Raw genomic sequence first — 70,718 nt, 5'->3', positions numbered from 1 at the left:
TACAAAATGCAACTCAGGAACAACACAATTATTCCTCTAATGCTTTTATGGGTTTTAATAAGTTGTTTTCACATTTTTTTTTCTCTTTCTTTCTTCTTTTTCTCTAGGTTTTAGCCTTATTTTGGGTTTTTGTGATTTTTGGGGTCATTTTGTACAATGGATGATGGAAAAGAAAACCAAATGGCCTTGATTTTTATTCACTCTCTCAGTATTTTGTTAATTCAAATATATATATATATATATATACATATATATATTTTGCGTATAAATTGTAAAAATAGAGTTAAATGCATGAAGATTGAAGCAAAACGCAAAGAGAGAGATATAGAGAGAGTTTTTCAAATGGAGGGGTTCATAATGGAGGTCCAGCAGATATGAGAAAGAGAGAGAGAGAGAGAGAGAGAGAGAGAGAGAGTATTTTGTTCATTCAAATATTAAATTTTTTTTTTTTTTTTGTATGAATTGTAAAAATAGAGTTAAATGCATGAAGATTGAAGCAAAACGCAAAGAGAGATATAGAGAGAGTTTTTCAAATGAAGGGGTTCATGGAGGTCCAGCAGATATGAGAGAGAGAGAGAGAGAGGTAGAAGAAGAAGAAGACAATGGTTAATGGAGGAAAGAATTTAATAATTGCTTTTTTTAAGAAGGTAATTTAATGACTTTAATGATATTAGATCGAATGTGGCACTAGTAATCTTTTAACCATTAGATCATGAGAAGTGCTACGTTCACAACATTTTTACAACAAATCATAGGTGGTTAGTTGTTATTGGTTCAAATTTGAACTTAACACTAAGATTACTTTTTTGCCCCAACAATAACAACCAGTAACATCCTGCCACTTAGGATTTGTTGTAAAAATGTTGTGGACATATCATTTCTCTTAGATCATTTTTTGAGAAAGACATGAATTGAACACACACAGGGGAGTGGGAACCCATGTTTAATATCACACAATTAAATATTAGTAATAATAGGAATCAATGATTTAAAAAATGTGTAATTCTTATAGTGTTACACCATATGTAACTTAAACCCATCTCATACATATATATATATATATAAAAACACCTAATGACATATTTAACGCAATACTCCCTACATTCTATATTGTTATTGTTGATCTTATTTAGAAAATTTATTTATTTTTAATAAGAATGTTATTTAATGTGTGGTCTTTCAATTAAAAATGTTCAAGTTTTCAAAAGTATTCTAATTAATTTTTTTTAATATAATTTAAATTCTGGTGATATAACGGTTGACTTTTTAAATGAAGGGTAACTTTGAAATTTTGTTTTTTGACATTCAAAAAGTACTACATTTTGGGATTAAATAGAGAACCAATAAGTTAGGACGAGAGCAGTATTAATTAATATATACCCTATTAATTTAGTAAATATTCAATCAACTAACCAGATGATGGGCCATCAAATAACATTTTGTTCGGAAATATATGATTAAAAGATACAACTATAAAAAAAAATATTTTAAAAAACAATTAGACATATCATATACTATATAATAAAAGTTGGACTTAGAAGCTATAGTTGCACCAAGTGACTTCATCAAATTGCAAAAAAAAAAAGTTTAGATTAAAAAAAATAGATATAATTTTATTTAGTCTTCTCTTCTTCTCCAATAATTTCTAAGATGATAAAAATATTAATTTGATTACAATTTAAATTCTAATCCTTTTATTATTAATGTATTTTTTACTATTTTTTTTCCTCTTCACACACGGTTACTTTTTTTTCTTTAGATTTCCTCTTCACATGCCACTTATTTTTTAGATTTAGATTTCAGCTTCACAATTCCACAAATTTATAGATAAAAACAATTTCTTATTTGTTTTTATCAACTATTGCTTTAGAACTAATTTTTAGATAAAAATAACAAAATTTTTTAATATACATTCTAATGTTATCTCACCAAATTTTAAAGTTAAAAAATTATACTACATAATAAAAGTTGGACTTAGAAACTGTAGTTGCACCAAGTGGCTTCATCAAACTGCAAAAAAAAATTTAAAGATTTTTTTAAAAATAGATATAATTTTTTTTAGTCTTATCTTCTTCTCCAATAATTTCTAAGATGATAAAAATATTAATTTGATTACAATTCAAATTCTAATCCTTTTATTATTAATGTATTTTTTACTATTTTTTTCCTCTTCACACACGGTTACTTTTTTTTTTCTTTAGATTTCCTCTTCACATGCCACTTATTTTTTAGATTTAGATTTCAGCTTCACAATTCCACAAATTTATAGATAAAAACAAATTCTTATTTGTTTTTATCAACTATTGCTTTAGAATTAATTTATTAGATAAAAATAACAAAATTTTTTAATATACATGCTAATGTTATCTCACCAAACTTTAAAGTTAAAAAATTAAATATAAAAAAAACCAACATGCATAGTTACGAAGAGTTAGACATGTGCATGAGTTGGAGAGTTATAACCTATATCGATTTGATTGTTGAGATAAAACCTATCTTTATTGTGATTTTTTACTCTTCACACATGGTCACTTTTTTTTTTCTTTTCCTTTTTACATGAATAGAAGGAGTTACATATACATTGGAATATAGATACACATCCAAATCTACTTTGTAACCCCATAAAGTCATTTATTTATTTATAAAAAAAAAAATAAATTTATCACCCAATTTTTTAATACATGCTAATGTTATCTCACCAAATTTTAAAGTTAAAAATTAAATATAAAAAAATAACCAACGTGCATAGTTAGGAAGAGTTAGACATGTGCACGAGTTGGAGAGTTATAACCTATATCTATTTGTTTATTGAGATAAAACCGATCTTTATTGTGATTTTTTACTCTTCACACATGGTTACTTTTTTTTATTTTCCTTTTTACGTGAATAGAAGGAGTTACATACACATTGGAATATAGATACACATACAAGTCTACTTTGTAACCCCATAAAGTCATTTATTTATTTATTAAAAAAAATATAAATTTATTACCCCATTTTTTGTTTAAAGATGAGTTTTGGATCAAATGGTAAATTACATCTGATTAGCATGAAAATTGGTATGCATGTTAAGAACATATAAAACATATAATTCAACGGTTGAATTTCAAAATATGAATTCAATAACAAGTTATTAGATGATGTAACATTGCTTAACCATTGTTACAAATTTTGTATTTTAAATTAAGATAAAATATGAGTTTATGAATCGAATAAAAATTAACATCCAATTAATTATCACAAATTTTGTGTGTGTGTGTTGAAAAGAATATTGATAATGTGTATAGTCCAATAGTGAAAATTTTAGAATATTCATCTAATAGAAGTGACTGATTGGTGTAACATTAACAAATAGTTACACCTCTCTCTTTCTCTCTAGAGAAAGGATTGGGTTCAAGTTACACCTGGTGTAACTCTAAGCAATATTTACATCACCCAATATTTTTTAATTTGATGTGAATTTTGATAAATTCACAACTAGATTAGATTATCTTTGTATATTCTTCATACTTGCAAAATTGAAGATGACCAAAGATCAATATTCATGTCATCGATCAATTGTTTAAATTTAAGTTTTTGTAATTTAAAATAATGTATAAAAAATGAGTTTATGGATCAAATGGTAAATTACATCTAATTAGTATGAAAATTGGCATGCATGTTAAGAATATATAGAATGTGTAATTCAACAGTTGGATTTCAAAATATGAATTCAATAATAAGTTATTGGATGGTGTAACATTGCTTAACTATTGTTACACCATTTAATAACTTATTATTGAAGGTGCATTTTAACAAATATATTGTTGCGTTACATTATATTCATATATACTCTTCATACTTAAAAATCTTCAAAGTGATCAAAGATTAATAGTCATGTTATCAATTAATTGTTTAAATTCAAGTTTTTGTAGTTTAGAATAATTAATAAAAGATGAGTTTGTGTATCGCATGGTAAATAACATTTAATTGGCATGAAAATTGGCATACAAGTTAAGCACATATAGAATATATAATTCAACATTGATATTTTTAAAATATAAATTCAATATCACGTTTACATCTGGTGTAAAAGTCAATACTTTAAAATATCTGCTTCATCTTTACTTTATTACTTGCTAGGCTTATTCTAGATTTTTTAATTATTCAAAGAGTAATAAAGTAAAGAAGCAACATATATTTTGAAGTTGAGTTTGTGTATTGCATGGTAAATGACTTTTAATTGGCATGAGAATTGGCATGTAAGTTAAGCATATAGAACATATAATTTAACATTGATATTTTTAAAATATAAATTCAATATCATGTTTACATCTGCAAAAGTCAATACTTTAAAATATCTGCTTCATCTTTACTTTACTACTTGCTAGGCTTATTCTAGATTTTTAAATTATTCAAAGAGTAATAAAGTAAAGAAGCAGCAGATATTTTGAAGTATTGACTTATTTATATATATATATATATATATATATATATATATATATATATATATATATATCAAGTGGTTAACCATACAATATACTATAAACTTAAATATATATTTGATATATATATATATATATATTAAATTAATAAAAAAAAGTAAAACTAGAGAATTTATAATAAAAAAATAATAATAAAGGGTTGGGTTAAAGTTACATCTTCACTTAATATTTTTTAATTAGATGTGAATTTTAATAAATACATCGTTATATTACATTATCTTCATATATTCTCTATGCTTACAAAATATAAAGTTGATCAAAGATTAATATTCATGTTATCAATCAATTATTTAAATTTAAGTTTTTGTAGTTTAAAATAATGTATAAAAGATGAGTCTATGGATCGAATGGTAAATTATATCCAATTGACATGAAAATTGACATGCATGTTAAGAATATATAAAAAATTTAATTCAACGGCTGGATTTTCAAAATATGAATTCAATAACAAATAATCAGCTACTGTAATATTGCTTAAAGTTATACCAGGTGTAACTCGAACCCACCCCAAATATAAATACCTAATTTAATTTGAGTTCTTTAGAAAAGACAATTTAGTCACAATTTATTTGGTCTTGGATTACTTTATCAAAAAGAAAGGACAAGTTTTAATTAGTTTAAATCAAACATAATACTATTTATAATTCTAAAAATTAAACTAAATTAAAAATATATATATTAAAATGTTGAGATGGAAAATTTTGAGCTTTCAAAAATTTATGTGACAACCTTAAAGGAAGTAAATAAAAATTTAAAAACTTTTATTTTTGTATTATACTAGTAAGTAGTCAGTATTTCCACAAGAAAATTCAACAAAAGAACTATCTTTTTTCTTTGTTTTAATTTTTTTTTTCTAAATTTATAATTTGATAATTATAATTTTTTTTAATAGAGATATATTATGGTAATGTTTATATCCAGAATTATTTATTCTACCAGTAAAAGAAAATATGAGGTGACAATATTTTTACGGATGTTGTAAATTTATGAGGTTTTATAGGGAATCTTTAAGAATTAAAAACTCAATTAAAAAATATATTAGAATAATGACATAAAGAAATGTGAGATTTTGATTTTTTTTTTTACTTATGTCATTAAAACTATCTAGTTAATTAGAGTTTTTTTTTTTGAAACTTTAATAGAATTTCCCCTAAAGTAAATTAAATGTCTTAATAGTTAATGAGCCACTTATCAAAATCACATTAATTTTGCAACATATAACACATAAATATAATCAAAACAATTACTTGAAAATGTTGGTAATATAATTTTAAATGGGTAAACTACGTATTTGATCTATATCTTTATACTATTTCTCACTAATCAGTAAATTAATTAATTATTTTTTGATAGGATGTATTTCCTCAATTAAGGACTAATATTTAACAACTTTTAATTTAAGTAAAATTTTGTCATTGAAATTTCAACAAATTTAAATCCTATTCAAACTAAAAGTTTATTATAAAAAAATTTTAAACTTAAATCATACACAACAACCTACATTTTCTTTCTAAAAAAAAAAACTCATATTTTGACTAAGGAATAAGATTTAACAATAATTTAAAACAAATTTAAATTTTATTCAAACTAAAAGTCAATTATCAAAATTTTGTAAATTTAAATCCCATACTAACCACGTCTTTGCTTCTGTTTTTTTCCTCAAGTTGCATGATTTAATGATAATTTAAAACAAATTTAAATTCTAATATAAAAACTTTCTAAACTTAAATCCCACACATGACACAACCCACATTTTTGTTTTTGTTTTTTTCCTCGAGTTGCATCTTATTAAATTAATATTTTATTAGGATATTAAGCTACAAAACTCTTGACTAAGGGATAAGATTTAACAATAATTTAATTTAGACAAATTTTTATCATCTAAGTTCTATAAATTTAAATTCTATTCCTACTAAAAGTCTGTTATCAAAATTTTGAGAACTTGAATATATTCAACCATGGCATTTCGATACAATTCCTCTTAACCAATAGGTCATCCCTTTAATTAAATCCCACACAGTACACCCCATGTTGTTGTGTGTGTGTGTGTGTGTTTTTTTTTTTTTTTTTTCTTTCAAAATACAACTTATGCTTATGTTTTAATCTAATAAATTCATCTTATTTATTTTGCTTTACTTTTGAATTTGTGTGCAGGATATTATGCCAAAAGAAGTTTACTATAAAAAAGCAAAACAATGGACAATCATTTAAGTTCTTGGTTCTCTTATGTAAGTTTTTTTTTTTTTTTAAATTCTCAAATTTTGCACTCTTTTTTGTATGTTTTGATTTTCAATTTTGGTTATTATATTTAATTTGTGAGTGTGTTGATTTTTTCAATTAGACTATCACTAGGAAAAAATCGGTAGTGAGGAATTATTTTGTTTATTAGGGCACCTTTGGTACACTATAATGATTATTACATGCAAATAAGAATAAATATTGCAAGGAATACATTAAGTTGGAATGTAGTAAGTATTACTATTCATTAGTTTGGTGACCATTTAGGAATAGAATTTTCAATATGCTTCCACAATTTGGTAGAGTATGAAAAGAATGTAGAATGAAATCATTTTTAAGTCAAAATTTTCTAAAAAACTCTTATTTTATAAAATTATATTTACAATTTTTGAGGATCTAGCTTAACTTTTTTTTCAAAAAAAAAAAAAAGCTTAACATTTTTTTTAAAAGAAAAGTTGGGAGAAGGATCTAGCTTATTACGTATAAATTTAATAATTTAATAATTAATATATATGTTCTTTGTTTAAATAATTAATAACTCCATAAAAGTTATAAAAGAGAAAATAAAAGTTATACAAGGATCTAGCTTACTTTCTTTCTCTTTGAAGATGCGGAAATTAATGACTTTTTAGGAAATTTTGTAAAAAGTTTATTACATAAGAATAATGAATAGACATTCAACACTTTTGGTAAGGAATAATTATTTCTTATTTTCTGATAAAAAAATTATTTCTTATTTAAAAGAATAATTATTCATGAGGAACAACTATTCATAGTAACAAATTAAAACCTAATCAAATAATTAAATAGTTATACCATATGAATATTTATTACATTACATTACATCGATTATTACAGTCTATCAAATATACCATTATTGTTTGTGTTGGCTACAGGGTGGATTAAGTATATCTCAAATAGAAATGATCAAACTCATTTCATATCTCATTATTAAGAAACTAACAAAAAGGACAAAAAGAATTTTAAAATATAAAAATATATAAACACTAATATAGTCTAAACTCCAAACAATCACAACTTAAAGTAATTATATTTATTAAAATTATTTACTTATTTTATAATTTATTATTACTATTTATTTTATAATTTAGTTTTAAATATTTTTTAAAAATTTTGATATAAATATGAACCTTCATCAAGCCATGTATCGCACCAAGATAATACTAGTGTGTAAATATTTTACTGTAGAAATATTAGTAGTGTGTGTATATAAATATATATCAGAATATGATTTATACGAGTAAGGAAATCTCGTTCTCTTTAAGGCATTTCTCACCATCATGAGAGAATATGCTACATGTCTCAATTGATGTAGCGGGATCGATAAGTAGCACGTTGCTCCTATCATACAATAGCCCGGGCATATACACTATAAGCTTCATGAGTCTACATTACACCACAACCACAAACTGAACAAAACGCGACCAAATCAATACCTTTCTTTACCCATATAATAATCTACACAAAATTGCTCACCATATATATGTATTCTCATCTATCAATTTTTTTCCCACATTTGAGTGTGCATACACCCAAAAGGCATCTTAGATACACTTCCCAGGAGTGATAAGACTCCTTTATATAGAGATAGAATGCATGTGACTCATTATAATAATTTAATCTCAATATAATAACAATATAAATTACAAAGATAATATGGTTAATGAGATATTAATTAATATTGAAACTTTTTTTTTTTTAAGATGACAGGGAAGGGGGTGGAAGGGTTTAAACCACATATATATATGACATTACAATTGATACCATTACCAATATTGAGCTATCACTTGAATCCAACTATTTGAGTTAATGGGTTATAATATTTCAAAATAAATTTTGTAATTACAAAATTATGAATATAAATATTCATTTATTTTTATTAAAATGCAACAACACTAGTTTCTTTTATTTAAATAATTACACCAACACTTTCTTAATAACCAATGAGAATGTTGCCACTTTTCATAGAGAGAAAATAATCATTTAATGCAACCACAACTCTTATGACCCAACTTTTTTGATGTAGTTATGAACCTAGGATATAGATATAGATAATAGGTTGAAAAAGTCAAAGTTAAACATGTTTTTCCCGGTAGGACTTCAAATATTTAAAACTTGTATTTAATTTTTTTTTTCTTTGCTAACGTACATATCAGGCAATTATAGGAAAAAATCTTTTAGGGATAGTTTCAAAATGCAGGCTTGGAGTTTTGAATCCAAGAACTCATGAATTTCATGAGAACTTAAGAATTACTAGACTCACCCTTAGAGATACTTGTCATCTAGCAATACATATTTTGCTCATATAAACATTTCTCCTCTATTAATTTTCCTTTTCTTTGTCTCCCTCTCTTGTTTCAACATCTCAAATACCTAAAAAGTATTATAAAATATTTTGAACTACACATTTTGGTGATGGCTATGGACCCAATATTTTTGTTGGTTATTTTGAGGGAAGCAAAACTTTCAAATTAATAAATGAACTACTCTACTCAATAATAATATATTTTTTGCCATACTTTTTATTATTCAGCATCAAGCAATGTATATATAAACAGGGGCAGAGCTACATTACTCCCTAGCCCCCCCCCCCCCCCCCCCCCCAACCCCCAATTTTTTTCTCCTATAACTATACTAGTAATAGTACATATCCCTCCCAAAAAATTAGATCCCGCCCCCTCAATTATTTCTAAGATTTTTAGTTAGTCCAATGGATTTTTAGTTGCCCTACTCAATTGTTCAAAACTTTATTACTTGTCCACCCCAATTATTCCTAAGATTTATAGTTAATCCAAAAGATTATGACTAATAGTTGATTCTCTCTATTGTCCAAAAAAATTATAATTAATCCAATTGATAATAACTCATTCTCTAGCATCATTGACAACCCATTTCCCAACATAATTTCAATTTTTTTTTCATCTTTAGATATTTACAGAGCTTTGTTGTAACTACTAGTGTCAGCCCATTGCCCTATCTTCTCAACACAGAAACTCCTATCTCAACCAAAATTGTTAATCCATTTTTTTCCCTAGTGTAACATCAACTTCTTAACTCTTTAAAAAAGTGAATATGCAAGTGCGTTTTCTTTACTCTCTCTTTTATCAATCATCATTGTTATTTTACCACTAGTCTTATTTTTGTTTCTTTCTTTTGCCACTATGTGTGTGTTGATATGCATAAGGATATTTAAGATTTTTTTGTTCACATTTTTGTATTGCTATCTTTATTCCATTAAAGATTGTTAGGCATAATTTTGATGTGAACTGTTCTTTTAATGGATTTTTTTTATTTGTCTATAATAAACTATATAATTTTTGTATGTTCATTAATATTTAAGAATATAACAATATATCAAAGTTAATAATTTTGTATTCAATATGAACTATGGTTAATATGTCAATACTACAATTCGGCCCCCCAAGTAAAATTTTTTGGCTACGCCCCTGTATATAAATACATGACTTTACAAATTACACAGACCTTCCTTTATCTCATCCCCCTCTATATATATACGTGTGTGTGTGTTTCTCCAAAAAAAAAAGAAAAAAGATTCAAATAAAAACCTAATATCTATAAACTACATACATGTAGATAAGATTTATTTATCTCACCCTTATCTATTTACCCAAGTCAATAACAAAAATGCAATTTCAAAATAATAAAAAGACATAGGATAAAACACAAATAAACAGTGAACTGCCCTAAAGGAAAGTTCTAAGGACCACAAACAAGTAAAACAACCCTTAAAATTATTATATGTCTTTTGTAATGTATATTTCTAGGAAAGTGCCAATCTGGAGGACCACGAACGCGTAAAACAGCTGTCAAATTAACAGTACTAGTACTATAGTATGGGCAAACTCCAACGCAGTCAAGGAATCGATGAATCTCAAAACATTATTGAAATATGTACTTCTTCTTGCTTCTAGTTTCCTTTGTTTTTTTGCCTACGTCCTATCACCTATGGGCTATAGACAATGGTTACATTTACACTTGTAATTTCTTAGCCAATAATCTATGACGTCATCTTAAATTTTGGTCAATCACAGAATCTTAAGTCAACAGTATTTTGTATGACCAATTGTATTTGTATTAGGTGAAGATTGAATGGTCAAACGAAACAAGAAGCATCTCACTTTGAACTTTCAAAGACATTTTAGCCTCGAAGCCCAAAAACAAATGCGGAGTATGGATATAATCATGGTAATAAACTAAATCGTGTTTTTAAATTGAAACACGATTATTTTATTCAAAAAAAAAAAAAGAAACGCAATTGTGTGCGTAATGTTGTTTAAAATGTAAAATTGTGAGTTTAAAATGCTAAACCAAACATGCTCAAAATCGTTGAAACAGAAATTGAATTAAAAAAAAAAAGAAAAAAAAGGTTAGAATCCTAAATAGCTTTAAAATAATGTTTATTTATTTAGATAAAAAATTATTGAAATAATATGATTTTACCAATTTTGCCCCAAATATATTGTCTAGTTATTTAGTTAATTTGAATGGACAAAATTTGATTATAAACTTGGTTGTAACTCATGACTATAACTTCATTTAATGTCTTTTTATAAGATGTGAATTTTAACAAATCCATCATTAAATTGTATTTTCTTCTTATATCTTTCATAGTGTAAAATTTATAGAAAATTAAAAATTAAAAATTACGTCATTAATCAATTGTTTAAATTACAAGTTTTATAGTTTAAATTTATGTATAAAAAAATAGGTTCATATATCATGTACTAAATAACATTCGATTGTCACAAAATTTTACATTGTTTTAAGAGTATAAAGAATATGCAATTTAATTGTTAAAATTTCAAAATATGTAGAAATATCAATTTTTTTTTAAGTTGTAATTTTAAGTGTCAACCAAGTTTGTAACCCTAAACGATAACTAAATTTGTAATCAAACTTTTGTCTAACTTGAATTATGACATGTAAATACTAAATATTTATCCTTTTCATATTCATATAACGAGGTTAAGATTTTTTTTTTTTTTTTTTTGTCTTTTGCTTTTCCTTTTATTTTATTTTATTTTTTTCACTTTTGCTGATAAGACTTAAAAGTATATTAACCGACATGTGCCACACGATGCGTAGCTTGATAACATAAATTTTAGTCACGGGAACTTAGACCTTTTAGGATTTTGCTTCAAAAATAAAATACCTAGAATATTCTTGGTTCATTAAAAGATCTTTACATTAAAATAGATTAGCTCAAAAGTCATCAGGAGCTATAACTACATGTACGTGCCCATCAAAATCGACAAACTGTTACGAAACTCAGTCATGTTATTTAGAGATAACATTCAGGATTGGTTCAATGTCTCCATTAATTGCTAGGTTATGTACATCACATACTATGCAAGACTAATCCAAATGTATAATAGGGCTATGGAAGCAGCGACGATAGAGCATTTTTGTCTTATCTTTTCTTGATTAAAAGTAGTAAACGAGATTAAACTATTCAACTAAAAAGCACATGCATCTCACTGTTATGTATTGACTGTTCTATAACATTCGGTACTGTGAAAGTGATTATCCAGCCCTGTAACTAAATAGAAAAAGACTTTTTGACCAAGTCTCCCTATCCTTCTCGGAAGTCAAAAAAGGCGCCAACAAAATATGCAGCTTTCCAATGTCAACAATTTAATATCAACTTATATTTCAATTAAACTCAAGGGTAAAATCTCGTAAAAAAAAAAACTCAAGGGGCAAATTTGAGTAGAAATCCTTTTCATGACAACAATTTGAGGGCCTACGTGTGTGCCCATTGAATCTAAATTCAGTTGTCTCTTGTTTGGTCACATTAAATGAGCAAAATTGACATGAAAGGGAAGCTAAATTTTAGTCCAACTTATCATCCAATCAAATACTACTATTTGTGAAACACGAGGTGGGAATTTGTTTTCCCAAAACATAAAAATTAAGTGGAAAAAACCGATATTTAGTTGACTTAGAAAGACTTTAGAATTATCTATGGACATGTTATGATGTTACTAGGTACTTTAAAGATAGGTATTCACAACCACAACTTAATTGTTAAGGACCAATTTGTTAGCTCTTTTATCCTCTGTTTTAGAGATTTAATTGAAAAGCCATCATTTATATGAATATTTGCACCATTTAACTATTAAAGAAATTCAAGCTTAGGGATTATTACTAGAAAAAAAAAAAGAGGATAATTCATGATTTAATTTAAGAAAAAATTGTGGGAAAGTTAAAAAAAAAAAAAAAAAAGAGAGGAAAATACATGTATAAAGCATGAATGATTGAATTACTTGGCAATTTGGTATATTCCCTACCTCTTACTCGTATTCTTATAGAGATTCCATCATCCAAAAAAAGTTGTAAGCTAATATAGCAATTCCTAATAAAAAGTTTTAGTAACCCAATTAAGCACAGCTTGTTCTTTCTATTTTTGGCCAAAGTTTTTGAAACAGTTTCCCAGATCTTTGCTAAACTGTGCTGGAAGATTGTAAAATACTAGCTAGCTACAAGCTCAACAGAATATTTTTCTAATCTGGCTATGTATTAAATTTGTTACTTTCTTAAGGGGTATATAAAAAGTCTGTAGAACACGCGTAACCTAAAAATTTTAACATGAAATTCCAGGTAGCTTCTGATTTTAAAACTCGTGAAGTTCAGTAACCGACCGCGCAGGAGACACAGTATTGCAATGCCAATGGTGGTTAGTCCCATTTTTCCAATTCCAACTATGCGTTCACACGGTTTTTAATTTTAGCGCATCAAAACATTTCCTAACATATTTCAAGATTTTTTTAAAGTAATTTTTTTTTTGAGTGGTTGTAGTTACGCACTGTTTGTAAGGCACACAACACATAGCTAAATTGTGAAATTGTTTCCTCAAAAAACACAATTTCACCGTCTCCCAATTAGAACTAATATCGTGTTTTGGAACTAAAATTTCAGCTACCGTGTGTAACACTGTAACTTGCCTCGGTCAGTAGGGCAGTTACAAGATCAAAAATTGCATGAACACCAAAACACGTGAACAAACCAACAACCTCACATTTCTTAGCATTAAAAAAAATATCATCTGGGTCATTAATTATAATTTTTAAATAAACTAGTTGAATACTTTTTCTTTTTTAAAAAAAAAGTTGAATACATGAATTATTATTATTATTATTAATTAATATTCTATTGATATTGATTTTCTTCAAACGGGAAGGCGGTAGTTAACTAGTTATAGATAAGGTAAGCTTAGATTAAAGTAATGATTAGCGTCTAGCTAGGAAGATAGATACCTCTCTTTGAAAACAAATGTCAGTTGAAAATTTAACCAGACATAGATATATATAAATAACCTCTTGTTCCTTAAATTTTTTTAAAGATTTGATAAACTACGGCACGGTAGCTTGTGGGGTACTATCTTGACGTCATATATAAAATCTTATGTAACATCCAAAAAAAATAAACTTTTATTTATTTATTTTTTATTCTCTTAATGGTGTCAAAATATAAGCTCTCTTTCATTTATTTCAAAATGGAGTTTTGAGTATTTGAAATGGTTTTTGCAGAGAGAAACAGAGAGAGAGAATGATGGGTTTTCCTTCTTTCTCAAGACTGGTTTAAGGGGGCTTATAGTTTGAAGTTTTGAAAAGCTGGTCGGTATGTATGGTTTTATTTCTATTTTGTTCTTGGAAGTTTATTTTGGAATTTCCTTTTGCACAGTTTTCTGGGATTTTGAAGCATTTTGTTGTTTTCATTGAACTTTTTTGTCGTTTCATCACCTTTTTTTTTTAATCCATATGTCGGTGTGAATTCTTGTGACGTTTCAAAATTGTTTCTTGTTTTCTGAAGTTTGAGTCATATTTTCATGGAAGTTTACATCTGGGTTTCAAAAGTCAAGAATGGACATTGAGCTAGTTCTTTGATTATTTGTGTGCCACTTCATGACTTTTCAAATCTCTACGTAAGCTCTTGGGTTTTGAATTTCTTTTGTTACAGCATGAAGTTTGAGTAGTAGTAGTAATGGTAGTATTTTTTTTTTTTTTTTTATGAAATTTATACCTCGGATTTGGATGTCAAGTCTGTCTGTCATTGGGAAAACGTTATCTGTATCATATTATATTTATAATATGATACTAATCCATGTCTCACTCTCTGTGGGTTTGGTCAGGAATTCTATTTTTAAATTATGTTTTGGAGCAATTAGAGGTGTATTGCTTCTGGATTCTATGTTGTCTATCGTTGTTTGCTTAGAGAAAAGAATATTCTAATGATCTTTTCAACAAAGAGGGAAATTCTTTATTTGTCACTTCTGATTTTGCATTAATGCTTCTGTTCGCCCTTGGCATGTTGGTTTTGTATATTTCTTTTGTAAAATTTGAATTTGGCATATGTATAGTGGGTGATTTTGAAGAAGAAAAAAAAAGGACAAAATTTTATGCTATTGCAAATATCTCTGTTGTACAGTTCTTGAATGAATTGGAAATCAAGGGGACCCCTCATTTTTCAGTATATATATCCTGAATATTTGTTTGTCTATTGCTCCATGGCTGCAACTAACTGTTCTCTCATGATTTTCTTTGTGATTTTACAGGGTAATCTCTGTTAGCAACAATGGCCACAGTAATGGAGACAAGTGTAAAGGAAGAAGCTGACAATCTTGCATCGTTGCCTTCTTTATCTTCAGTGGTTGCAGTAGCTGTCAATGGAAACAAAAAAAGCAAATATGTAGTAAAGTGGGCACTGGAGAAGTGTGTTCCTGAGGGGAAGGTTATCTTCAAACTGATACATGTCCGTGAAAGGATTACTAGAGTTCCTACACAAAGTAAGCTATGTGCCTTCAAATTTATGTGTTCAAATGGGAAATGATATGTAGACTTCAACAGTATGTTAAATTTTCTTAACTCATGTAGAAACTTCATAGGAACATAAGAAAAGGGCCAATTTCACCTTTTTTAAAAAACAGTAAGGGCAGGTCTATTCAGTTTTTGTAGTCATTGAAGTAATGTTCTATCTGGTAATGCCATATTCCATAAAGTTTATATTCAAAATGTGAAACATTACACTTGCCCAAAAAAAAAAATAGATCAGGATTCTAATAATGCTGCCTTCAAAAAGTTTCATACCATTTCTGCCACCTTGAAGGTCATTTGCATGAATATAGGTCAGAAAATCATTGATTTGGATATCCATGTTGCATACAATTTACATGGACATTCTCTTCTGGGGTTTGAATACGTCCCTAGTAAATTTTACTATTGGGTTTTGTGTAATGATTGATACTTTCCATTATGGCCTTATGGGAAAGTTGAGGAAAAAGAAAGGGGAATTGGAAAAAGTACCTATGACTGGAAGCTGAATTCTCAAGTAATTTGATGATTTTCCTATCCTTACACTTTACCTTCTCAAAATTTAAAAACTGACCTACTGTTTAACTTTCGAACTTTAGAAAGACCACTTTTGTTTATATAATTTTAAGAAACAGAAAATAATTTGTGGTTTTCACCAAATAATCGTCTCTATGTTATTCCAGTGGGAAATTCAATTCCGCTTTCACAAGTACGGGAGGATGTAGCAGCTGCTTATATAAAGGAAATTAATTGGCAGACCAGTCAAATGCTTCTTCCTTACAAGAAATTGTGTGCTCAGAAAAAGGTCAATATATCTTGTGTTTTGAAATTTAATCTTGGATAAATTTAAGGATGGGATCTTAACTCACATGGTTTTGGATATAGGTGGAAGTAGATGATGTAGTTATCGAATCAGATGATGTGGAAAAAGCAATAGCAGAGGAGGTTGCTAAGCATGATATCCACAAGCTTGTCATAGGAGCTTCATCACGTGGCTTGTTCACAAGGTATTTACTTAGCATGTTTATGTCATCTGTACTATCATTTATGCTAACATCTTCTATTTTAAAAGAACAGATTGGATATATCATCGAATTCTTTCATATGTATCTTTCATAGCTCAATTCTCCATCTGCATCATGAATGCTCTTGTTAACAAGATACTATCAATGTTTGAAGGAAACTTAAGGGTCTATCCTCAAGAATCTCGGCGAGCACTCCAAGATTTTGTACAGTCTATGTTGTTTCGAGAGGAAAATTGTCTTCCATACGCCCATCCAATACAGAAATGAATGGAAGCTTTAAAGATGACAGTAGTGAGACAAGTTGTTCTAGCCAGAGTTTGTCAAGCCACACTTCCAGCTCACTGACAGGTATATGCACTTCATTTAAGTTCTGAGCTACATCTGCTCAATGAATAAGAGTATGGTATAAAATGCATTTTCAAACTAACCTGTGGAGGAATGTACTTATTTTTTCTTTTTTAAGGATTTCTGCTGCTTGCTTTATTACTCTGTCTTACATAATGCATAAATATGTTATTAATAAATTTTGACATGTTTTTGCCTGATGTTGCACATAAACACGATGTTGAAAGATATTATTTATATTTGATGACCTTCAAAGTACCAATTCTATCAGCAAAATGATGGAGGATTCGGCAACTGCTGCTGGCAATCCAGAATACAGCTTAAAGCTGCAATACATGCTTTAGAGACTCTTCAGAAAAACACACTTCCTTTTCATATTAAAAATACAAATAATTAATCGCTGTGCATGCTATATGCTTCTAGAAATGCAAACACACAATTCTGCCACTGCATCTCTGCAGTGCTTTAAGTTTTCCATTCTTTTTTTTGGGGAGGGGGGGGGGGTTTCTTTTTTACTCTTTTAATTACATTGTCTCAAAGGGTTTGTTACATTCCTACACTGACCTAAGTTTGTTTCAATACTACATAAAGCACGCCAACAGTTCTAACTAGGATTTAAGTTATCCTCTCTTTCTCTATTGGAACTAAACTTGAAAACATCTGTCAATCTTTTATGGATTTTAGTTTAGTAAATTGGATTGTTGGCTCATAATTTAAAGGATGACAAATTTATGAGAGGTGGTTTTACCAGATGAAAGTTGTAACACGTCTCTTCTTCTTTTTCCTGGCACGCACAGACTATGTTTCGGTTGCTTCGGACTCTCATTTCTGTTCTCCTTCACTACCAATGCAGCGATTTCAAGCTCTTGCTACTATTAACCACAACCTTCTTAAGACAGGAACAAATTCAGTTGGAACAAACCATTCTAGATGCCGGTCCTTGGATGTTGAGGAAAGGAAGGATGATATGAATTCTTGTCCCAATAAAGCAGATTCTGAACTTGCATTGAGTTGGGCCTATAGTTGCAAAACCCTGCCAATGGATGATCAATCATGGATTTCTGATCAAGCTTCCAACTCAGATGCTGTCACCGATTATCCTTCATCAGATACTCAGGTAGTCTTATCTAATTTATTTTGACTTTGTATATTGGTGCTAACGAGCTGCTTGTCCAAAAATGCTTACCTGCTGGAAAGTTGTGTTGGATTCTGCACGTGCTTTGGATGGAAATTATATATATATATATTTGAATTTAAGTTGTATGTGATATAGCTTTTGCATCATTGAAAATATTAGGACATATAAGTTTCATTAATGAATATAAAAGATAGTGCAAACCTTTTCCTTTTAAGATTTTTTCCCCTTTCGTTTAAAAATACATGCATTCTGGAAATCATGAAATTGTTCATTGCTAAAGATTCATTGCTTTACCTTTCTTTATACATGAAAATAGTTTATGGTGATTGAGAGGTGCAAAACACCCTTTAAAATAGTTTATCTAAAAAATTGAGAGGATTTTTTTTTTTTTCGAGACTGAGAATTTCCATAATATATATATTGATTTCAATATACATTTGAAAGTCAATACAACACTTGTTTGTATTTCTGAAGTTTTGCATTGGTTTTCACTTATATGGGCAGGAAATTGATTTTGAGCTGGAAAAGCTAAGAATAGAACTTAGACATGTCCGAGGAATGTATGCAATAGCTCAAAGTGAGACAATAGGTGCTTCCCGGAAGGTAAATTATGGTTTTCTTTTGTTTACAAAAAATCCTTTTAGCTGCTGTTTCTCTTTACATCTAAGCTGGCTACATGTTAGATAATTGATTTTCCAAGATTTTGGATTTTGATCAGAATAGTGAATTCTGGCTATTTTATTAATTATTTTTGTCCCTTAGTCATCTTGTCTTTCTTCTTCATTGCTTCATCTTTGATATCTTGTTTGAATATTTCTAACAATGTATCTACAAAAACAGAGAATAGGGTGAGATTCATGATTTTTCAGCTTCACCTTTAAATTTTTTAGCCAGTAACTCCCCACACTGCGCCACTGCCTTTATTCATGCCTATGAATAGTGAAGCAAGATACACATAGCCGACCTCAATTGCTAAGGATTAATGATTAAATAAGTTGAGCTAAGTCATTCAGGCCATCTGAAATTTAATATAACGTGAACTATGTAATTAAACTCTTGCCATGACTTCCATCATAGTAAGTATTCATAGCCCTTTTATTTTATATTTTTTGTAATTCTAGAATTTATAAATTGTCTACCTATATTGCAAGCTAAATGTTTTCCTTTGGGAATCATATATGGAGTCAATATCATTACTATTTACAAAAATATATGCAATGCGAATTCATAAATCTGCTTATCTATTTTGTATACAAAGGAACATCATCCAGAAGGCCTTTTTCTGAAGTTTACCCAAAAAAGAAAAAAAAAAGGAGCACTGAACAAAGTAGTAGAAGATGTAATAACTAATATGTCATATACAATCGACAAATTCGTGGAAATCCTTCTAGGACACAATTTATTGCAATCTTTTGGAGGGATGAAATGGTATATAGTTCTCTAATTGATATATTTGGAGGATGGAATGCATTATCCATGTTTTCCAATTATTTGTTTGAATTAATTGTACTTCATCAATCTTAGTGATTATTATATCTGTTGTGGCTGTTTCTCCTGATGGCTAATTTGGTAACAGAAACGTTCTATCTTGTGTTACATTACAGTTGGACTAGTCTATCTTAATTGTTTTATTTCTTCAAGTAACATGCTCTTGTTATTTCTTTGATCAGTTACACAATCTCAGTAAACGCCGGATGGAGGAAGCAGTGAAGCTCAAGGAGATAAGTATCAAAGAGGAGAGAGCCAAAGAATTAGCAAGACAAGAGAAAGAGAGGCATGAAGCTGCAAAAAGAGAAGCTGAATATGTGAGAGAATGTGCTGAAAGAGAAGCCTCCCAACGGAGAGAAGCAGAGATGAAGGCTATTCATGATGCTAAAGAGAAAAAAAAGTTTGAGAATGCTCTTGTTGGTCCAGTGCAGCAATACCATAAGTTCACATGGGAAGAGATTGTGTCTGCCACTTCATCTTTCTCTGAAGATCTTAAAATAGGGATGGGGGCATATGGATCAGTTTATAAGTGCAATCTGCATCATACAACTGCAGCAGTGAAAGTTCTTCACTCTGAAGATAGTCACAAAAATAAGCAGTTCCTGCAGGAGGTAAACTGTAAAGACTCCCCCCCACCCCCCCAAACAAAAGAAAAAGTGTCAATTGAATGAAGAAACAAAAATAGTTCTTTGATCATTATGTACACATATTTAAGCATACACTTTAGCACTTAAGCCTTCCCACTTTCTGCAATTCAGTTGGTTTCCGGTTTACCAGGTGCATTGTCACTTATTCACCAAAGAAAGAAACTAATTAGAAGGCAATTTAGTATATGCTTTGCTGTGTTCCTGTAAATAATGAGTGGTAATCTTTATACCTTGTGATATCCTGTTATTCTGTTAGGAAAAACTTTAAAAGGGGGGGTACATAGGGTTACCCCAACTGAAATATTGACTGAATACTTACATATGCTTTACATTTGATTTCAGCTTGATATCTTGAGCAAAATTCGGCATCCCCATTTACTTCTCCTTCTTGGAGCCTGTCAAGATCGTGGTTGCCTAGTCTACGAGCACATGGAGAATGGTAGCCTGGAGGACAGGTTGCTCAAGAAAAATGGTTCGCCTCCCATTCCTTGGTTTGAGAGGTGCCGAATAGCTTGGGAAGTAGCCTCAGCTCTTGTCTTTCTTCACAACTCAAAGCCAAGAGCAATAATCCATCGTGATTTGAAACCAGCAAACATTTTGCTTGATCATAACCTTGTAAGCAAGATTGGTGATGTTGGCCTTTCTACGATGCTTAATTCAGATGTTTCTTCTATGTATACTGTATGCTCTTACACAGGGCCTGTTGGGACACTCTGCTACATAGATCCCGAGTATCAAAGGACTGGGTTACTATCTCCACAGTCCGATGTTTATGCTTTTGGAATGGTGATTTTGCAGTTGCTGACTGCAAAACCAGCAATAGCACTAGCCCATGTGGTGGAAACTGCTTTAAGTGATGGTAAGTTATTGGAGACTTTGGATCAAGAAGGCGGGAATTGGCCAATTGAGGTGGCAAAGGAATTGGCTGAAATGGGACTGAGCTGTGCTGAGCTTCGGCGTCAAGATAGGCCTGATTTGAAAGATAAAGTACTTCCTGCACTGGAGAGATTGAAAGAAGTTGCTGATAGGGCTCGAGATTCAGCTTGCAGAGTGCCATCTGCACCTCCTAACCACTTCATCTGCCCAATTCTTAAGGTATGCTGCACAATCTTCTACTGCCAACATCTTATAGCCTCCTGTTTGGGGAAAAAAATATGCTAATGTTGTTGTGAACTTATATTGTGATAGTGATTGTTAAATTTTATTCATCAAGTGGGTTGAATTTTATGAGTCTGGACATAGCAATATGATTCAGTTTAAATCTAGTGAGTACCAATTTAAAATATTCTAATGCCTAGTTATGTTTCTTCTTTTTTTATTTTTGTATTTACTATTTGTACAGGAAATGGTGACCTGTTGGTCCTATAAATCTGAAAGTAGCAGTGTACAACCTCATATAGGGAGGAAAGGTCTTGTAATTTTGGAAGAAGCTAGTGTAAACATAGATCTGTCCGGGCTAATGCTTGTTTAAAAAGGCCATATTTTATATTACATTTGAGATTTAACTCCTGTTTTTCAGTTCTCCAATTTCAAATTGGGATTGATAGACCTTTTGCTTTTGCTAATTTATATTAGATATAAACCTCTTTTAACTTCAATTATAAACCCCATATATTTAGTATAAGTAGTAAATGGTAAAAAGAATACATGTGACCGATCTTGACTAGTTTGTTGACATTCTACAGTTATTGTAGCTTTCATTGTCTTCATGAATACCCTCTTGCAATAATTTGTCAATGAAATGTTATTTAATTTTGTTACAGGATGTGATGGACGATCCTTGCGTTGCTGCGGATGGTTACACTTATGACCGCAGAGCAATAAAGCAATGGCTTGAAGGGAATGATACATCTCCTATGACAAATATGCCATTGCCTCATAAGAATCTGATACCAAATTACACGCTTCTTTCTGCAGTTATGGAGTGGAAATCTGGAAACCAATAACCATGCTCTATTGATTTTGCAGAATTACATTGACAATTGTTAGTGAATCATGAGCCTTCTTTTTGTAATTATAGAGTGGATTAGTTTAGGGACCAATGACATTTCTCATTCATAATTATTTAGGACAATACTGACACAGTTGTTTCATCAAAAAAAAAAAATACTGACACAGTTGTTTCCTTGCCTTAATTGAAAACTCATCATGTAATTATATTTTTTGTGGGGAAAAAAAGAAAGCAGCAGCAGGAAACAAATTTGATTGCTACTTCTCCATGTGGTTTTGCATATTAGAGTGCATGTGGTTTCAAATTTGAAAGATGGATTGTACATACAAAGAACATCTTTCTGTTGAAAGTGTATGGGCCTGTTTGGTTGTATTGTTTAAACAATGATTTTTGTTGTTTAATCAACACATGTATTTCACAACACTTTTTCACTCATGTATTTTTACAACACTTAACAATAATGTTCTAATAACTTTGTTTATGTATAAACTCCATGGGGTTCTCCTATTAGGCCATTCTGCAGTGCAAGTCTCAAAATATCAAATAGCATATTTTGTGTCATCTGATATTAGCTACTATGGTTAGTGCAGCTTCATCTAAGATCCAATTTTCAGTTGAATAAAACTAAGATTATAGGCTTTAAGAGAGAGAGAGAGAGAGAGATCTTATGAAATTGAATAATTGTGCACATATTTTAGAAGTTGTAATTGACTCAACTAACGGAAATCTGATGCTAAACATGCTTGTGACTGATGGTTCTCTTTGCATTTTTAAAATTTTGCAAAATAATTTGGATAAAAGTCATATTAAATTCAATTACAAATGTGGAGCGTAAAAAGGAATATTGTTATGTGGCGTTTGGTACGGAGAATCGACATTATTCCTGGCATCTAGATTCCCAGGAATGTGATTCCTAGGAATCACATTCCTAAGAATGTAGCTATTCCTATGTTTGGTTTCATTGGGAGATTCCCAAGAATGTGAGATGATAATGTTTGGTGTATTCCCAGGAATCTTAAATGAATTATTTGTTTTTCCTATTTTGTCCTTAGATTTGAATGTGAAGTACCAAGCCCATTAAAAAAAAAAATCTTCTTTTAAATAAATAATGAAAAAATATATATAAACTATTAATTAGTCCTTTAAAAAAATATCTTACTCTAAATAGATAGATAAAAAACATTATATAAACTATCAATTAGCAACACATTCATTAAAACTGTGATCTAATATTTCAAAATGACAAGAATAATACAAAAATAACTATTAGCAGAGTTATTTATCCTATTTATGTTGTTTTGGCGGGAAAAGATAAAGACAGGAGAGAAGATATTGATAATTTGCTTATAGTTTATCTTAATTGCTTAAATGATAAGAAAAAAGGGTTAAAATTGTCAATTTATAAAAAATACAATTTCTTTTAAGTTTGGGAATCTGGATTCCCACCTGTTTTAAAGGGAATCCACATTCCTACTGAGAGGGGTTTAAGGATTCCCCTGGCATCTAATTCTCTAGCGTAATTTGCAACCAAACATGGGAATCTTTAAACATTCCTGAGAATCCTAAAACATTACCCCATACCAAACACCACTTTAGGGTAGCTTCAATTTCTCAATATAACATGTAGGCACATTAATTTTTTTTATTTTTTTATTTTGTTTTGTTTTGTTTAGTTGCATACATAGGCACATCATTTGACTATAAAACTTAGTTAAAGCCCAATTGTGTTACATTAAGTTATTAGCCACACATTCTTGTACTTAAATTGTTGGGGAGATAGCAATTTGGGAACACTTAAATTGCAAGGTTAATATAACATATAATGAAATTATTTGACCCAAAATTTTAAGTCAATGGGTTTAGGTCCAATTATGTTATATTAATTATATATTCTTGTCACTAATTAGTATCTACTAGCTTGTAACCCATGCATATGCATAAATACACATAAAAATATACAATAAGATGCATAATATATTTCCTATATATATAATTTAAATAATATTGATAGCCATTTTTATATTTTATTAACTCTTTAAAAAATTTTGTAAGAATATTATTAGATATAAAATGTAAATTGTCCATTTTTTTTAATTATTGTGAATCGTTTTTTTTATATAATTCATTTATTCTAAACTCTTTGGTTTTTGTACTTAATAATTCACTTGGATGAATATTTATGATGTGGTCCCACATTTGATACTAAAATTAAGAAATTAAAACTCTTTAAGAGTAAATAATTTAGGACACATGGTGCAAAATTGGAACTCTAATTTGGAATTCTAATTTGAGTTTCTCTCAGCTTCACCTATTATTATTACTAACATGTAACTCCATGCAAACGCATGGATGCATTTAAAACAAAACAAAATTTTTATTATAAAAATATAAATAATTAGTCAAATTAATTTTTTTTTTAAAGCATGTAACACATGCATTCATGCATACATATAGATACATTTAAAATTAAACACAATTTTTATCATAAAATATGGATAATTAATCAAATTATTTTTTTTAAAGTAAACGTAACTAGTCACATATTAAAATTCTTACCTAAATTTAATACTATTTATGATCATTTTTCTTTTCTAATTGTAAATAAAATAGAACGTGTAGTGATTTTTGTTATGTGGTGATTTTTATTTTATATATTTTTTGAGAAACATATGCTGATTTTTATTGAGTATATGTGATTATTATTATTGTAAGTGCACAATTGCACCTGGACCCAAAGACGATCACGGGCTCAGGCCCAATGAGCCTTAAACAATAAAATTTGTAGAGCGTGGGTTTCAAACCTAGGTTAGAAATACTGTGAGCTTAATAACAGGCTTTTATAAACAAATACAGGTAAATAACGAATGATAATTGCAAATGGATCTCCTCGGACTTGAGCTGAGGACCACTTCTTTATTATTTCTCTTTCTTCCTTAAAGATTACAATTTCTTAATTTCTTTTCTTCGTTCAGCTCCTCCTTCTTTTTGGCCTTTACCCCCCTTTTATACTTCCTTCCCTGATACTTTTTAAACAGTGACTAGAAGTTTCCCCCTCACTGCTCAGGGGTCACCTCCCAATTAATGCGGCCAGGGAGGTAGGTGCAGAGCCTTTAATGCGGAGGTGGCAGCCTTTGCTCTTGATATTTTCTTTAATACTGGTGCATCTAGAAGATTCAGGATATCCCCCTTTAACCATCAGTCTTTCCAAGGTTGTGCCTCGACCTTCATAATGAAGTCTTGATTTCTCTTGGATCTGTCCGATGAGAAGCTTGCCCTCGGCTGTATCCTCGGACCCTCGGCGTATAGACCAATTAGTAGAGTTTAATTATGGAGCAGGTCGGCCCTCCATGCTACAGTCCAAAGGCCCATATGCCCATTTGGGTCCTTTTACTCCTCACAATTATTTTTTATAGTATATTAATATTAGATTCTTAGTATTTTACATTCATTAACTCGATTGACACAAAGATTAAAAAACTTAAGTAGACATATGACACAAGCTTAAGTGGATAATTATGGTGTAGCTCCCACATAAATTTAGACACATGACGCAAAATTGGATTAAAATTTCAATTTCTAATTCAATTTTCTCTAAACTTTACCTATTAATATATATATATATATATATAGATGACTTATAAATTTGATTTTTTTTAGTTATATGATTATGTTTTTTATGGTTTATTATATTGGACTCCTCATTTTCTATACTAAATTAACTCATTTGGCACAAATTTTGAAAATTTAGATTAGATGAGACACATAGTGCAAAATTAGACTTTAATTGGATTTTCTCTCTGCTTTACTTATTATTATATATATAGATTATTATATATATATATATATATATATATATATATATATATATATATATATATTAGAGTTCTTCTAGTTTTTTTTAATATATTTTATTATCATGTTAATAAGGGTATTTTTGTAATCATGCCATAAACACTAATATAAATATGGACAAAATTTAGTTACAAAATTGGTTGTAACTTAAGGCTACAAGCTCACTTAATAAAATAAATATTACTACATTTTAAAAATCTAACCATTAAATTGCATGCTATTTACATTCTTAATACACATATCAAATTTTGTGTCAATTGAATATTATTTACTATATGATCTATAAACTTATATTTCATGTATAATTTTAAATTATAAAAACTTGCAATTTAAAAAATTTATTGATGACATAACTATTGATCTTTAATATTCTTGAAATTTTACAAGCACGAAAGATATAAAAAGAAGATATAATCTAATGGTGGATTTATCAAAATTCACTTTTACTAAAAAGATATTGAGTAAGGTTGTAGCCTAAAGTTATAACCAATTTTGTAGCTAAACTTTGTTCTATAAATATATGCTAAGGCGGACTAACTGATAATGACTTCAAATTTTTCTTTGCTTCTTTTCTCCTTCTCTTACTTTTTTTTTTCCTTTTCATATGTTTTAGTTAGCTCAATTGGTAAAGTTTCATTTCTCTAAAAAAAAAAATGGTAAAGTTTCTAATGGTAGAATAAGAATTTTGTGGTTCAGTCTCCGTCTACATCAAAAATCAATTGTTGTCTTACTCTAATGATAAAAAGCCCTGTTAAGAACCATAGGTTGAAACTATTTTAGAAGAAGAAAAAAAAAATCATCTCTTCCTCGTTCTTCTCACTTAATCCTAAATCTTTATATTCTTCTACTCTACTATTTTCAACGTGACACTTCACTACGGCAACTATTTTCAATGTGACACTTCAATACCAGCTAATCACATTACTCATGAGTCATGAATGTTCTAACAAATATATGCGTTTTGAAAAGTTTTTTTTGGGAGAGTTTTGAAAAAAAAAAAAAACAACAAGATACATATAAGCGGGTAAATAAAGAATTTTTTTTTGGGTGGAGGTAAATAAAGAATTTGGATTGTGTACAATTTTTACAAATCTACTGTAAGCTAATGTTTTAAGTAAACCATGACAAAGCAATGTTACCTTTGTTTGGGCTAACAATTGAATTGCATGTTGTTTACGTTTTTAATACACATGTCAAATTTTGTGTCAATTGAATATTATTTAATATATGATCTATAAACTTATATTTTATGTATAATTTTTAGCAATAAAAACTTGTAATTTAAACAATTTATTGATGACGTAGCTATTGATGTAATCCAATGGTAAATATATCAAAATTCACCACTAATAAAAAGATATTGAGTAAGATGATAGTCTAAAACAGTGCAAAATTGGCTAAAGCTTTTTGACAGTTTTGAGTGTGGTAAATTAGCTAGCTTCATTCAAATGCTCCGGGCATTCTTACTGCAAAGTAAATGAAAATCCAAAATAGCCTAATCATCCAGTTTCATGGTAAAGATAGTCACTCAATAACCTTTACAGGTCCAGTTGCTGAGGTAATTACAAGTATAATAAGATTGCTTCAGTTAATGATGGATCTCTTTAAAAATAATTATCCCTCCACAATGTCAAAGTTGGGACCAGATAGATTACACAATCTTGAGCTGCTGATGTTTGACAATTAAGAATTCTGAACGATGACAAACATGTAATCACCAATTCCATGATCCTCAATGAGTGATTAATCTTTCTCCATAAACATAAATATTAGCAATCCCACAACCTTGTTTGGATGGACAACCAAAATTTTCAACTACTTGGCTTTGAGAGTATACTCATTTACGCTTTTCATATATACCTTGATGACACCATCTTTGTCATTGTCATCAACCATGGTGATTTTGGAGAATTTGATATACAAGAAATATCCCAGAATCAATTGTCACAATGACCTACCATCAGTACCTCTGCAAAATCCTAAAGCTTCTTATTTTCCAATATCTTCAAGCTTCCAAAGGACTTGCTTAATATTGGGCCTGAGAGAAGGTGAAGGAGAACAACAAGCCAAGGCAAGCTGAAAGAATTTGAGAATGCATTCTTCAGTAACCCAGCTTTGATCATCATTGCTGTCTCTTAGAAGTATGTTGGGATGGAATAAGTCTCCAATCCTATGCCCCAGAGCTGCATTTCTCATAAAGTTAGGAAGGTAAAAATCCTCATCAGGAGTAGGGTTCTCATTGACTGCCTCCTTCCCTGAAAGTAGTTCAAGTAAGATTACCCCAAGGCTGTATATATCAGTTTTTTCACTTGCATCCTTCATTTTGATCAGCTCAGGGGCTTTGTAGCCCTCATCTCTTGAAGCTTCAAGCATTTCTTGGCCAGCAGTAGCATTCAACAGAAGATATAGTCCAAAATCCGAGACGTATGGTTGGTAATTGCGATCCAAAAGTACATTTTTTGACTTGAGATTTCCATGGATTATAGGCATCTGCAATCCTGTATGGAGATGTTCCAATCCCTTGGCTATACCAAAGGAGATGCTGTAAATGATGGCCCATTTGTGAGATTCATTGCTTCCATCTGCCAATTTTAAACACAGATTTTCTTTTCAAAATGATTGAATTTTAATTGAACATAGATGGTACAAAGAGAAATTAACTCAAAAACAGCTTCAGAGATTGTATATGCAGGCTAAATATGTCCAACAAAGAAGCAAATGTCTAAAAAGAATGAAATGATAAACAAGGTGAACTAGCATTGTCTTCATATTATTTTCATAGGAGAAATGGAAGAAAAACTGACAATGGTAGGTGAGGAAAAGATTCCAATCTAGTTGCCTGTAAAACGTGCATGATTTATGCATAAAAAACAAATTCCGTTTCAATTCATGCAAGCAGGTCTTAATCCGTCCCCCTCTAAAAATAAAAAATAAACATTAAAAAGTAAAAACCATGTTACTATCCCTTTCTCTTTCACTATTTCTATATCAATGTTGGGAGCAATAATTGAAGAGAAATGGTCAAAAAGTTTAGTAAAAGAAAATTCTTTTTGAAACATATGATCAACTTAAATTATCCCCTCTTAATTGTGCAGCCAATGGATCCTGAACTTGCTTTTTATTGTTGGATTCTTAACTGAACAAGATCCCAATAAAAGCAAATCCTTATCTCAAAAAGGAAAAGAAAACCCGAGATATTAAGACAAAGAAGGTTGTAAAAAAAGAACACAAAGCTTTTTTTTTTTTTGAGAAATAGAAGAACACAAAGACTGAAAATTAAAGAAATATGGAAAATTAGAAAGCTGTACATATATCAAACATTCTACTTCCTTTTCCTTTCCCTAATTAAATCAGGAATTGCTCAAAAAAAAAAAATCATTCAACAATCAATTCAAGATCAAGCAACTACTACCAATATTAGGAAAGCAATTAATTCAACTTATCAAAAATCGAAAAACAAAATTATCCAGTCTCTTTCCTGAGAAAACAGAGAAACTGAATAGGAGGATAAAGATTTTTATTTTTTATTTTTTAAAATTTTAATATGTTGTTTTACTTGTAGAAAAACTGGAAGCTTTTTTCAACTAAACAAACTTGTTGGACTGGTTTTTATTTTCATTTCCAGCTATACAAAAAAAATAATAAAAAAAAGAAGAAGAAAAGAAACGAAACGAAACGAAAACAGAATATTAGAAATGTAGCTTACTTCTAATGAAGTCTGCCAGATTGCCCATCCTATAAAATGTATGAACGAGAAGCTTTTCACCTCTTGGCCCTACATAGAATCCCAGAAGAGAAACCAAGTTGGGATGCCTTATACACCCCAGAAGCTGAACCACATCATCAAATTCTTCACCTCTTGTAGTGCACACTGGCCTTAAAAACCTCAGCAGCCTCCACTTGTTGCTTCGCTGCAACAAGGCCTTGTACAGTGTGCCATAGTCGGATTTTCCTATAACTTCTCCAGGAGCATCCAATATGTCACTGATTGTGAGGTCCTCACCATCCTGGAAAGTCACCAGGTCCTCTATCGGTTCCTCCTCTCCATGTCCCTTTTCCATGATTTCTATATCTTCACCACCATTTCTCAACACTCTTTTGCGGTAGAAGAAGATGTAAAGTATGAGAATTATCAACAAGATTGTTGAAGTTAGTCCAACTACTAGTTTCAGCATGTGGGTGTCCTTCATTCTACCGAAAGTTTGATTATTTTCTGAGAGCTTGGTGAGAGAACCACTATGAATGACAGTATAGATTAATACATTCTTGGATTGTGTGAATGAGTAAAAAACAAAGAATTAAGATCTGAATGGAAGGTGTTGGATTGGAAAGTGATTGATAGCATGGAAATCTGGTTCATTATTAATGACAGTTGAAAATATAGGACATGAGGAAGATCAAAGAATTGAACTATGTTTGGGTGTGAAACCCAAGGTTTTTGAGAGCCGTATTAGAGGAAAAAAAGAAGTAGTAGTTGTCAATTGAAAGTAAGTATTGGTCATTGGGATCCAAAGAACATGAGAGGCTTTTACATTTGTATTCTGTAGTGAGAAGGTGAAAACAAAAAAGAGAGAGCAAATGTACGCTGGCTGAATCTAGTAAGACAGATCTTAGCCATGTGATATTTCTCTCTAATTTTTTACTGTAGAATTTGTGTTTCTCTTTTTTTTTTCCTTTTTTGTTTTTCATTTGTTTTTCGGGGTAGTAAATTTATTAAGATTCTACGATTGGATTTGTTTAACTTTTACTTCGGAGACTAGGAATATATTTGGTATATGTATTTAAATAAGAAATAAGACTTAAGTACAGTATTTAGGTGTCATTTCTTAAATTTCTCTCTTAAGATTCTCTTATGTGGCTTTTTTCTCATTAATGAAAGTGCATTTTTTAACTTAAGTAGTCATATGACATAATTTTAAGAGTAGAACCTAACAAACAGCACTTAAGATATTGTACATAAATTTTATCCTTAAGTAAAAAACAAATATTTTCAATTTTTAAATAATATTACACGTATTTTTACACATTTTTTCTTCACACATTATTTTTTTAACTAAAAACTGTTATTTAATCATATGCTAGTACAGCAACTAAAAAATACTCTCTTTTTTTTTTCTTTTTTTTTTTCTTTTTGAAAAGCAGTAAAGTACCACCTTGGTTTACCGAAAAAAGAAAAAAGAAAAAGAAAAGAGTAGCACTTAATTACAGGAACTTGGTCCAGCACGTAACTGACCATAAGGACAGCCTTACATTACACCCCCCGCGTTTGTCAATGACTCAAGGACATGTTTGCCAATATGCTGTACTCTGTGATAGACAAATTCCTGTATCAAATTAAAAATTAATTGGTTTATCAAAAAAAAAATTGATATTTTAGTTTAATGGTAAAAAGTTATAATAAAAAATTAATGTCAAAACTCTAAAAAAAAAAAAACTTGTGTCTAGTGCTAATGCATGGCAAGTATTTGACAAGTGTTCAAAAATTAACAAATAACCACTTTTTTTTTTTTTTGTTGCTGAAATTAACAGATTACCACTAAGCCAAGCTGATTCTATCTAATATACATATATATATATATATATATATAATTTTAAAAGTTTTATTTTTGATTAATATCATAATATTTTGATAAATAAGTTTTTGAGGCTTCACACTTTTACTGATTTTAGTATTATAATATATATTGTTTAGTTGAGTTTAAATTGTATTCTCTATGTAAAATTTTTTCGCTCAATTTGAATGTTACCAAATCATTTTCTTGAATAAAATAGATGGTTGATTCTAAAAAAAAAAAGGAATAAAATAGATGGTTATATACATAAATACAGTCATTAATAGATATTTATTAATAATAATCATAATTATATATATTTTTATTAGTTCCATATAAAAACATAGTATATTAATAAATACCTATTAATAACTGTCATAATGATCAAATTTCATATTTTATATTTGATATACAAATACAATAAAAATAAATAAGGAGAGAGAGAGAGAGAGGATCAATTTTTTTTTAAATCACATTTTATTGAATTTTTTTGTGCATTGCATATGTTATTAACTAGTAGATCATGTAATGAAATGGTTATTCTTGTAAAATAGCTATTATGTTATTAGGATCAAGATTCTACACGAAATTAGGAAGAGGGTTCAAGAATCGGATCATATGATTGGTACAAAGATTGTAAGATCCTACTTTTCATTTTAAAAAATATATATAAAACTTCTTGCAAGTAATTCATTGTATATGTTAAAGAAACATTAAAAAAAAGTAATTTTTGATACAAATTACTAATAAAAAGGCAAAGTACCAAATTACATACGCATGAACAAAATTCAAAGTTACAACTTACAAATACCAAGTTCTAAGTTCTTAGTAGTAGTAGTAGTATTAGTAGTTTAGGGCCTTTGGGCTCCATTTGAAGGATGAAATAAGCACACAAAAAAATGAATTAAAAAAAAAAAAGATATTTGGTATTGCTATGGGATCACGATCCTATAAGATTCTATGATCCAAATTGGGATCCCACACAAATCCCACTTCAGTACTGATCATAGAGAGATCCATGACGTTTTAGGGATGTAGGATCTTAAGACCTTCATAGAGAGATACATCTGTATTATTAAGAAAAATTATTCATTATTATATTAAAAAAAAATTATTCATTAGTAGGTGTACTAACTTTTAAATTAATATATTTCTAAAAATACAAAATTTCTATATGCACATAAAATTTATAAAAACAAAAACTCAAAAAAAAATTATCTCTCTTTCCATATGCCTATTAAAAAAAATCTTTTGTACATAACAGTTGAAATTATTATGATTTGACAACCAAATGTATGAATAATAATTATAATTACACTACAACATAATACAGATTATCATCCCTATCGTAATATTCATTCAAAGTACCAAATGTGCCCTAAGTTTTAATATATATCACTTAATGATTTTTTATGAAATTAATATTTTGAAAATATGTTGATAGATTGTACATTCTAGTATTCTATTATTTGTTTTTAATGTTTATAGTAAATTTTGTGTTAATTTATTATTATTTAATATTTGATCAATAAATCCATATTTTGTGTATGATTTTGAAATATAAAAGACTTAAAATTTAAACATTTATAATTGAGATAGTTATTAATCTTGAATTGAGATCATATAATCTAACTATGGATTTGTGGAAAAAAAAAGATACTCAATAGACTATACGATTATAGCTCCCTTTAAGATGATATTTACCCATACCCAATTAAGTTTTGTATAAGGTTCCTTTCATATCACCTCTAAGATACAACTAAGACTATTTTTTTTTTTTTTTTTTGAGAAGGAAGACTTTTATTAAGAATACTAAAGAGCGGCCAAATCAGCCTGAACAAAAAGATAAGGTGCAAGGTGGAACATCCTCCATCCACACCGTAGAACTCTGTGTTGTCAAAGCTAGTCTAGCTAAACTGTGAGCAACTTTATTCCCATCTCTCTTAACATGAGAGTATGACAATTGAGAATAAAAACCGGAAAATAAGGACACGTCATTCAACAACTGGCTGTAAGGAGTCAACCCACATTCCTTGCTTGTTAGGGACTTAACTACCACTGCCGAGTCACCCTCAATAATGGCTCTCTGAATACCCAACTCACTGCCAAACTCCACAGCCTTACAAGCTGCCATTGCTTCAACTTCCACGGGTTGGTAAGCTTGGTCCAGCTGCTGAATTAGTGATGCAATGACCTCTCCATGACAGTCCCGAACCACAATGCCAATCCCAGATTTGTTGTTCGTAGTTGATCTTATAGCTGTCAGGTGCAGGTGCTGTCCACAGTCTCTGATGCGTCGGGCTTGAGCTGAATCGGTTCAGCTTGAGATTGTGTCTACGAATTTCTGTCCAACTATCTTCTGCCATCTTTTGCAACTCTTTGGTAGGGCAGCAAGGTTGATTCAATCTCAGTTTATTTCTTTGATTCCATATGCTCCACACCTGAATAGCAAACAGTTCCAGCGGCTTCCCATTTCCAAGAATCCACTTGCACAACTCTTTGAAATCTGCAAAACGCAGCCTTGAGCGGAAATTCCATCTGTCACCTACCCATACCTCATTCAAGCTCGTGCAACTCCATAAGGCATGCAAGGTATCTTCGGCTGTATCCTCTGCTTGTAGGGAGCAACAGTCACAATTGGGATTTTGTATGATTGTTCGCCTTACCAAATTCTGCTTAGTTGGAAGTGAGTTTCTACAAGCCCGCCACAACAGATTTTTATATTTGTTTGGAATTTCCATGGACCAAATGCCCTTCCACAAAGTCTTTTCCTCCTCCGAATGATTGCCATCCCCTAAGTTCTCCTCCAAATCTTTTAGGAATTTGTATCCGGATTTGCAAGTGTACTGTCCATTAGCAGTGAAGGGCCAATACAAAACATCTTCGGTTTGGCGATGAGGCAATGGAATCCTTTGAGCAAGTTCCGCTTCAGCTGGTATGAGCACTCCCTTAAGAATTTCAACATCCCATTTACCGGTTGTATGGTCTATAAGGCAGTCCACGGTGGCATCTTCCATAGACTCTATGATTGGGGATGAGACCAATGGAGGGTGTTTTATGGGCAACCAATGATGCTGCCATATTTTGATGCTCTTCCCATTACCCACCCTGAATCTAGCTCCCAATTATATCACCTCTCGGCCCTTCAAAATGCTCTTCCAAGCGTAGGAACCGGTTATCGATTCTTTTGCTTCCATGAAGGAACTACTGGGAAAAAATCTTGCCTTAAAAATTCTGTAAAATAGAGTATCTTTATTGTGTAGGAGGCGCCATGCTTGCTTGGCAAGGAGTGAGTCATTGTAAAGAGCAAGTTCTCGAAAACCCATTCCTCCATCTAGCTTAGATTTTGTCAACTCCGACCATTTAACCCAATGTATTTTTCGCTTGTCACCTCGTTGCCCCCAAAAGAATTTTTTAATCATTGCTTCAATATCATGGCAAAGGCTCAAGGGCAATTTGAAACAACCCATGGCATAAGTAGGGATGGCTTGCGCAATAGCTTTGATTAGGACTTCTCTACCGGCCTGAGATAGGAGCTTCCCCTCCCACCCTTGTAATTTCCTCCACACTCTCTCCTTGATATAGTTAAAGCTTTCTTTTTTTCTTCTTCCTACAAAAGAGGGCAGCCCCAAATACTTCTCATAAGACCTTATTTCATTCACCCCTAACACATTTTTAATCTCCTCTTTAACATCATCATTTGTGGACTTGCTAAAGAAAAGAGAAGTTTTTTCTTTTCTTTTTTTTTGCCCCGACACCTCTTCATATTCCGCCAAAATTTTGAGCACGTTTCCACATTCTTGCGAATTTGCCTTACAAAAGAGCAAGCTGTCATCTGCAAAAAATAAGTGGGTTAATTTGGGACCTCTTTTGCATATTGAGAAGCCATTGATCTCCTTTGCCCTTGCAGCTCTTTTGATTAAGCCATGTAATCCTTCTGTACATAATAGGAAAAGGAAATGAGATAGTGGGTCGCCTTGTCTTATGCCTCTTGTTGGATTGATTAGCCCCTTTGGATCACCATTCACCAGAATTGAGTATGAGACTGTACGAACATACTCCATAATCAAACCGATCCACCTTGAGCAGAATCCCATTTTTTCCATCAGCTTCTGAAGATAATTTCATTCCACCCTGTTGTACGCCTTGCTCATGTCTAGTTTTAGCGCCATAAAGCCTGTTTGTCCTGATTTATGATTTTTCATACAAAGGCAAAGTTTCAAAAGCTACTAAGATATTATCAGAGATAAGCCTATTCTTTGCAAATGCAGATTGATGCTCAGTTATAAGATCTGGCATGAATTTTTTTAATCTGTTTGCAAGGACTTTTGAAAATATCTTATACAATACATTACATAGACTGATAGGGCGATATTGAGAGACTGAAACAGGATTTTTCACTTTAGGAATTAGAGTGACAAAAGTATGGTTTATTGGGTAAGGTAAGTTACCTGAATTCAGCCAATCTAGTATTGTGGAAGTTACCTCTCCATTCATAATCCCCCAAAAGTGCTGATAGAATAATGGTGGCATCCCATCAGGGCCTGGTGCTTTTAGGGGCTCCATTTGGTTTAGTGCTTCTTGAATTTCCCACTCCATGAACTCCCCCATTAGTTGTTCATTAATCTCATCCGTGACCAACCTTGGTATAAAGGAGAGAGCATCTTCCTCAATTACTGAATTCCTTGCAGTGAACAATTCTACAAAATACTCCACAATGATGTCTCCAATCGCTTCTGGTTGCTCTTGCCAGTTCCCCCTTTTATCTTCTATTCCACTAATGGAATTCTTTCTGAATCTCTAAGTTGCTTTGTTATGGAAAATTTTTGAATTACTAGCCCCATTTTTCAGCCATAACACCCTTGATCTTTGGCACCACATCCGTGTTTCCTTATCCATGAGGTCATGAATTTCGGCTTTCAATTCTCTAAGTCGTGAATTATCTCCCCCTCTCATAGTCTTGGCCTCAATCCTGGCCAACAATTTCTTTTTGTCTTCCAATTCTCGCCTTATGCTACCGAATTCATTTTTTTCCCACTCTTCCAATGCCTTACTACATTTTTCAATTTTTTTCATGGTATCCCCGTCCTCCTCATTCCTCCAAACGGCCTCCACAATTTCTCCACATCGAGTGTTAGATAGCCACATCTCCTCAAAACGAAACACTTTCTTCCTGGGTGGAGACTCCAAACCCGTAAGGTTGATTAGGAGTGGAGTGTGATCTGATGACATACATTTGAGATGTGACACCCTTGTACCTGGGAATCTCATGAGAAACTCACTATTCCCCAACCCTCTATCCAACCGTTCCCACACTGAATGACCATCAGTAAAATGCTTACTCCAGGTGAATTTTGATCCCTCGAACCCCAAATCAATGAAACCACACTCGTCAATTACATCTCGAAATTGTTGCATTTGGTTGTGGTTTCTCAATGCTCCCCCCAGTTTTTCATCTTGTCTACAGATTTCATTGAAATCTCCCGCACAAAGCCATGGACTGCCTTCTTTATTATTCAACCCCCTTAATTTATTCCAAGCCTCCATTCTCCGATGAGTTTCCGGTTCTCGTAGAATCCAGTAAACCTCCATTCTGACTCCTTATTTTTATTTAGGGTTACATCAATAAAGAATCTATGTGAATCCTCCACAGTTACATGAACATCTTTTTTCCAGAATAGCACTAATCCTCCATCTCTCCTCCCACTACAAACCTCCCATTTGTGATCAAAATCTATGCTATGAAGTACTCGTTCTAGCCTCACTTCGTCTGCCCATGTTTCGGCCAAAAACACGACAGAGGGATCTTTTGCCCGGATAATATTTCCAAGCTCCTTCTCTGTACGTAGGTTCCCAAGCCCACGACAGTTCCACACTAAGAGATTCATGGCTCCTGGCGGGGCTGTTTAACAGCCTCCACCATTTGAGAATAGAATTCAACATCATCCTTCAAAACCTTTTTCTTGTTGCAAGGTAATTCAAAATGATCTCCTCTTGTTGAGAATTTTCGTTTACAAGGACCAACAGTGTTCCCCTGTTCAACCGGTTGCACCTGCTTGTCTCTGTCCAGCCTTGTCCATGTGCCATTTTTCTTTATTGCCCTATTAAACTCATAGTGCTCACGTGGCAAAAGAGAAGGGTTGAATGTGTGATCATCAGGTTGTGCATGAGCCGCCTCCCATAAGTCATTGTAATTGGAGCATTTACTAGTATTAGTGATTGGAATAATTCCAATTTGGGCCGTTGGATTCGTTGGACAGCTAGCATCAATAATTCCATGTTGATCGCTTCCTGAAACATCGGCATTGAATTGGTCCGGATTATGAGGAGGTGTGATATGGTCTTGGTTGATAATTTTAGTGTAACCGTTTCCTAATTGAATAGGTGCTTTAATTGTGTCGGTTTCCTCACTTGAATGAGCATTGAATGTGTTGTCCTCTTTGTCCAGATTTTGCTCCACCATGACCTCCTCCATGGCTTGTGATCCTCCACCGGCTACACCACCACCAGCGGCTCTGTTCTTAGTGACATGAGTCTTTGTTGCTGACCGTTTCTGACTATAAAAGCCTGGAACATCTACCACACTTCGTTTTGACGGAAAGAATGGTGGTGCACGAAGTGTAGGTCCAAACTGCTTTTGCGAATCTACTAGAGTTCCTTCACTTTCTATCCATATCTCACAATCACAGTCCGAATGATCCATTTTACCGCACCAATAGAAAATATTTGGTAATCGTTCATATTTGAACGTTACCCAATTTTTTTTTCCTGTATCCATGGACACTACTCAGCCACGACACAGCGGTAAAGATACATCCATCTCTACACGAATCCTCATAAAATTTTCACCCTCCGTTTCAGCTGGATCAGTAGAAGGTATAATTTTTCCAACAACTTCACAAACCTTCTCAGCTGCCTTAACATTCATGAATTTGTAGGGGAGTCCGTGAACTTGCACCCAAAATTGAGTCTTCACAAATTTCAATTCTTCCATTGCCATACTCTTGTCATATTTCTGCATAAGCACTAAGTGCTTATCAAAACACCATGGTTCAGCTTTAAGGACCTTCTCTACTTCAAGCTCGTTTTCAAAAATGAACAGGATCACATGATCACCCAAGTTCTTGATCTTAAATCCACTTCTTGAGCGCCATAATGGGGTAAATGTTTTTGCAATGGCTTCCATATTAAGTGCCTGTTTCGTAAGGAATTTTGCTGCTATGATGTGTTCTTTGGAGCTGAATTCATCCTCCAAACAGCAACTTGGTCCCTCTCTTTCCGAAAGCTATAACCTTGTCCAGCTTTGTGATAGTTCTTCCATGTCAAAATTTGTCTAGGCAGTGAAAAGAAAACAAAAAAACAAAGTGTTTCCCAAGTCCCTTGAAGAAAAACCCAACTAGCCAACGAACTAACACTGTTAGATCGTGGAAAACAAAACAGCCTTCGAAGAAGGTACGGCTAATTCTACTGCCTAAGAGAAGTATAGAGAACTTTCTTAGCTACAGAGAAACTCTTAATACAACTAAGACTAGACTCCCATGAATTTCTTTCTAATGGTTTGTCACAATTACAAAATATTTACACGTTGTTTCTATCATTATACTTAAAAGAACACTTTTTTTAAAATTAAAAAAAAAAAAATCATACAAGCCTTCTAAAACATTAATGTATTGGCTATTAATACTAGTTGTTGGAAACCCAAATGGCTCATTTACTCCATTTTTCTGCAAAATCATGGGGAAAAAAGTTTTTCTGCAACTATCTTGCTCAAGCAAGCCTCAAGCTTGAGCAAAATGTCAAGCCACCCTTGAGCAAGTGTCTGCCTCACCTGGCTCATACTTGCTTGCCCTTGCTTGCATTCCGCTCAACCTCTGCTCAATGCCCGTTTCAACAAGCTTGGTTAAATGTCGATCTATCCTCCCAATTTGTCGATCAACACTTATAACTAGGGGTGTTCATCAAACCACATAAATCGCACCAAAACCACCTGCAAAATGGCATAATTGCACCGCACTGCAAGTAATAGTGCACCACATTGCATGGTGCAATGCGGTTTGCGGTTTGCGGTTTTACAATAAGAAAACCGCACAAACGGCACCGCATCGCACCATTTCTATATATTAATATATTTAATTATTTTTAATATTAAATATATTATTAATAGTTTAATAACCCTAGTTTAAAATTTTAAAAAAAAAAAAAAGTTTGATAACCCTAGCAAGTGTTGATTAGAAAACTCAGCCCAAAATAAAGAAAAACTAGCTCAATAGTTTAAAACTTGGACAAAAAAAATGGGAAAAATTAGTTTTGGCTAGGTAGAAAAAGCCCAAAATTTGAAAAATATACAAACTTCAAATCATTCAAACCATATCTTATACACTGCACCGTATATGTGACTACAAAAATTAGGTGTGGTGGGGTTATGGTTTTGGCTAAACTTTAAATTGCACCGCACTGCACATGTGATCGCAAAAATAAGGTGCGGTGTAGTTATGGTTTTAGCTAAACCGCACCGCAAAGTACGGTGCTAAAAATGGCCCAAAACTGCACTGCATTGCAAACACCCCCACGAGTTATAACTTATAAGTGCTGATACATACTCTCTCACTATCTCACTATGCGATTTCTATTGCTTGCATTTTGGTCTTACTCAAGTAGGTTAAGGCTTGTATTGTGTGGTTGTGTGCTGAGTCCTACATCGTACAAATATTAAGTTGATCTAGTCAACTACAAAGAGTCTTTTTGTTACTAAACTAGTCTAATTAAGGTGTATGGTGAATTTGGCTAGACCTTTTCCAAGCCACTTGCTCAAGTCCATCGGAAAAGGTCTTTTGTGACAAAGCCTGTTTTGCTAGTTTTGTCGAGGCATGTTCGAATGAAATTTTGTTTTTGTTTTTGTTTTTTTTGTTTTTATAAAAATGTTCACAAACCAAATTCTAAAAAAAAAAAATTTTGGTATATTTTCAAGAAAGCAATTAAAACATGGAAACAAAAGTAATATTCCTCAAAAATATTTTCAATAGAAACTATATATTACAACAAAATACTGAGCTGAGCCTTGGTATTTATAGACACAAAATATTGGCCCCCTAGGAGAGCTAGGGTGCTGACTCTTATAACTACCAAATAATTGATGATCGTATGATATGAAGATTTTCAAACTCGAAAGTATTGGAAATTTGGAAATAGAAGATGGTGACAATAATAGCAATGAACCATAAAACAGATATAAACTTGATTGGCTAGAGACCCACATGGGGCTGCTTTTTAAGGTGTAGAGGTTGACTCGTCGCTATCAGATATCAAAAGCTTTCATTACCACTTAAAACATCCCTTCATAAATAATTTATCTAATGCACCTGCCTTGCCTTGCCTTGTCTCGCAGGTATGAGATACCATACCACTTCCCTATCCCTCCCGGCACCTCCTTTTTTTTTTTTTTTAACATATAATCCAAGGTTGAAAAGCAAAAGAAAAAGAAAAAAGAAACCTCCAAGTTTGGTGAGGCACCAAATATTTTGCTAAGTTTCTACAAAGAAGATGATGATCTCGTTTAATAATTTCTACATTAATCAAACTAGTTTCAACAAACTTAGTTTTCTATTTATGCTCATTGTATCTCATTCTTATATGACATATGCCATCGGACATTCTGTTAAAACAAAAATACAAAGGTCTATTTGCTTTCCTATTTCATTCAAAACACTTCATCCATCTTCTGTGAATCAAGACATTTTCATTTTTCAATATAGATGATTAATTTTGAATTTTCAATATATAATTAGCACTTTCTCATGCATAAAATGTTTAAGAGTCTAGGGAGAAAAAAGTTCAAATTACAAAGTTAACAACATATTGTAAATATTTAAAAAAAAATACATGAGATATAATTAATCTTCAATTAATTCATTCACAATTATATACATGAAATGGTAAGATTTGCCAAAACATAAATCCTATAAAAAAAAAAAAGATAGTAAAGTTGTAAGATTTTGTTTACCATGAATAATTATGAATTATTATAAGAATGGATATCAATCTTTACATTTTATTAAATAATCTCAAATTTTAACTTATAATAACATTTTTTTATTTACATTATGGGCATTTATAAATGAGTTGGTATCTCATGTGCCAAATGCATAAGACCAGCCTCTCACAAGCAAGTGAATTCCACACGTGTGGGATCCACCTGTCTGTGAGAAGCAAGTTTAATGCTCTTGACGCATGAGAGTGTGAGGCTCACCTGCTCATGAGAGGTTGGTCTTACTCACTTGCATGTGAGAGGCAAGTTTCATGCGCCTAACGCATGAGAGTATAAGACCTACCTGTTTATGAGAAGCTGATCTCATGAGACTAGCGCATGAAAGATTTTTTATTAGTAAATTTTAAAGAATTTATTTATTTATTTGCCTAGAAATGATTAGATTCCAATTTTATAATTAAAGACACAAAATTGACCGCTTGACATTTGATAAGACATCCAAACAGTAATGGGTTGAGTCAATTTGCCGTAACCAATTTTTTTACATTTTCTTGGTAAGCAATTTTTTTTTTAAGAAAAATAAAAAATAAAATTGTAGAGTCAATAAATTGTAAGTTAACGGCGCAGATGGATGAGCCGGAAAGTAATTGAGAATTGATAGGGACGGATGGGGTGTGGGGTGGTGGGAGTGGGACCCTTGCCACAACGTGCGGCATGATGATCTGTGACTGTAAGACAGAGATGGGCCCCGCCAGGTTCTACTTTATTTAATGGGGTCAGCCTCAGCCATGTTCGAAGTAGGACTAGGAGGAGGACGAGGAAGCTATAACACACGGTCTTTCTCTTATCATCACTTCCTGTACTACTGTCTTCCCATGCGATTTGTGTGGGACTCTTTATACTTCCCATTTTACCTTGAACACATGTTTTGGGCACTGACTTTTGTGGTCCGAGTTTGCTTTTTAATTTTTTATTTTTGTTAAAGTGTAAAACGCAGCATGACCCAAAAAAAAAACAAAAAAAAACAAAAACAAAAGTTGAATAAAGATAATTTTTAGAATTTGATATTTATTCGTATTAACAGCTCAATTCGTTTTGTAATATTATTCTAATAATGTTATTTAAATATTGTGACAATATGTATGAGTAAAAAAAATTATAAAAATATGTGTTGTGTTATTTAAATAACAAGAATTATTGTTTAAACAATATTACCAAACAAGCCCCTATATTTTTTGGTTTAATAACACGTAATAAAAATGTAGTATTATTTTATTGTACAAATTTATTACGCGTGTCAAGCATATGTAGCACTAAAAAGAAGAGAACTCTTGACATAAACAAAATATTAGTAAGTAAAATTTAAATTCAAGAATTGCAAGACGTAAAATTTAAAAATACTCAAACTCTAAGATGTAATTTGTACTTTTTTTTTTTAAAGGGAAGGATTTCAAAAGTTGTAAATTTGTAATCGCCGAGATTTTATATATATAAAGTAATTACCTTTTGTTAAGAGTAAAGCATTGGATGTTAATATATTATTATTGATCAGTGAAAAATCTGATGACACTACAGTCTGAATCATACAACCTATCCTATCCAGATTTGAGCTCCTATGTAATCTTTAGCAAGGCTAGCCGAAGTATTGAGTACCGCATTCCCGTTCTTTTTCACATGTATAAAACTGTGGCATCTTATAAGTCGTTGAGCTCCCTATCCAACATCTTAAACAATGTGACCAAAATGAGATAACAATGTCTCTGCGTTCTTAATAGAATAATAGCCTTGATAGTCTTCTAAATTACCCTAAAAAATTGCTTCAATTATTCCATGTTCTAACGCAAATTTGACTGCTAATCTCTCTAGCAGCGGTTCCACAATCTCAATCACAGCTGTTATAATGGGATATTCTGACTCGCTATGCCAAAACATTGCACAATTTGTCCCGTATTGCAATTCCTAATCTTGCAGTAAAACACGTTTGCTTTGAAAAATAACCTTTAATATACAAGAGTTGAGTCCATAAGATAATTATTAGAATCCATTTGGAGGTCAATTTAAAGATTGGTAAGACTTGATTAGCAAGAAAATATATTCTAAAACAGAGACTCATTAATATCCTACAATAATAGAACCCTAATTTGACTTAAAAAAACATTCAATACAAAAATCAAGAAAATAATAACCCTAAACCTAAAAAATTAAATTACAGATTCTGTTTTACATCAAGTGCCCCTTAAAAGTTCAGTTTATATGGGTGATCATATGGTGGAGCCAATTTAATTAGTTGAATAAAGACACACGCATATACATATTTTGAAAAATATATTTAAGAATAAATTGAAATTGAAAAATAAAATAAATAGTAAAAAAATATTTTAATATGTGGTAAAAGCACATTGTGTGTGACAGAGTTTTTATTAATAAAATAAAATTTCATTATAGGGCAAAACTTGAATCTAGTTGCTCCAGTATATTGAACCCAAGCCAAATCTTTTATTGTAAATAATGAAACTTAATTTAATTTTCTTGAAATTTTTTAGTTATTGAATTGTAGTGAAAGTAATGCTTTTAATAAAGCAAATTGTGTTAATAATATTAATAAAATTATAGTGACATCATCACGACATGTAATACTTATGTTATATCATATAGTGTAAGTAAAACATGTATAAGTGGTGTGAGTTTTGTAGATTAGAGAAGTTTTAAAACTAACAAAAAGAGTGATTCTCTCATAAAAAAAAAGTGATCATATTTTATAGGGAGTTAGTGAGCAAAAGTGGGAGTTTATTATTTTTGTCAATTTACTATTTTAACTCCATTTTTAAGTTTTAAGTTGGGGTATTTTTGGCAGCAAAAAAAACAATAACTAACTTTCTTTTGCCAATTTACTATTTTAACCCCATTTTTAAGTTGTTAGTTAATTAATTTAGGGGTATTTTTGATAGGAAAAAAAAACCAATAACTAACTTTCTAAATCCTCTTAATATATACAGATTAACATAAGTAATTAAACATTTTCTAAAATTCTATAAATGTTTAGCAATAATATCTGGTATTTTTGGGCTTCTTCAAACTTTGACAATAGAGTCTTTTTTAGAACTACACAATGTTAATAAATATAATGAAAAAGAGAAAAAGAAGATTAAAAAAAAAAAAGACAAGGCATCCACTTAGGTTAAGACACAACTTTTATTATACAATTATCATTTTTTTGTTAGTTTACAGGTTGGATTACTCCATCATGACAATAATCCTCTCTTATAAGCCTTAATCTAAGAGAAGAAAGTATATGATATAAGAAATTGTATCGATTGAATTCGTTTGAAATGTTTCTAATCAGCTAAGAAAATGCCATTTAAATACTTGAAATTTTGTGTTGAAAAGATGGAGATGAAGGAGAGATGCACACCCTTTTGGAAGTTTGAATAACCTTTTTCTATCTTCTGTCTTTTGCTTCTTTTTTTCTTGTATAAATTTTTTCTCTAAGCTATTTTTTTTATATAAAATATTTACCTTACTGTACCATTTTGTTTCTACTGTCTATTTTTTAATATATTCATTTTAATTTATGCTTTTTTAATTTAATATATTCCTTCTTCCTTTTTTAACTTCTAAAAAAAAAAAAATTAAGGCTGGATATCTAACACATCCTAAATACATATAGGATTATGCAAAATATCCACTCGACCTAACTGACTCATGCAATTTTATTATGCGAGGAGTTGCGGGTTGGGTACTTATGACCATTACATTAGTGGGTCAATTTGACTTGCAAGTTGAGATATTTTTAATCTGCCAAGAGCCAATCTGCTTGACCATAACTTTATTTATTTAGGGATAAAAAAAATTTGTTCTTTAAAAAAAATTGAGAGAATAAATTTGTTTTTGAAATAATACCTATTAAAAGGAAAAAAAAGTTCTATTATATGGCCTAATTAGAAAATACCTAATATATATATATTTGCCAACTTACACAACTGCTGAATTAGAATCACCTAAATGTTCAATCGACTTGTTGGTTTTTAAAGGTTGGTGGATCTGTGATGAATCGAAAATTTCTAAACTCGCCAATGATGGTTTGGTTAAGAATATTGGCCTCAACCCACCCAACTTGACTCATGCACAATCTTACTTAATGTGTGATATTATATGATTATTATATGCCAAGACCTTTGTAACTTAATTGACACATTTCTATACAATAAATACATGGGGATTTAATAAATGGTTTAAATTGCGGAGTTAGTAGCATATTGTAATTACTTATAAAAATTATCGTATAACGCGTGGATTTAATTTTAATATTGGCTCTTGAGTGTGTGTTTACATGGAAAATTTCTCATACTTTTTTTTCTTTTATGTGTTGGGCGGCAATCTATTAATGGAGTTTTAGGAAAATATATGGTCAAAGAAATCTTTAGTCAGTCAGATAAGTGATTTTATAAAACCTACGTTTATTTTGTTAAATTTTTTTAGTAAAATCAATTTTTGTGAAAGCATACAGAAAATAAGGGAATTATTTTTCAGCATGCAGTAAATTTGTGACACAAATCTTGTTTAGTCATGATAAGGACGCAATTAAAGAGGCAGAATAAACGCTTTCGTATGGTACAAGTAGCTGACGATATATGGTCGGAAAAAAAAAGGATTAAGCAAATCCAATAATTTAAAGCAATAAGAAATAATTGTATTGGGAATAAATTAAATAACATATAATGGGTTCTTATATTTTCGGTGAGACTTTGTCAAATTATATCAATGGGAATTATAATTATAATAATACAGGAAGCACATGGACCAATGGAATATACAATCTAATCACATTCTGTCTCCAAATATTTTATGTAGACAATTACGAATAATCCAAACACCTTTTGTTGGCTAATTGCTTTGTCTAAGATTATGTAATCATGTACAAGAAGCATATATCAAAGAATCGTATCACATGAGCTAGCCCACAACAGAGGAAAAAAACAGGGACAAAGAAAGTCTTAGTTATACTTTGTGTTTTGGTTTTTTGTTTTATGTTTTTGAGTGAAGGCTTAGTTATACTTTTGGTACTTTTCGTCCTAGTTGTAGTCATAGATCTCCAACACCTCGGTAATTTTTTTTTGTTCTTCCCTTGTTTATTACCAAAAAAAAAAAAAAAAAAAAAAAGAAAATGTTTAATACCTTAAAATATCATAAAAAGGAACAAAAGCCAGAAGAATGCGAATCCTATAGCTTATTATACCACCTTAACACCATTAGTGTCACTCTAATTTTTAAAACCCTTTAAAGAAAATGTTGTTTAGAATCCTAACTTTTTCTGTGGTCCCAAGGTAAGAAGCTAAAGAAAGGCTATTCTCAACCATATCAAAGTAGATAAGAAGCAAAAGAAAAGTTATTCTTAACTAATTATGAAAAGAAAAAAAGAAGAAGAAAATTCTCAACTTATATCCAGTCAAGTTTACACAGCATTTGTATCACTAGGAAACCTTTAGTGATTGAAAATGACTCTTCAAGAATGAAAGCAATAAGTCACTCTATTTTGTTCCGGTTCACGCACAAGTTAGGTTATGTAGATAATAGTAATACAACCCATAAGACAAGTACTAAGACTTCTAGTGCAAAATAACCATGGTAGCACTAACATAGTGTGGTACTGTGGTAGTCTTTATATGAGATAGAAAACACCAGTGCTAAGGCTTCTAGTGCAGAATGACCATGGTAGCACTAACATAGTGTGGCACTTTGGTCCCCTAGAAGAATTCCCAAAGGGCTTGATTCTAAATGGTTTATTAAAACTACTTAAAATAGCAATGAGAGAAGGGGTGCAAAAGAAAAGATAGCATCGGAGATAGAAAAAACTGTAACCATGAAATCTTTTTGCTTGTTTGTGGCCAGGAGTGAATCCAGAAAATATTTCCAAGGAGTATGGGTCTAAACGATTATTATTGAGAATGACAACAATTTTCTCTTTATCAAAAAGAAAAATAAGTTGTTTTATTTATTTGTTTGTCACTCAGTTTCTTTATGAGAAAAGTCAAGTTGGCGTGGATAAAATAATTGCATGATTTTACCATGTGCATCAGTACTTTGCTGTAGAAATAATTGTTAAGACAAAATAATTGCACATCATTCGTTTTCTTCCTAGCAATGAGGAATCTATCATTTGTTCTTTTGCACAAAGAAAACAGTGGAAAAAAGTTTACAATCACGTACCATGTGGTCCTGTTATTCCTTCCTGAAACCATACAATTTTGCTCTGATTGCGTGCCAAAGAGTGAATGTGTTTTGACTAAGAGACAGCAATTTCGACGTAGCTCTACTTTTACCCACATATACTCATAAAGAATGTTTCATAGTCCAACATTGTCGTCTGCTCCAGAAAAAAAATTGCTGGAAAATCTTAACACTAATCTTATTTGATTACGGAAAAGAAATGACCCGACCAATGTGTATTGCAAAGTAAAAAAGATGTTTTTACAGTATCTTATTTCTAATCCATATATTTCAGGAACCAATAGTTCAAACTAAATCAGTTGCAATTCAAGCAATGTACATGGCTAACTGCATATTCAGTATGTGTGTGCATGGAAACAAGTTAGAAGCAATGATATACCATGAACTTAAATGGGGGTGCATAATGAAAAATCTCTGCATATTGTAAGATTGATTGGGGCATCATAAGTTAATCAGTACACTTGAATGCATGTAACAGTGACAAGAATAAGATCCCCTTAATACATATACACACTTTTTTAGTTTTTTTTCTTTCATTTTTTTGAGAAAGAAAAAAAAAAATACAGGAAGGTATATCATTCCCCATTAGCGAATATAATACATGGGATTTGGAACCTTGAAAGAGCGTATGGATTGTGAGGAACCCAATAAATCACTCCACTGGTCCCCCGAGTTACCGAGAATCCTATATCCCTCATTTACCATTTCGTTCCTTTTCTCTGACTTGTATATAGTGGCAAATTTCCCATGGTCATCAGAGGTCCTGGACAATATGAGAAGCATGGGATTCAGTAAAACATTACGAAGCCAAAGAAAAACAGTCATGAAATAGAAGTTTAAATGTATTTAACCATATGGCTTGGTCACAGGATAAAGGTAAAGTGAAATTAATAATAAGAAAATGTTATATAGTTTTTACCATTTGCTATTTATCACTCAACCATGAATGCTATATGCAGACACCATCATTAGTTTGGGTTCCTAGCAGAAGCTAATTAGGATCTTACATGGAAAACCTAACTTATAAAGAGACAAATAAGAAGTCTACAAGAGAGAAGACCAAAATTATTTAGAGAATACAATGACATTCTTATGAAAGGGTTCTGGGTCCTTTTATCCCAGCACTCAGAAGCTACATGATATTTATCTGCAATATGCTCTATAACACATTCCATCTTCAAAATGAAAAAAAAGCTAGGATCTCTTATAGACCAAACTATGAACAATTGAACGCAATTTGATCAAATAGGAGATATGATAGATTTGGCAAACATCTGGCCTTCAAATCTAAGACCAATAACAACAACTGACTTACATTTTTGGATTCAGCTACGCATATATTGGGGGCCTGTTTGAAGACCAAGGGGGAGGTGGGCCCCTATACTAGGTATGCATATCTGTGTATCAGCAGGGATACACATGCATCACATACATAAATGACTACGTATCAGATTAGTGGTTTAAATATTACTTTGTTCCTGCAACAATGGGGGCAGTATCAGTATCATCCCTGATATTTAATTGTATCAATTTAGTCACTCTTGATTCTAATCGGTTTCAATGCTACCGTACTACTAAAAAAGGGAAAAAATTGCTGAAATGACAAATGGAAAGTTCCCAACTCATATATTTTGCTGAAAAGGGCTTTCATCATTTAAATTTTGCTGACTTTTTTTCTCCATTCTTTTCTCATCTTCTCTCTCATTCTCTAAGGTCTCTTAGGGAGAAATCTGAACAGAAATGGAAGGGGAAGAAAGCCCTTTAATCAAATTTTGGAAAAGAATTATTCAATTATTATTCAGATGCATGTTAAACTGAATTCCATTTTAAGGTCAGCAAATCTTTACAATCTTAGATTCCAACCACAACACCTCTTCACAAAATTACCACCCACAGCCACTCATTAGAGAAAGGGGAATTTCTATTTGAGTGCCACATGTACTAATTGGTGCCTAGTGTACTAAGTCTTAATCCAAGTAGGCAACAAAATTGAATTGGGAATTTCCGTTAGTGATGTCAGCAATTTCTGTACCATTTTTAACAATAAGAATAACATTTGAAACAATCAGAAACAAGAGACTAATTAACACAATTAAATGTACAGGAACTCCTCCAAAAGTAATATTTAAACCTAGATTCATTTAAGATTCCATGCAATTTTGATCATTAGTAAAAACTAGATATTTCAGAATATATACACACACACACACACACACAAATACAATGTAGATAAAACCAAATCCAAAAAAAATGGAGGTAAAGGTAGTAACCATTGTCAAAAAATTGATAATATTGGCAGAATGGGTCTAGATGATGATGATGTATCAAGACTTCTAAATTAACCATGTTTTACAGTAAAAATATTTAGCATAAACCCAAAATTGAGGTTCATATTATTAGTTTACATGCAAGATGAATGAGAGGAAAAACAGTTTTTTTTTTTTTTTTTGGGGGGGGTGGGGGATATAGTATTTGTATTTTGTCACAATAGGCCTTGGAAAACATATTTGTATTGGTTCACATGCTCTGAGTTCAACTATTACCCCATCCAAGGACTAGTAGGCTTAAAACATGCAAATGAAAGCAATGAATCACATAATGATGTTATGAACTGTGACGCCATTTGACACATATAGTCACTTATGCCCTTAAATTTCACAAACATAATATTGATAAAAGAAAAGAAAAAGAAAAGGCAATAAGACAACAATTACCTCGCTATAAAACATTTTTAAAGGATGGTAACTTAATTTCCATAAGAGCATCATCTTGCAGAAGGCATAAGAAGAAGAAAGCATATACTTTAAGTTGAAAGTGTGTTGCACTAAACTTTTGAATTCTAGGTTTGGCAACTAGGATTCTTGAACATAAGATTTACTTCAAGATCTTGCATAAAATACATTTAGGAACTAATAAGTATACTTGCACAGAGGCACAGAGGGGACAGAAGAGGTAATAGGTCCCACCCCTGCTGTTCAAAATACGGTCTAATGGCTGAAGCACTGTCCAGTAGAATTCTGCACAAGTGAATGGAGACTCACACACAAACTAAGGATATGTTTGATAGACTGTAATAGGCACTGTAATCTAATAGTTATTCCTATAGTTTAGCTATTTAGTAGTTTGGTAATATTTTTATTACAGGAAATAGACATTCCTTTTGAATAACTATTCTTTAAAATGAGGAATAACTATTCATCTCTAAAAGGAATGTAATTGCTATTCCTTATTAGATACCCGTTTGGGTATTGATGAAAAGGGACGCGTCTGTGTTTCCTTATTTTTTTTATTTTTTTTTAACGTTTTGTGGCTGTGGTGGCTTTTCTAGTGAGTTCTGTGCATTGCTCATGAGACTCACAAACCTCTTTTTTCATCAAAATTTTCATTAAAAATGAGTCCCACAGCACTATTCACATATTTAAAAATTATTTTGCTACAGTGTTTTCAATTTTCAGCAAAATAAGCGGTATCTAAACATAGCCTAGGTGTATTAATTTCCACAATTAATATATTTCTAAGTAAACAAACTTTCTACATGCACATAACAATAATGAAAATAAAACATTATAAAAATAACTAATCTCTCTTTCAAATTTAAATAATTTATTTTTTAGGAAATATAGTTATGAGTAAGATATTTCCTAAAATATATCTTAAGTTTGATTTAAAATACTTTCATTTCATTATCTTCAGGGTTCTATTATTGTGTTGTCACTAAACAAATGAATAGTAATAAGCATTACATTACAGCATTTTGTATTTCTTGTAGTATCTATTCTTATTCCTATGTAAGTACCATTATAGTCTACCAAACGTGCCCTCAATTTGAACTCTACAGTTTAACAGAGAAGTGGAAATCTTGTGTGCAGGCTAGATTCCACTTCTGGTTGGGAGGATGGGAAGTGGGGAGGGAAGAAATTTGAGAATGTATATCTCTTTTATAAACATCCAGCTTGAAAGAGGCCACTACACTACAAGAAAGATGGAGACAAGAGGATGGCTCACTAGTTTGTATCAATTATATCAAATAGGTAGAAAATAATAAATTTGTAACAACTCCAGAAACAGACTACCATTCTCAGCTATCATTTCATATCTCTTTTATAAACATCCAGCTTGAAACCTAAGAGAGAGCAACAAAGCAACTATAATCTACAGATAACTGAGAGCAGAAAGAGGCCACTACACCATAAGAAAGATGGAGACAAGAGGAGGGCTTACTAGTTTGTATCAATTATATCAAAAGAGGTAGAAAATAATAACCTCATCAGGGAGAAGATTCTGATATTTTCAATGAATAATGGACCTCATCAGGGAGAAGGTTCTGACTTATTCTATGTATAATAAACCCAGAAAATGCTACAGAAGATGTCAAGCATTTGCTTTCGATCAATTGCTAGCCTAGATTCCAGTTTAACAACAGGTACATCCTTTTGAGCTTGGATCTCTGATCAAATCTTATAGCTAGAAAATATGGTAAGGTTTTAAGCAAATTAAAATATTAAATGGCACAGTTTCATAATCTTAACAGGCAAGAATAATACATGGATATTAGATAGCAATAGCTGTTGCAGTCAGAGCAGTTCTCAATACTCACCTCAATATGAGCTTGTCCCAATTCTTAAATCCCGCATCATTCAAATTCTTGACAGTAGCCCCTTCTTGCTTCTCATTACGCCCGGTCAGCAAGAAAACCTTGAATCCTAAACCCAAAACCTCTTTATAGAGTTTCAAACTGGCCTCTAGGGCAGGTGCTGTTGCCTTCTCGACCCACTTATTGAACTCCACAGAATCAAATCTCTCCAAGCTGTAAATTTCCCCATCAACCCAAATCAGATATAAAGTACTTCTCACAAAACCGCCATCAACAACAATTAAGAATGAAATTCATTTTTACACAAATCTATACCCCCGCCCCAAAAAAAGATAAGAATCCATATTCATTTCTTTTTTTGAGGAAATCCAGCTTGATTTCTAATCATACAATAAAAGCTCCACCTTTATAGGGTATAGTCTTCAAAAAGTCCTCAAACAATCTCATATCTAAGTGGAGTAATAAAATATTCACTTTACTTATTCTTTTCGAATAGACGAATACATTCTCACCAATCACACAAGTACAACATCTAACAAATTTCATTACATAATAACCAAAAGGGCAGGGAAAAACTAAAAACCCATTTCATTCAGGTCCCAAATAAAGTAAAAAAAAGACATCCAGATCCCTAAATTTTCGAATTTTCTTTTCTTTCCTATATTTTCAAAACAACCAAACAGCACATTGAAAAAGTAAACAAAAAAACCAAGCTTTAAGAATGAGAATCATACCCATAACCATGCTCCACATAATATGGAAGATTCGAAAGCAAGGTATCGTCTACGTCGAAAACCCAAACGTCTTTTCCATCCCCACCCAATTCCACACTTTTCGCATAAATCCCAGCCTCCTTAGATACTCTCTCCACGTCGATCTTATAAGCTCGACCCATCATGTAATCCTTTACATAGTTCGCACATTCCACTGGAATAGTTTTCCAGGGGCTCAGATTGTTGCTCTCAACCGCGAATCTCCAACTCGTACAGTGTAATCTGACCTCCTCATCGAATTCCTTGAACTGGGTCTCAATGTTTTCCGGGTATTCAATGATCAAAGGCCTCGGGAGTATGTGGGAATTGGAATTCTCGAGGGAAAAAGCAAAGGAAAGTAAAGTGAATAGAATGAGAATTCTCAGGAAAGCCATGCTGTGGGGACGAAAAACTAACGTTTGAGGGAATTAAAGTTCTGGGTATGAGAGAAATCGATGGAATTCAATGTGAAATGAGAAAACAAATTCAGGGAAAGTGAGAAATCCGATGGGATTTAGGAAGGAATTTAAAATGATTGTAGAAGGAAATACGTTTCCTTGTTTGGCAACCTTGATTGTTTGGATTGGAACAATGAATGAATAAACCTCTTCTCTTCTCTTTCCTGGGTTGGGAAAGAGAAGAGGATTACTGTACTCGGTTGCGTCTGAGCGAAGAAAATAGGGAACTTTGAAAGGTTTTGGCCATGGAGTTGAGGGGTATATCGGTAATTATGGCTTTGAGATTAGTTTTTTCTTTAAAATAAAAAAGTTTAGCTAACGTTTCTTTTAGAGCAATTATTTATAAATTATTTTTAAAAAGTTTTAGTAATAAAAAATTTAACAAAAAAGTTTATTATTATTATTTTTTTATAAAAAGCTTTTAAAAATATTTTATAAATTAATGACATTCATTAACTTTTTAAAAAAAGAAAATCCCATTTTTTTAACATAAGGGTTGTAATTAATATATTTTTCTTAAAATTTTGTTATGAATTGATGAATCTTATTATTTTCCTTATTATTGTATCATGTGCAATTGATAGTTACTACATCACACGCAAATCTTGTTAGATGCTACATCATTAATCACAGCTTATATAAAACATAAGAAATATGCTAAATTTTGCTCTAATAAATTCTAGAAAATGTTAAAATCATAAACTATTTTACAAATAGTTGATGTAATGAATGATTATTGATAAGTAAAAATATAATATTAGAAGTGGATCTAGTTAAGAACCAGTAAGGATTTACCACATTAACAGTTTGTAAAAATATTGTAAAATAATTTGTGGTTGTAAATTCTCGATCAATTAGACTATGCTAGCTCCTTGCCATCCGGAGGTGGGTTGGTTTTGGAAAACATCCAAAGTATTGTTGCTCATTCCAGCTGCCTTTCATTCAATTTTATTCTTTAAAATACATACTTGTGTTGCTCTGGCTCTTGTTAGAGCTGCAAAAAGATAGAAAAGGCATTCATTTCAATTGAGGGATGCCCATTTTTTCTCTTTTTCATTGTACAAATAGAGTTTGGAGGAATAAACTTCTATCCCTTTTACTTAAAAAAAACAAAACTTGGTTAAGCAAGCTTATTATAGAATGGAAAAATAACTTGTTTTCTCTTTCCCATTGTAGAAATGGATTTTGAAGGAATAAACTTCTATCCTTTTTACATTAAAAAAAAAAAATCTTGTTTATGCAAGATATTATAGGATGGAAAAGACATCTTTACTCTTTCCCATTGTAAAAATGGAGTTTGAAAGAACAAAACTTCTATTCTTTTTACTTTAAAAAAAAAAAATCTTGATTAAGCAAGCTATTATAGGATGGACAATAAATTATCTTTTTTCTTTCCCATTTTAAAAATGGAATTTGAAGGAATAAACTTTTATCCCTTTTTTTAAAATTTTAAATATTGGTTAAGCAAGCTATTATAGGATGGAAAATAAAATGCCAACCGCATCACAAAATAAGTACTTTTTTTTGTGGCATACTCCATATGCAATTAAAACTTAAAAGGATTTGAAAATGCCTATAAAAAAAAGGACTTGAAAATGCCAACCACATCTTTCTTTCTCTTTTTTTCCTCCATAATAATAATGAAAAATGTCTTAGCATTGGCGCATATGGATTAGCAGACATTTCAGAACACGAAATCCCTAATGTATTTTAAACGTGGTTTACTTTTAACTTGGTAACACCCATCTTCATATTTTGAGTTTGATTAGGTTAGATGGCAAGAAGGAGTTGTATGACAAAGTCACAAAAGTATGCGAATCGTTCAAACATAGCAGTTTTTGTTGGCAATAGTCCTTTTATACACACGCAACAAAAAGAACATATACACCTCCATTAATTATCTTAAACAGCCGTATTTGAACAAGAAAGCTTGTAAATTCACCATCACATAAACTAAAGACTATGCATTAACGTCAGAACATAGTTTCTAATATTCATTGAACATAAAAATTCAAACAGGGAAGCAAGAAAGAACATACCCTACAACATACCTTTTTTTTTTTTTTTGACAACAAATTGAAACTTCATTAATTAGTAAAAGATATAGATACACCATGGAGAAGAGCTTGTTCAATAAAACAAGGACTCTCTTCAATTCAAGCACAATAATCAACAATGCCTAAAGCATGTTTAGCTAACAAATGAGCAAGAATATTTCCATTGTGACAAACATGAGAGAATTTCACACTCCTAAAATCATGAGCAGCCACTGCAATACCATAAACCAGAGGAGCCACCGAAGATGGTGCTGGGGCAGAATCACACAAAGCTTGTATCATAATAAGAGAGTCACCTTCCAAAACAAAATCCTGAATCCCAATCTCCCCAGCAAAAGCAATTCCAATTTCAAATGCCTTAGCCTCAGTTTCAATCTCTCATGAAGGAAGATTAAGCTTCTTACTAAGTCCAGCAATAAAATGACCTTCATTGTCACTGATTACAACAACTACTCCAACTTATTTTTGGGTAGAAAACACAGCACCATCTACATTTACCTTATAGTTTAAACCCGTAGGAGGCACCCAGTTCTTCTTTGCTGCACTAGTCTTCTTCACAGTTAGAGTACAAGTTGACCAATATTCATCTAAGTATTGGATACACTGCTGAAAAATCTAGTTTGCAGATTTCCTCATCCCACCATGATGTGTTTCATTTCTGTTTGTCCATAAAGCCCATACAATAGTAACAGCCAAGGCCACATCCTCATTTGACCATTTAGCCACCATTAAAATATACCACAAAGAGTCCATAAAACTTCAAAAATTCATTGATGAAAGTAAAATGAGAAAATTGAGTAAAGCCCCAAGTTTCTTGAGCTTTAGGACATTCCATTGACACATGAAACAGAGACTTAGCATATAGCCCACACTCCTCACATAAATCATCAACAATTACATGCCACTTGACTAAATTAGTTTTTGTTGGCAAAATATCTTTGGCTACTCTCCAAACAAAATGTCTAACCTTATTAGGGACTTGAAACTTCCACAATTTTTTTCCAAAAGGCATGCAAGCTGCCTCCATCTGAAACAGAGCCACCCATATTAGCTTCCTGCATCTCCAAAGCAATCTTATAAGCACTCCTAATTGAAAAAATTTCATTAGCAATCTCAGACCAGATTTGTTTATCAACAGGCAGACGATTACTTAAAGGACTTCCCTCAATAATTTCAACCTCAAAAGGAAGAAAAACCTGATTGAGAATATCCACAACCCATGACTTCTTTTCCACATCAATAAGATCACTCACCATAGAGACCCGTGAACATGAATTTCTAGGAGAAATAATTTGATGTGAAGAAGAATTAGGAATCCACTTATCATCCCATATCCTAATACACTAACCATTACCCATATGCCATCGAACTCCTCTTTCCACAATCCCCTTGGATGAATGGATGCTTCTCCAAATAAAAGAAGGCTTACTCCCTAAAGATGCATGCAGAAAATCACAATCTAGAAAATATTTTGCTTTGAAGACTTTGTGCACCAATGAATTCTGACCCACTTGAAGACGCCAACCTTGCTTTGCTAATAGAGCCAAGTTAAATGGTTTTAAAAGTTTGAACCCCATTCCTCCACATGACTTAGGCACACACAATTTCTCCCAACTTAACCATGCCATTTTATTTTCATCCTTCTTTTGACCCCACCAAAAGTTCTGTATCATACTAGTCAATTCATCACAAAGGGAATCAGGAATACAAAAGTAGCTCATAACATAAGTCGGAATTGCTTGTGCAACAGCCTTAATTAACACTTCTTTCCTAGCCTTTGACAACAACTTTTCTTTCCATCCTGCTAACTTTTTTGCCAATTTTTCTTTAATATCATTGAAGGTATGTTTCTTCTTCCTACCCACCAAAGAAGGTAAACCAAGATATTTCTTATGTTGTTTAATAATTTGAACCCCAAATCTTATCTTTATCTCCTCTTTGACATCATTCTCGGTATTACTGTTGAAAAACACTGAAGTCTTAGCCCTATTCAATTGTTGTCCCGAAACCTCCTCATAAACTTTTAGTACATGCTACATTAAATCACAATCAGCCAAAGTAGCCTTACAAAATATAAGACTATCATCCGCAAAGAATAAATGAGAAAGGTTAGGGACTCCATTACAAATTGCCACTCCTTGCATAAAGCCATCCTGCATGCTTTTCTTGATTAAAGCTGAAAGACCTTCTGCACAAATTAGAAACAAATAAGGAGATAAAGGATCCCCTTGGCGTAAACCACGTGAAGGAGTGATTTGGCCTCGAGGAACTCCATTAATTCGAACAGCATATGAAACTGTAGAAATACACTGCATCATAAGTCTCCTCCACCTTTCATTAAAACCCAGTTATTCCATTATTTTTTCCAAACAAATCCACTCCATCCTATCATATGCTTTACTCATATCCAATTTTAAAGCCATCTCCCTAATTTTTCCATTTTTCTTTTGATTGATATAATATATTTTTTCAAAAGCCACCAAAACATTATCAGTGATTAACCTGCCATGCACAAGGCACTTTGAGAATCACTAAGAACGTTTGGTAAAACTTTCTTAAGTCTGTTTGCAAGAACTTTTGAAACCAATTTATAAATGACATTGCACAAGCTAATGGGATGAAAATCAGTGACTTTCTTTGGATCCTTAACTTTTGGAATTAAAACGATATGAGTCTCATTAAATTTAGGAGCGATAACACCTAAATTAAGGAAATCCAAAACAGTTTTACTGACCACACCGCCAATAGTAGGCCAAAAATGTTGAAAAAATAAAGGTGGCATACCATCAGGACCTGAACACATAACACGCTAGTACATAGATTGGTTCGCTTGTTTCGTCACAAGATATTAGTTTTCACTGTAATGGACAAATAATCGTTAACATATTCAGAGTTCTGCCACACTGAACACAAACATAAACAAGATAAACCCTTTTTTTTAATAGATTTTCTAGCCCAGCTTAATTAGACCAGCGCCAGCTTTCTTCCACTTCAACTTGGCAGCCATTCTCAAGCAATCCTTGATTAAGCTCGACCTTTTCCCATATCTTTCAGATGTTATACGCTTATGCTTGTCTTTTATACGCTCCAATTTTTTAGTCATTTTGTAACGACCCAAGGAAAAGTGATAGCCATATCTGCGTTATACCTCAAAAGGACTAATCACAATTGAAGTTCCTTGTAGTTGTTAATAAAGCCTAGTTCAACCCAATAAATGCCCGATGTGGAACTCATCACACACCCACATATATCACACAATCAATCAAATTGAGGCATCATAATCTCCCCCACTTAAATCCCTAACGTCCTCGTTAGGGCCCACTTTGTTAGGTAGTGTCTCCGAGCCCACACGGGGTTACCGGGCCAGCTCTGATACCATATGTAACGATCCAAGGAAAAACACTAGCCACATCTGCGCTATACCTTAAAAAGACTAGTCACATTTGAGACTCCATGCAGTTGTTAATAAAACTCAGTTCAACCTAGTAAATACCCGATGCGGGACTCATCACACCCACACACATCACACAATCAGTTAAATTGGGGCATCAAAATTTCCTTGACTTCTGCATCATACTTTGTGATATTTGTTTCAAGTTCCTGAAGGGTGTCATTTTCTAGTTTTCTAAGCCGGAGTCCAAAGTAAGCTTTTGTAACTCCACTCCACCGATCATGAATGTTAGAAATACAAAATGATTGTATTATATTTCTTCAGTAATAGAATATACATGATTGCCTTTATATAGGAGGCAGAGTGTATAGTACAAGTAAGTGTGCTATACAAGTAAACAAGGTGGGCGTAAAGCCCACATACCCTAATACACATTAACAACCCCCCTCAAACTCAAGGTGGATGTGAGACCAACTTAAGGTTGTCAACCAAAGTATGAAGGCGTCTTTTAGGATTTGACTTGGTGAAGATATCTGCAAGTTGATCTTTAGAGGAGACTGAGATTAGCTTGAGAGCACCATGGACAAGACGATAACAGATAAAAGGACAATCGATCTCGATGTGTTTAGTTCGTTCATGGAAGACATCATTGTGAGTAGTATGAATGGCACTCTGGTTGTCACAATAAAGAGGAGTAGTAGAGGATGTGGACACACTTAAGTCTTTGAGAAGTCATCATAGCCAAATGAGCTTAAATGTGGTATCAGCAAGGGCACGATATTCTGCTTCAGTACTGGAGTGGGCCATATGAGTTTGTTTCTTGCTTGGCCAAGAGATCAAAGAAGAATCAAGAAGAAAACAATAACCAATGGTGGACCTGCTATCAATGGGATCTCCTGCCCAATCAGTATTAGAAAATGCACGAAGAACAAGAGAAGTCTGAGTAGAGTAAAAAAGACCATGGAAGAGAGTGCCCTTTAGGTATTGAAGAATGTGTAGAACAACAACATGGTGAGTTGATCGTGGAGTAGACGAATACTGGCTCATTTGGTGAATAACATAGGAAATGTCTGGACTAGTGACAATGAGATACACTAGGTTGCCAACCAAGCGTTTGTAAAGAGAGGGATTAGATAATGGTTTCCCCTCTGAGAGAATCAGATGTGCATTAAGCTCAACTGGAGTGTCAACAATCTTATTATCAGTGAGTCTAACTTGAGACAAGAGTTTAGAGGCATACTTGGCTTGAGTCATATAAAGTCCATTTATAGAATGAGTGATTTGAAGACCCAAGAAGTAGCTAAGATGTTCAAGATATTTCATCTCAAATTGCTAACTGAGAAAATCTTTGAGTTCTTGAATGCCACTGAGGTCTTCACTAGTTATGATCTTATCATCCACATACAGGAGAAGTAAAATAGTACCTTTGTCAGTGTGACAATTTGTATTCTGCTGCAGATTTGTATACTACTGTAAATCATTTTTCCTTGCATTTCTTTCTTAGTCCAGGTGTAAGTTTAGGCTTTTATTTCTTTTTAGTTTTCTTTGGGTTTTTCTTGCTCTTCAGTCTTCTTGGCGAGCATTTGGGCCGTACCTTTCATTGAGCTTTCTACCTCATAAGCTTTTAGGCCTTGCTTTTTGTTAGGCATTCCTCCTCATGGACTTTTGGGTACGGATTTGCAAAAATGAGCATCAACAAAATGATTATTTTAAGAATTTTTGTCATTAGAAATGATGATTTTAAGGATTGTTGACATATTTTTTGCTGATTATTCTTTCTTTTTAGGAATTGAGAGGATGATTCTCATTTTGTTTTATTGTCCTCATTCATATTAAGTGATAATTAAGTGGTAATGGCATCTTTTGTTGTGTCTCATGTTTGTAGTTTAAATCCCACCTCCCCCTCCCCTACTATCTATCTTATTTTTATAAAAATAAAATAAAAAAAGAACTAGGGCTTCATGTTGTATTTGTTTAAAAGAAGATAATAACTTGGCAATTTAATAATGTAAATTTTTAACATGTATTTTTTTTTTAAACCTTTTTTTTTAGAAACATTTTTTTATTTGATCTATATACAAAAATTTTACTTTAGTGTTTATGAAGGGTTTAATGGACATTTTGATATGAAAAGTGCACAAATTTAAACCAAAAAGAAATCTTTCCGTCAATTAACTATGGGGTGCATTCAACCCCTTGTTCTCTAAACTTTAAATATGGGCGATGTCTCCTCTTATGTATTAGGAATATTTAAATTACCCCTTGCTACTCAGAAAAAAAAGAAAAAAGAAAAAAGAAAAAGAAAGAAGAATTGTATGATTTAATGACAGCAATAGGTAATTTACTAATTTCTAATACTTTAGGAGAACAATTACCCGATTTTAGAGTTTAGGGGGGCAATTTTTTTTTTCCTCTTATCTTCTCACTTATGATTTTATCTTGCTCAACTTTTTCTATTTCTTATCGTAATAAACATTCACAGAATGAAATTCTCTCCTTTCTATTTCTTATCATTATAAACATTCACGGAATGAAACTCTCTCTCTCTAACTAAAAATGTTTTCCTAGAACTATTTTTAGTGTTTTCTATTGTTTGGCGGGGCATAATATCCTTGTCAAATCAAAACTATTTTCAGTTGACTAGGAAAATGTATTTATTACGGGTATAAAATGTTTTATGCCCAAAAAAGTAAAGAGAAAATTTTGCCTTTCTTCCCTGTTAAGGATGACAATGGGCAGGGAGGAGCCAGAACTTGGAGTTAGGAGAGGCAGCTTTGTTGCTCGTTGTGTGTGGCGGTTTCGGCCTTTGACTCTACTGTTTTACTACTAATAATTTTTGTTTACAATTTTTTAATGGGTCAAGCTATTTGTTTTGGGTAAAGTAGGTTGATTGGGCTTAATTTTTTTAGCTTTATTACTGGTAATTTTTGTTGTTGGACAAATTTTTTTGGGCTTGTATATTTTGTTTTAGGTTTAATCTATTAATTTTTTATGGTCTTTAAAAAGTGGAAAATACTAAAACTACAAAATTTTTACAAATTGCTAATGTGGTGAGTGATAAGTAAAAAAGTGATGAAGATATGCAAACTAATAAGAATTTGCTACCTCAATAATTTGTAAAAATATTATAAAAAAGTTTGTGGCTATAATATTACTCTTAAAAGAATCAATGACATTGTTAAGGGGGGTAAAGTGTAATTTTATTAAAAAAAATTGCTAAAATTTGTACATATTAATATACTAATATTTTTCTTAAAAAAAATTACAGGAGGGGGGGGGGGGGGAGGGAATTGCCCCCCCTAGTCCATATGTAGCTCTATCCTTGACAATGGGGTGGGGTTGAATGATGGGGTAATTACTTCTCCCCGCATAGTTTTGTCTTACCTCGTTCCCTCCTTGCGTCACATGGCGGAGCAAACTGCCTTATCCCATCCCTGCCTTGTGCCACAAAACTTTACTTTGTGTTACTCTATCACACTCTGCCCCACTCCTATTACAATTATATATATAACATGTTTTATTGATATAAATATATTTGAAATTACAATTAAATTTATTACATCAAATTGAACTAATTTTTAGTAAAGACTAATAATACTATCTAAAGTGTTTAACAAGACAATATTACAATAAACAAAATGTGATAATATTCATGCATTTAAATGCTTAATAATACAAACTATTTTTTTAACACTAATAGAGTAGAGTAGGGTGGGGATGGGGTGGGACTAAAACTCTTAAACCCATCCCAGCCCACCCTGCCCTAGGCTATGGGGAAAAAAATCTTGCCCCATCCTCACCCCACCAGCTATGTGGGACAAGGAAAACCAGCGTGAGGTGAAGTAGGGTAGGAAAAAATTGTCATCCCTAGCCCCGATTTCTACACTAAACACCTTTAAAAGGAGCAAAATATTCTTGAAACATCTTAAAATTATCAAAGTAACCCCAAAATTACCTAAATACTATCAAAAACTCCAAAATGATCAAAATACCCCATAATACTTCTAAAATTACAAAAGTGCCATAGGAATCTCCAAAATATCCCTGAAATGCCAAAAATGACCTAAATACCCCTACAAACCCCAAAATACTCTCAATATAACTCCAAAATGATCAAATACACCTTGAAACTAGGGGTGAAAATTTGTGTTAACGTGTTATGTCTACTCATGAGTATTTAACTAGAAAAATTGGGACAAACATGTTATTAATCATGTTTGGATCCCTTGACCTTGAAATGTACTACTTATTAATAGTGGTAGAGCTAGCTAATATATATATAAATTAAAGGATTCTTAACTCCTAACCATAAAATCCATAATTATGGTTTTTGTTAAAAAGAAAAAAAATAATGTCCATATCTCTAATTTTCTATTAAAAAAATAAAGATGGTTTTTATTAAAAATATTTACTCATATATTTCTATGATGTCTCCTAAAGTGCATTAATAATTTATAAACTTTTCTATTTTTATGACATACATTAAATATACTTTGAATTAATGAGTTATGTATGATATAGGAATAATTTTAGGAAATAAAAATGATGTATTGGTCAAATCTAGGAGGGCCATTATTTAAACAATCAACTTTCCTATTTAGTATCTGTTTGGATTGGGAGTCTGCATCCACGTTTAGGAAATTTTACATTTCAGCTTTTTTTCCCCCTACGGCAGCTTTTCAACTTTTAAGGCAAACAGAAGTTACTGTTCACCCATTGATGGCACTGTTCATGACACTATTCACACATTGTTCATGTACTTTTTTATTAAAAATGGATCTCGCAATACTATTCACATATTTAAAAATTATTTTGCTACAGTATTTTCAGTTTTTAGCAATAAATTCTATCCAAACGGACCCTTAATGGTTTCTCTTCTGAGAACAAACAAAAGTAAATTATAAATTTTATTGTAGAAAAGGACGAGAATAAAACGAATCACTACAAAAAACTGGATTATAGCTAGGTTTTCTATAATGTTAGTTACAAACGTCACTATTGTACCGTGACTATAAACCTATAGCGGTGTTTTACAAAAAATGCCACTATAGGTCCATACCCTAAAGTTTGTAAAACACTGCTATAGGACTTTTAAAAAAAAAAAGAAAAGAAATTAAGCTAGAGTAGCGTTTTAAAACGCCACTATTTCTAGGATGTCTCCTAAAGCGCATTAATAATTTATAAACTTTTCTATTTTTGTGAAATACATTAAATACACTTTGAATTAATGAGTTATGTATGATATAAGAATAATTTTAGGAAATAAAAATGATGTATTGGTCAAATCTAGGAGGGCCATTATTTAAAAAATCAACTTTCCTATTTATTTGTTTCTATTCCGAGAACAAACAAAAGTAAATTATAAAGTTTATTGTAGAAAAGACGGAAAAAAGGAATATTTAAAAATACGGAAAATACCTTGACTTGAAGAAGAAAGTAAATCACGCTATTCAAACCTTTGAAATTGATTGGGTATATGTTGTTGGCAAAGGAACAGTACAGAATGAAGAAAAGTTGGAAACTGAAGGTGGCAATTGTGTGCATATGAGAAAGAGTTTTAAGGTTTTTGTTTTGTTTTGTTTTGATCATATGGGTACAACGAATGGTTTTAGGTTAAGTTTTTAAACATGCGTTTGATTTTAAAGGATCCTCAAATGATGTAAAGATTGAGTTTTTGTTTAAAATGTAAACATGTTAGTTTTTTAAAGTGGGCATTTTTTCTTATGTGTAAAAACATGCTTAATTATATGACTTAACTTTTTCTCAACTTCTGCTTTTAAATATAGTATTAGATTTATACTTAAATTTGTATTAATTTTACCAATTATAGAAGAAGGAAGAGCAATTTTTGGAAAGTCAAGGGGGGTCTTTGGCCCCCTATCTCCCTACCCCCCCCCCCCCCCCCGGGCCTCGCTTATTAAACAAGTAACGTTACAACTATAAAGTTTGAAGGATAAACTAGTAAAATTGACATCAATCCCCTGAATTTGACACTAATCCATAGCCTAAACGCTAACTTGCTAACTTTGTTTCGTGTTTATATTATGTTCCTGAGTTGTGTCAAATATTGTCATCCCTACAAATCTCTTGAATTACCAATATACTCCTATAACCAGCATAATGAGCAATATGCTGGTAATCTCTTGAATTACCAATATGTTGTTTGTTTAGTTCTTTCCATGTAATACTGGAAAGTGTTTTTTGAAGAAATTTTAAGTGCACAATTAAATATTGAAGAGTAAAATTTTTTTTTGAGAAAATTGAAAACAAAAAAAACTGTTAAATTTATATTTATTTATTTATTTATGGGTTTCTTATCATTAAGCTAACTTTAAAGTTAAAAATTTGTGGAGTCCTTTCCTTGTAGCATATGATTGAGTTCTTATGTAGTGATTTGATGTTCTGCCTTAATCTCTGAAAGGAGATTATTTCTACACAACATAAATTAGAATGGACAAAATCTAGTTATAAAATTGGTTATAGTTTTAGGTTACAACCTAAACCCTAAAATTTATAGAAAATTAAAGATTAATAGTCATGCCATCAATAAATTGTTTAAATTGCAAGTTTTTATAATTTAAAATTATGCATAAAATATATAGTAAATAATATCCGATTAACACAAAATTTGACATATGTTTTAAGAGCGTAAAGAAAATGCAATTTAACGGTTAGATTTTCAAAATATGTGATAATATTTATTTTATTGAGTAAGGTTGTAACCTTAGGCTACAACTAATTTTGTAACTAAACTTTGTTCAATTAGAATATAGTGAATATTGAATACTACCTAGACAATTAGAGCATTAGTATCGGAGATGCAAAAAAGTTCCTATTTTACACCCTTAAAACTTACTTTATTTATTTTATCATCTCATTTTACAACTGACCCAACATCCTAGTTTCTATTTTTACATGCAACTCATTATAATAATATAAACTATACCAACAAATAATATAAACAAATGAATTCTCTCTTCTCCTTTATCTCTTTTTATTCTTTTCCTCTCTTCCTCTCTCTCTATTTTTTTCCCCATTTAGCTACTACCTACTACATAGACATGGCAAAATGGGCGGGTCAGGTCAGGTCAATTAGGTTGCGGGTCAAACGGGTCATGAGTTAAAAAATGGTCATCTTAAGCAGGTCAAAAATGGGTTCGGGTCAATCGGGTTGCGGGTCGGGTTGGGTTAACCCGTATTTTTCACATGAATTTTTTTTTAATAAATAAAACAATATGTATTTGTCATTTGGAAAGTTATGCAACAAATTATTTGATGTAAAATGTATTATTTTGACTTCACGACTTATATCAAGAATGAATTCAGTTAAACTTATTAATACTTATTCAATAATTTTAAAATTATACAAATCCTAACATTGCTATCTAAAACAAAATAACACAAACATAAAAAAAAAAAAAACAAATACACATGTTTTACACATGTTTTATTTCTACACAATATCAACATTCCAAAATATAAAACAAAATTACAAATGACTTATTGGATAACTCATTTGATAAAGAATAAAAGCACATAAGAAATTTACAATCTTGAAAATTAATTTTATAATCTATTATCAATTGTGGTTGGCACTCTATTTCAATTTGAGATATACATTAAAATTTGATTGCTTACTTATTTATACACGGTCTCTTTTATGAATATCATATCATTGTTAAGCAATACACACTCTAAGAAATATCATAATTTATTTTGAAAAGCCGTTTATTTTGGACATAAATTGTTAAAAAAAAGTCTCAGCATTCATAATTTATGGTAATTTGATACTTTGACTTCACTATTTTTACACTTGTGAATATTTCTTACACATGTCTACAATTTTAAATCTATATTTTTAATTCTACTGTAACTGATGCAAATCAAGGAGCTAGTCATGCTGATCATACACGTGGAAGTGGAGTTGAATTTGCACATGACCCTTTGTCACTTTCTAGTGGCCCAATTACAAGACTTAGAGCTAAACGTTTCAAGGAAGCATTAAATGGGCTAGTCCAAGAGAATTGGGCTGATTCTGAAAAGACCAAGGTGGGCTCAGATAATAATCAAGGCTTAGTCCATGTCATCAAAGCACTTGAAGAGACAAATTAATCTAGTCAGTTAGCTTGTTTGACTGCCTTTAAAAGTTCAAGAATCCAAAAAAAACGTGGGAACTTGTGTTACTTAATTTTTGTGCTATTTTCAAAGCTGTAATTTTGACTTGCCTATTCTTGGAGGGTTGTTCCAGGTATATAGATGGGTAGTACGAATTTTAAAGATCAATTTCGGGTTTTCAGAAAAACTATTCTCCTTGTGAGGTCTTGTGTTCCTCTTGGTTCTTAAAAGAACTCTTGAACTTATCAAGTTAATCTTGTGGCGTTCAAGCAACCAAACTTATCACCTAGATTCTTGAGAGTTTTTAGGAATTCTTGGTGTGGCATTTTCAATCCAACGTAGTCTTGGTGTTTCATCTGATTAGATGATGGGTCAAGGCTCAATAAATCTTGTCTAACGATCTTGGGGTTCCAAACCATCATTGTTATCGGGTTTCATCACAATTGTTGGTGAAGTTCATATCATTTGGTATCAGAGCTTTGGTTCTAAGATAAGTTTGCCTATCTTTTATTTTCGTTCTATTTCCTGTTCCTCACTCAAAGAAAAAAAAAACAAAAAAACAAAAAAAAAGAATAGAAAATTTCTCAATCATGTTCCCCACCTTATTCAAGATCTTGACCTTTTTTATGAGTTTTGGTTGTTTATCATTCCAAATTACTGCTGGATTATTTTGAATTAGTTTTTTTGAAGTTCGATTAAGAACTAAAGAAGACACAAAAGAGTGGAAAAAGGCAAGAGTGTGTGAGACCATAAGAGGGTAAAAGCCATTTAGAGTGAAAATACGAGTGCGAGTGTATCAATTCTTGAGTGAAACACGTGAGGGAGGGCCTGTGAGGATTCTAATCTTGTTTTGCAGATTTTAAACATGGCCAACAATCAAGAAGAAGACATAACTGATGGACTTCGACAACTAATAGATCAGAACCTCCAAATGCAAGCACTGCTAGGGGAGATGAGGCGTATGTTGATGGCTGAAATTGAACCTATTCATGAGAGATTGAATAGGGTAGAAGCCGAAACTCCTAGAGGCCAGCAACATGACCTCCACAACAAGCAGCAAGGTGGGCGTGTTCCATGGCGGAATGTTGAGGAAGAGGCAGAGTCGGAGGAGGTTGATAAGCCATATGTGAACCGAGGCAGGTTTGAGCGTGGGTATGGGAATAGAGAAGCTAGGATGGGTAGGCCTAGGAGGGATAATGATTTAGGAAATATAAAGATTAAAATCCCATCTTTTCAAGGCAAAAATGATCCCGAAGTTTATTTGGAGTGGGAAACTAAAATGGAGATGGTGTTTGATTGTCACAACTATTCAGAGATAAAGAAGGTTAAGTTGGCTGCAATTGAATTTACCGATTATGTCATTGTGTGGTGGGATCAATTATTGATTAATAGGAGGAGGAATAGAGAGCCACCCGTGGACACTTGGGAGGAGATGAAAATGCTTATGAGGAATCGTTTTGTACCCAATCACTATTATAGGGGATTGTATCAAAAGTTGCAAAGGTTAACTCAAGGTTCCAAGAGTGTGGATGAGTATTACAAGGAGATGGAGGTAGCTATGATCCGGGCTAATGTAGAAGAGGACCGGGAAGCCACAATGGCTAGGTTCTTGCATGGTTTAAATAGTGAGATTGCAGATATAGTTGAGATGTAGCACTATGTTGAATTAACGGATATGGTGCATCAAGCCATAAAGGTGGAGGAGCAATTCAAATGGAAGGGATTGGCTAGGAGGGGACAACCTAAGACAAGTCAGTGGAAGACAGCTCCAAAAAGGGACGAGCAGCTGCAAAATAAGCCAAAATTTGAACCATATAAGAGTGCCAACTCAAAGACTGCCACTACTTCAGGTAACATCGAGGCTTCGAGTTCTAAAGCCCGTGATATTAAGTGTTTTAAATGTCAAGGGCGGGGACACATAGCCAGCTAGTGTGTAAACAAAAGGGTGATGGTGATAAATGCTCAAGGCGAGCTTGAGTCGAAAAATGAGGAAGAAGTACAAAATGTTGACATGCCATCTTTGGAGGATGCCGATGATGAGCAAAATGCTGTGGCTGGAGATTTATTAGTAACAAGGCGAGTCCTCAATGTGCAGGTTAAGGAGGAAGAAAGTAACCAAAGGGAGAACTTGTTTCATACTCGGTGCTTTGTAAATAACAAAGTTTGCAGTGTCATTATCGATGGAGGGAGTTGCACAAATGTAGCCAGCACTTATTTGGTGGAAAAGTTGGCATTAACTACCTTGAAACATCCTCAACCTTACCGGCTTCAGTGGCTGAATGAATGTGGCGAAATCAAGGTGACAAGACAAGTGTTGGTGGCATTATCCATTGGCAAATATGAGGATGAGGTGCTATGTGATGTGGTTCCCATGCATGCATGCCATTTATTGTTGGCAGTATGATCGGAGGGTTAAGCATGATGGATTCACAAATAAGTATTCTTTCACTCTTAAAGGGCAACCCATTACTCTTGTGCCATTAACTCCAAAACAGGTCAGGGAGGACCAATTAAAGTTACAAAGATCAAATGAAAAAAAAAAGGGAAAAAGAAAGGAAGGCCGAAATTGAAAAAAAAGAGTTTAAAAAAAAAGAAGGAGAGAAAAACATTGATCAGAGTGAAAAAGAAAGAGAGATGATTTCGGCCATAATGAGAGCAGGAGAGGAAAAATTCAATTACATTGCAAAAAAAAGTGAGATCAAGAGAGCATTATTTTCAAACCAGCCCCTTGTTGTACTCCTGTACAAGGAGGCGCTTTTATGTACTAATGATCTTGTCGAAACTTTGCCGAGCAATGTTGTTTCTCTTTTACAGGAGTTTGAAGATGTCCTTCTCGAAGAGGTACCTCATGGTTTACCTCCAATTTGAGGGATTGAACATCAAACTGATTTCATACTTGGTGCATCAATTCCAAACTGACCTACTTATAGGAGTAATCCCGAGGAGACCAAGGAACTTCAGAGACAAGTAGGTGAATTATTGGAGAAGGGATACATGCGTGAAAGCATGAGTCCTTGTGCATCCCAGTGTTATTAGTTCCTAAGAAGGATGGAACATGGAGGATGTGTGTTGACTGCCGAGCCATCAACAACATAACGGTAAAATATCGTCATCCCATTCCTAGATTAGATGATATGCTAGATGAATTACATGGTTCTTGTGTCTTTACAAAAATTGATCTTAAGAGTGGTTACAATCAGATTAGGATGAAGGAAGGTGATGAATGGAAAACTGTTTTTAAGACTAAATATGGTTTGTATGAGTGGTTAGTAATGCCTTTCGGCTTAACTAATGCTCCAAGCACTTTTATGCGTTTGATGAACCATGTTTTGCGTACATTTATTGGTAGATTTGTAGTTGTGTATTTTGATGATATCCTAATTTATAGCAAAAATTTGGAAGAACATGTAATGCATTTGAAATCTGTTTTGGAAATTCTAAGGAAAGAAAGATTGTTTGCTAACCTCAAAAAGTGCACCTTTTGTACAGATAAGCTTGTGTTTCTTGGTTTTGTTATTAGTAAAAGAGGAATTGAGGTGGACGAGGAAAAGGTGAAGGCAATCCAA

At 32.0% G+C, this 70,718-nt stretch overlaps 4 protein-coding genes and 1 pseudogene across 10 annotated transcripts; 2 read left to right on the top strand and 3 right to left on the bottom strand.

Annotated features, from left to right (window-relative positions):
• The first annotated feature begins 14,120 nt into the window (after positions 1-14,120).
• LOC142619706 (U-box domain-containing protein 35-like) lies at positions 14,121-22,428 on the top strand. Of its 6 annotated transcripts, none has more exons than XM_075792941.1 (11): positions 14,121-14,138; positions 14,294-14,384; positions 15,319-15,549; positions 16,258-16,379; positions 16,460-16,581; positions 16,754-16,947; positions 17,742-18,061; positions 18,587-18,685; positions 19,753-20,181; positions 20,560-21,312; positions 21,981-22,428. In XM_075792941.1, the coding sequence occupies exons 3-11, from the start codon at positions 15,339-15,341 to the stop codon at positions 22,161-22,163; spliced, it is 2,433 nt and encodes an 810-aa protein (XP_075649056.1). In that variant the 5' UTR covers positions 14,121-14,138; positions 14,294-14,384; positions 15,319-15,338; the 3' UTR covers positions 22,164-22,428. The 6 variants fall into 6 exon arrangements, with proteins under 6 accessions (XP_075649056.1, XP_075649055.1, XP_075649057.1 ...); XM_075792940.1 differs by lacking the exon at positions 14,121-14,138 and adding an exon at positions 14,152-14,170; XM_075792942.1 differs by lacking the exon at positions 14,121-14,138 and having other exon boundaries at positions 14,231-14,380.
• Positions 22,429-27,441: 5,013 nt separating this feature from the next.
• Positions 27,442-30,520, bottom strand: LOC142618599 (putative kinase-like protein TMKL1). Its single transcript, XM_075791543.1, has 2 exons — positions 29,727-30,520; positions 27,442-28,602 (listed from the first exon to the last, which is right to left on the bottom strand). The coding sequence occupies exons 1-2, from the start codon at positions 30,208-30,210 to the stop codon at positions 28,010-28,012; spliced, it is 1,077 nt and encodes a 358-aa protein (XP_075647658.1). The 5' UTR covers positions 30,211-30,520; the 3' UTR covers positions 27,442-28,009.
• A 7,839-nt stretch (positions 30,521-38,359) lies between these two features.
• Positions 38,360-38,758, bottom strand: LOC142620420 (uncharacterized). Its single transcript, XM_075793788.1, has one exon. The coding sequence runs from the start codon at positions 38,756-38,758 to the stop codon at positions 38,360-38,362; it is 399 nt and encodes a 132-aa protein (XP_075649903.1).
• Positions 38,759-48,182: 9,424 nt separating this feature from the next.
• LOC142619972 (acid phosphatase 1-like) lies at positions 48,183-53,809 on the bottom strand. Of its 2 annotated transcripts, XR_012841622.1 has the most exons (4): positions 53,114-53,806; positions 52,383-52,592; positions 49,101-49,263; positions 48,429-48,548 (listed from the first exon to the last, which is right to left on the bottom strand). XR_012841622.1 is itself a non-coding variant. In XM_075793388.1 (3 exons), the coding sequence occupies exons 1-3, from the start codon at positions 53,524-53,526 to the stop codon at positions 48,371-48,373; spliced, it is 801 nt and encodes a 266-aa protein (XP_075649503.1). In that variant the 5' UTR covers positions 53,527-53,809; the 3' UTR covers positions 48,183-48,370. The 2 variants fall into 2 exon arrangements, 1 of the variants encoding a protein (XP_075649503.1); XM_075793388.1 differs by lacking the exon at positions 49,101-49,263 and having other exon boundaries at positions 48,183-48,548; positions 53,114-53,809.
• A 14,208-nt stretch (positions 53,810-68,017) lies between these two features.
• LOC142620418 (uncharacterized) overlaps positions 68,018-70,718 on the top strand; it is a 4,702-nt pseudogene continuing 2,001 nt past the window's right edge.

The sequence above is a fragment of the Castanea sativa genome, chromosome 12 (assembly GCF_040712315.1).
Source record: "Castanea sativa cultivar Marrone di Chiusa Pesio chromosome 12, ASM4071231v1".
Classification (NCBI taxonomy): Eukaryota; Viridiplantae; Streptophyta; class Magnoliopsida; order Fagales; family Fagaceae; genus Castanea; species Castanea sativa.
The sequence above is the reverse complement of the archived record's forward strand: the minus strand, read 5'-3'. Positions and strand labels throughout refer to the sequence as shown.

Excerpts from the sequence above, each read along its gene's own strand:
- LOC142619706 (XM_075792941.1), top strand. The coding sequence starts at position 15,339 with ATGGCCACAGTAATGGAGACAAGTGTAAAGGAAGAAGCTGACAATCTT. Across the intron at positions 16,582-16,753 it reads TCACGTGGCTTGTTCACAAG|GAAACTTAAGGGTCTATCCT; the intron begins GTATTTACTTAG and ends CAATGTTTGAAG. Across the intron at positions 18,062-18,586 it reads ATCCTTCATCAGATACTCAG|GAAATTGATTTTGAGCTGGA; the intron begins GTAGTCTTATCT and ends TTATATGGGCAG.
- LOC142618599 (XM_075791543.1), bottom strand. The coding sequence starts at position 30,210 with ATGAAGGACACCCACATGCTGAAACTAGTAGTTGGACTAACTTCAACA. Across the intron at positions 28,603-29,726 it reads TCTGGCAGACTTCATTAGAA|ATGGAAGCAATGAATCTCAC; the intron begins GTAAGCTACATT and ends TAAAATTGGCAG.
- LOC142620420 (XM_075793788.1), bottom strand. The coding sequence starts at position 38,758 with ATGGAAGCCATTGCAAAAACATTTACCCCATTATGGCGCTCAAGAAGT.
- LOC142619972 (XM_075793388.1), bottom strand. The coding sequence starts at position 53,526 with ATGGCTTTCCTGAGAATTCTCATTCTATTCACTTTACTTTCCTTTGCT. Across the intron at positions 52,593-53,113 it reads TATGTGGAGCATGGTTATGG|CTTGGAGAGATTTGATTCTG; the intron begins GTATGATTCTCA and ends GGAAATTTACAG. Across the intron at positions 48,549-52,382 it reads TGGGACAAGCTCATATTGAG|GACCTCTGATGACCATGGGA; the intron begins GTGAGTATTGAG and ends CATATTGTCCAG.